This window comes from Zootoca vivipara, chromosome 1 (assembly GCF_965207765.1).
Source record: "Zootoca vivipara chromosome 1, rZooViv2.hap1.1, whole genome shotgun sequence".
In the NCBI taxonomy this organism is placed as follows: domain Eukaryota; kingdom Metazoa; phylum Chordata; class Lepidosauria; order Squamata; family Lacertidae; genus Zootoca; species Zootoca vivipara.
The window spans coordinates 115,600,696-115,669,192 of NC_142582.1; the positions used below are offsets into that span (position 1 = coordinate 115,600,696).

The 68,497-nt window shown below is 41.4% G+C and overlaps 1 protein-coding gene across 2 annotated transcripts; it reads right to left on the reverse strand.

Moving 5' to 3' along the window:
* Positions 1-5,278: 5,278 nt before the first annotated feature.
* DICER1 (dicer 1, ribonuclease III) lies at positions 5,279-50,226 on the reverse strand. 2 transcript variants are annotated; one of them, XM_035106668.3, is made up of 29 exons: positions 49,951-50,226; positions 41,053-41,119; positions 40,238-40,333; positions 37,868-38,060; positions 36,319-36,481; positions 35,242-35,372; positions 33,881-34,015; positions 32,460-32,620; positions 32,003-32,171; positions 30,125-30,597; positions 27,922-28,054; positions 26,713-26,955; positions 25,524-25,678; positions 24,263-24,395; positions 23,467-23,542; positions 22,137-22,276; positions 20,531-20,710; positions 19,147-19,360; positions 18,136-18,289; positions 17,457-17,639; positions 16,855-16,960; positions 16,207-16,382; positions 14,288-15,068; positions 12,789-12,944; positions 7,842-8,724; positions 7,445-7,713; positions 6,532-6,694; positions 6,364-6,439; positions 5,279-5,585 (listed from the first exon to the last, which is right to left on the reverse strand). In XM_035106668.3, exons 4-29 carry the CDS (start codon positions 38,009-38,011, stop codon positions 5,420-5,422), a joined length of 5,763 nt encoding a protein of 1,920 aa, XP_034962559.1. In that variant the 5' UTR covers positions 38,012-38,060; positions 40,238-40,333; positions 41,053-41,119; positions 49,951-50,226; the 3' UTR covers positions 5,279-5,419. The 2 variants fall into 2 exon arrangements, with proteins under 2 accessions (XP_034962559.1, XP_088529171.1); XM_088673045.1 differs by lacking the exon at positions 41,053-41,119 and having other exon boundaries at positions 49,951-50,078.
* Positions 50,227-68,497: the final 18,271 nt, after the last annotated feature.

Below are 68,497 nucleotides of genomic sequence, written 5' to 3' on the forward strand. Positions count from 1 at the left end.
CTGGAGAATACCCCTCCCTTCCCACTTGCAGAAGCACCTTCCAGTCATGCAAGGGGCTCTCTGGATCCTAGACAAAAGTCTTTCTTCCTTAAAATATAGAAAAAGTTACAGACAAAAGAACCCAACAAATAGCCTATTTCAGTTGTGCAATTTAAGTGACACGTTGCAGGTATTCTAATCATCTTTTTCAAATTCAGTAAATCAAAGCAGCAGCAAGGCCCAAACCACATTAATTCCTCTAATTAAGTATATTTCTCCTTGAAATGAGGTAAAGCACGGTACCAAGTGCAATGCTTATTTGTGCTACATGAACAGAACAGCACAAAACAAAGCCATAACAAAAATAAAAATGCAGCATAGTTAGGAGGACTGTTTTAAGTATACAGTGTAACAGAACACACACACAAACACACACACAAATCCAAAATTAGGTTCATGCCAATTAACCCCTTTGCTGTCTACCTGAGGGGTCTGTGTGATACATTGTGAAGACAGGCTTGCAACAGTCCATTTCCTCTCATGCTTGTAGCATGTCAAGGGATTTCGATCCCAACCTTCAAAGGGTGAGATTTAGGTCTAAATAGCATACATTTTCCAATACTCCAACTGTACTAAAAAGGGGAGGTGGGTAAAGCAGTTGCACAGCATGGAAACTAGTGTGATTTTGCATTCTAACAGCATTATGTAATATTTGAATTAAATCATACAGCAAAAAGGTTGTTGCATTAAACACGCACACACACAAACAGCAGCAGGACCTACATTTATCATTGGCCCCTACTCAGTATTTTCAGTTTCAATTCATTAGCTTTCTTAAACAGGGAGGGATTGAATACTTCTGATTAGAGAGTGTAATTATTCCTATTGCCATCAGGCTACACTCTTAACCTTTGAAATTATCCAAGTATGAAACATTTATGCGAAGCATTTACTATCTTTCAGTCTCATGAGATTGGTTTTGATTTTACATATGGCATTTCACAAAAAGAAAAGAAAAACCAAAGCTTATATATTTGCTTGGGATAATACATGCCCCTTTTTTTGAATTACAGAAACTTGCGAGTTTTTAAATGCTGATCTGGGCATCAGCAAAGAAAACTATCAACATTAGTAACTATTATTTAATAGAGCTGCAAAATCCTCGCTTTGGGCTGCAATTGTAGATTTAACAGTGTTTATTCATAAACTACCTATGCATGAATAGAATTTAGATGGTAATCCTCAATCCACTTAGCACTGAAAAGTCTTGTTAAACTGTTTGTAAGAATACTTTTACAGCACATCAGATTAGTGGTTTGAGGACTACAGCTTTACCTAAACGTTGTAACAAATGTCACAATACAAAGCTATATTTTGGGAATACTATGCATGTAGTAGGCATTTTCACAGACATTTTCACAGCAGCTGCTCATACTGAAGCTGAAAAGGGCCCACTGGAATCAGCTGGAATCACCTGAAGGGTGTTTCTCTGTGTCCTGGACCCAGGTAGGTTAGTGCTGCCTAGAAGTCAAAGGCAGAAATATCAATAGGTTCCCAGGAAGTTTTAACCTCTGCGTTCCCGTGAGCAGTCTCCAGGTAGTTTTGCCAAGCTAAGAAGCAGAGACAGACAGAAGACCACACATACCAATGGAGATAGGCTGAACTCAGTTAAACATCTCTGCGTGTGCATATAATCACTCCCCACAAGTTTGATCTGTAGGCAGCCATTCATGAAAAAGCAGGATGCAGCCCCGGGTCTTGGATGCCAGCAAGGAGAAACAGCCTTCAGGTGATTCAACAGACTGTTCTCCTGTACTGGCATACTGGACCCAGATGGGATGTTTGAAAGCTGACCAATATCAATAGGGTTATTGGTGGCTGCCTAGGGTGGAGGAAGCACACTTTGTAAGACTCATCTTCCAAAGGCCACTTCAGCTGAAGCAAACAGGTCTACCTTATAATGACAAATGACCCCGTAGCTCCCTGGCATACCTCCTAAAGAGGTGTGTTGGTTGAAAAATGCTGCTAGAGCGAGCGGTAAATTTGTTGTGGTGGCAACTTTAGGGAGTCACAAGACAGGGAAATGCCAGCCTTAATCCGCTTTGCCTGGGTTGAGGGCAGAAAAGATAACAACAAGAAGTCTTTTTATGTTTGAGTCATAGAGATGTAGCACTTTAAAGGCATCTTAGGGAGTGCCGCACCTTCTCAGTGGGGTGGAGTGGGGAGCTGCAGAAAGTAGGCAGGATGACCTCTTGGTATCAGTGGAAGGTCAAATCGGCTTTTGGGATGAAGAAGGGACCCACGTGTCTGGGAAGGTGCACAAATGTTTGGCCAATGAAGCCACTAGTCTTGTCAATACAGAGACTTGGGTATCTTGCAAGGCTCCAGAAAATACTTGGATGCCCAACATTTGGACACAGTGGACCTGCTTCCCACAACTTTGCCCATTTTGATTCATTCATACGGAGACTTCAGTGCGTTGCTTTAATGACATGCATATCTGAGGCATTCCTAGAGTGGGAGTGTCACTAGGTGGGTGGAGTAACTTTCCTTTTGGCCACTGAAGGCAAATCAGGGTAGTCATGACATACAAGGGCAGGCCGCAGTAGCATAAGCAGAGCAGGCCCAGGCCCTGGCTGTTGTGCAACAGGTGCTGCAGTAGGCTGCTGCTGGATAGGTTAAGTTGGGGGAAAAGAAGTTTGCAATTTCTGCTAACAAAAAATGCATGTCATTAGTTAATTGTAGCTGCATGAATAGGGAAAATTATTTGACTCAATAGCTAGGGAGTTTAATCAGAGAGGGAAAACATGGAGAAATCAACAGTGGGAGGGGCAGTGGTAGAATCTATTGTGGAAGATATTTTTTTCAGAATAAATTTGATTTTTAACAACAACCAAACCTCTCTCACACACAGACAACACAAGTTGTAAGAGAAAAACAAAGCTATCTGAGGTAGCCATGGTGAGCTAAAAAGCAGCAGGACGCTGAACTCTGACTAGGACTTGGGTTGATGGGAGTATCCTCCATGGAACACAAAAAACAATCAGTGAAAAATACAAACAGATCAAAGCATGCAAGAACAAAGGAAATTAGAAGGATCCTGGGCCAATTACACAGTATAAAAAGAGCAAGTAAAGAAATAAGCAGGTGAAAGTAGAAAATGCAAGCCTGAAGCAGAGGAGAAATCAGAGACCTTCCTAAGTTGCTGCTCTCGAGGAACGTATTTGAAGACCAATTCCAAGAACAGTTAAAACATCCTGTGACTCTAATGACATTCCCGTCTTCGAGCTCTAGGCAGCACTAACCTACCTGGATCCAGGGTGCCAGCATGGAAGAACGGTCATTTTCCAAACTGAAAATGAGGCTTGCTTCCTCATCCAGGGGGGTGGGGATGGGGTGTCTGCAGCAAAAAACAAAGAAACTTTTGAGCCATGTGTGTAGTTCATCCTTGCATATGAGCTTGTTTTTTTAATCCTTCCATGACATTTTGCTTGCTCACTGTGACTGAAGTCACACAAAAATCTTTCATTTCACTGTCCTCGTTAGAAAGATTTGTTAAACTAAATTCTGTATTTCAGAAAAAGTTTAATGTCTTCTGCCACTAAGGTATGATTCTTCTCTTTTAGAAAGGTAAGCCAGATGTTTTTCCCTCTTTAAATTTTGAATGCACATGTGTGAGGAAGGGGGGTGTCTTTAACACAGAATACAGTATTATCTGTAATTTAACACATAAAACAGCATCAAGAGCAGACCACTGTGCTGGAAAACATAAAAAAAACTTGCTTAGCTCTCTCAAACTTCAAGCATAATTAATGGGGTAAAATTGCAGCAAACCTCTATTGATATTGGTGGGAGTGCAAGACGACCCACAGCTTTCTAAACAAGGTAAAATTAAGAGGTATTATAGTTACAGTGCAAAAATTAAAATTTCAAGCATAATACATACACATAGCACCAAAAACAAACAAAAATGCATGCAAAAGGGGAAAAAGACACAAAAAGAACAAAGAAGAACTGAGGTATTTAAGTGAAGGGTGCCTACAAATATCTAAAGAAACTTAGGCATAGCCTAAAAAGTATGCTTTCATATCAACTGAAACAACAATAATGAGCTAGTTATTCTAAGGTAAAGGACCTAAATCACAGATGTATCAAAAGTATGGCAATTTCTCTCACACAACAACTTCCATGGCATTTAACAGCACAGCTTTGGTAGGTGAAATATGCATGCAATTCTGAAAAGTACAGTAAGAAATTTACGTGGAAATCGCTCTTAAATGTGTAAAGGTGCTCCATTTGTTAAATATGTATCCAATATAAAATCTGCAGCATATTTTAGGTGAGATATGTCAAAAGTTCTTTTTAAAGCAACAGTTTGCACTGTGCAATTAGCTATTATTACAAAGTTCCAATACTGGAAGCAATGCCAGCAATCCACCAAGAAAATCTCTTGCACAAGTCCCTTGAAGGGAAAGGAGGTTCCACAAGAGTGATGGACTGTGCTCAGTCTCGGTTTCTGTAACAATGGAAATCAGCGAGAGACTTTTCTGTTTGCAATAACAAGTAAGATCTGTACTAACCATTTCCTCTGAATTGTTAAAAAATAACCTCACTACATATATATGAATACGATTTCTATTACAGTCCTGTAATAAGTTAGGTCACAGCTAAACTAACATGTTGTACTGTAAATATGGAGCTTCATCATTGTAAAATGCGTTCTAAAAATGAAGGGAATGTAATACAGTTTGCTCCAAGGAGTTCAGAAATGAAAGGTTGCATTAGTGAGGGCTTATGTAGTTTTAAGGCAAGAACCTTTTGATGCAAGACTATGCAGCATCAGTTTTAAAATCCATCTGATGCCAGACATTTCAATTTAAACCTGTCCCTAACAAACAAGTGCTATAATGATTGGGAATGCCATCTTAATGCAAAGATGGCATGGAAAGAACAAGGACAATACTGGCACACTTAATCCTTACACCAAATCATCCGGTGCAGTTTATAAACTGCTTCGTGACTGGCACTAGTGCACAGATTTGAGGAATATATATATATATATATATATATATATATATATATATATATATATATATAGTAACTGCAATCGGCATAAGCTCCCTGGCCTTTAAACACTAAGCAAAGCTGTACTGACAAAGTAAACCAAAGATACCTGACAACAATTATTTTGAACACTTGCTAAATGTCATCATTAAAGCACTCTTGTGATTAAACAAAGCAGAAGCGAGGAAAGAAGACAAGATTGTGTTTGCGCAAAAAAAAACCTATAACTACATTTCGTTCCAAAATTATGTGTACATGTTAAATGTTGTTAGCTATTTGTTATCAAACTTTAAATGCTGTCTTCAGTTTGTTCCTCTCAACATATATCTTTTAAATTTCTCTATTGAGTGTGTGGTTGTTGTTTTTAAGAGGTGTCTCAGCTATTTGGAACCTGAGGTTGATTTGCTTTGAGGCTTCGTAGAGCTCTTCTTGCTGCAGCAGATTTGGCGATCCGATAGCTTCTTCCAACACCTTTGAACTTTCCTTTTCCTACAACTTCCACAGTTACTCTGACCTTTCCATCATAGGTTCTTTCCGCAGGACTGCGTGAGTGGAATGGGAAGCAGGAAAAACAGAAATAAACACATATGCCAATTAAAACGAAGATACTCAAAGTGGAATCAATTCCAGAAGAATAACCAAGTTAATCTGAAAAAGTGTACGGTCCCGTGAAACACAATTTATTGCAACATGAGCTTTTGTAGAAGCAACAGCCTACTGCAGGGATGCATGAAGTAGAAAGACATTGTGTACATATACACACATGCATCCGGTGGGAGGAAATAAAAGCCCTTCACATACTTCAAATGGAAGCAAAAGTGTAGTTGGAAGTTCGTTACTGTTTTTCTCAGTTTTGAGATTTCTTTTCCAGAAGAGTATGTTATTAAAATTATTACAAGGACACTGGGTGGCATCCAGCTAAGCAGCTCTACTAGCAGACACACTTCTAACTGTGCAGCAGAACATCCCCCTCCTTCTCCTCTCTGCTCCCTAAATCTGCTCCAAAGGATTGGCGGAAACCCCAGAACACATTAAAGGGGTGTACAGCAAGAGGAGGAGGTCCACTGTTAAGCCAAAAAAGAAAGAAAGAAAGCTTGTGCCAGCAGAACTGTTTAGCTGGACACCACATATTACTATTAACTCAATTTCTTACCTGCCCTTCAACATAAGGTTGCAAACAATTTTAAAATGCAGCAATTTTAAAATACAGTAATATAATACAAATATAATTCCTATTACACAAAAACACAATTATAATTCAATGCAAGGTACATGACTTCAGGAATATTTTACAGAAATATTAAGCAGATTAAATCTTACCTAAATTTAGCTGTCTCTGGCTCCATTTCCAGCAGCTCTCGTACTGGGGAACGGGGCACATTTGCAGAGAATTTCTCTGTGATTAAAAACAACACCACCATGTTTGTAAACTGTCTTAATGACAAACAATGTATTACTGAATATTTCTTCTGAGAGCTCTAATGTTACCTATTAATGGCCTCATCATTGGATAGTACACTTGCCAAACCATTTCAAGAGACATTCCACTATCCATGTAAATGGCACCAGCGAGTGACTCAAATATATCCCCCATGGCCTTTGGTACTTCTATGTCCTCCTCTTTTTCTTCATCTTCTTCAGATCTTCGGAGCTAAAGCAAATACCAAAACAAAACTGTGTTACAAAATTGTTGCAAATTTTCAATTAAAAGGGATTTATTCACTCAGAACTGCAAATTTTCAACTTCTAGATGAGCAAGAATGGATTAAACAAAAGTCTGACATTAAATTGGCAATAAGTATTAAGATAGCTTCGATGTCTAGTCCTCCTCCTGTATGCTATTCAAGTTCCTTGACATCAGTCTTCTTTTTCTTAAAAGTTTTCTGTCCTTACAGCTATGAAGAAATGTTTGTTAGTCAGAGAAGCAAGAGGGTGACTAAGATATCATTGACTGGGAATAGGTTTCAGTGTGTGCCCCCCCCCCCAAATATATGCAAAATTGCAGTATTATGCAAAAGAGAAATGGTGTCAATGTGCACCATTTAAGTAATTTATACTGGTCTCAGAACTCTGTTTTTATTGGCACAGAATTTGAACTACTTGGCCACAAAGTTTAATTTTTTTTAAAAAAAATATATGCATCACACAGCCCTAGGGTCAGTAGTTCACAATAATTCTGAAGTAGCGTGACAAAAGCCCTTGCTTGTATGTGGCACAGACAAGGACGAAATTTAGAATGCAGCCAGAATCCAATAACTACCGTAGTTGCTGTTCACAATGTCCTATTCAGTAGAAAGCCTCTACTTAATCTTGCCATGTTGTGCTAGATGTTTAAATTCTTTAATATAAACTCACACTAAAATGAGCTTCAACACACAAATTATTTTCCAGTGCCACTAACCTCGGAATCCATTCCTTGCATTTCATTTTTTTCCATCTGAAACTGCACAAAGTCATCAATAACATGAAACAGCTCGGGAGAGACAGCTTTGAAGTATTTGTGGTAGTCGTACTTTACAGCCAATGAGGCAAAGATGGTATTGTTAACAAGAGCAGATCGCAGGTCTGTTAGAACTCCAGGAGAGTGCTGCCGTGGGTCTTCGTAAAGGTGCTTGGTTATGAGGTAGTCCAAAATTGCATCTCCCAGGAATTCCAACCGCTGGTAACAATCTTAACAAACAAGGGTTGAGGGATTGGCAAGAAATAGATAGCAATATAATTAACAATCCTCCCAAATAATCTGCATCTCTTCAGGCCTGTAAGCTTAAGTCAAAAGGAGGATTTTTCACATGACTTACCAGTAATGGTGTTGTAATGATAGGAGGCATGAGTAAATGCCTGAAGTAGATAAGCCTTATTCTTAAAACTGTAGCTAATTTTCTTCTCGAAGTTTTCAAAGCCAGATATAAGGTGATGTAAGGTTCGCTCAGCATCTGGATGATCAAACATACATCTTGGAGGAATCTTTAAACAGCCATACATCAAGTCTTTATACAGAGAAGACTCTTGATTGGCTAGAGAGGCAGAAACACAGATTGCTGAAGAATGTTTCTGCTGGCTGTTAAAATGCTCTCTGTAGGAATACAGAGCACTCTCCCAATCAGTTTTCTTAATAACCGGAAGCACTTTTAGCCCCAGTGAACAGAGGAAAAGCTGGGCAGCTCTTTCACCACAGCTGGTCAGATAGCAGCCCAGAAGGGCTTCCACACAGTCTGCAATGCTTTTGTCAGCAATGCATTGTTCTGTATGTAAGTCATAGGAGATGGACTGTTTTCCAGCATCAATACCACAATTTTCCTCTGATGGATTCCAGAAACCTACTACAAAGTCATCCTCTTCAACAGCCTTGCTAGGGTCTAGATAGCACATTGCATCCCATGAGCTGTAATCAAAATCATCAAAATCTGATGCAAACTGGACATTAGTCATGGTTGATTTTTTGGGTGGTTTCCATTCATAACTGTTATCAGTGGGTGAAAATGGGGAAAGGGATATTTTCTTCACAAATGCTCCAGAACCCATTAACATATTGTCAATGAATTTGATATGCTCCTGATCGTATTCCATAAAGTCATCCTCAAAGTCAGCTTCCTCCTTGGGTACTCGCCACATTAAGTCGTCGTCGTCGTCATCATCATAATCATCATCAACCTTTCCATTAGACATCAATCCCTCTTTTGCCTGAAAGTAGGAAAAAAATAAAACAGGAAGGGCCACCTAGTCAGCATCACAATAAAATGGTTATGGACAGCATTAACTATGCTTTTCTTTCTTTCTTTCTTTCTTTCTTTCTTTCTTTCTTTCTTTCTTTCTTTCTTTCTTTCTTTCTTTCTTTCTTTCTTTCTTTCTTTCCTTCCTACATTAGATCCAAATACATTATTATTTATGCGGTCCAAGAACTATACAGTAGATGCCTGAACCACCTAGAAACAATGCTAGGCATAGGGAGACACTTTCCTTTTTGGAAAGTTTGTCTCAGAATGTGGCACAGCAAAACTACCAAGAAAACAGAAATCTCTATTATCTTGGACTACTGCAATTATATTGTGCTTAAGCAGAAAAATGTCAATTTCTCACTTTAGTAAATAGAGCTTTTTGCAAATCAGTGAGAAGCCGATTTGCTCAGCATGAATGAAACCAGTTTAGACTATTGTTAAATTATATCTATAAACAGATGCAAGAGCTGTAGACCAAATATTTTAAGCAGGGGTTGACATTGATGTAAACAATTACTTGGATAGTACTGAAACACCATGCTAGGAATTTGATAGCTTGGTAAATGCCATAGGTTTAAAGAAAGTTTTAGCTTTCAGATACATATTATATTTGGGGCAGTGGGGGGGGGGATCACAACAAATTATGATTTTTTAGTTTTTACACATAACATTTTGGATATTCTGCCAACACATTATTTTTTCAATTATGATTTAGGACAAGAATGATATTGTATTCAAATCTGCAAAGTAAACGAAGCTAAGACTGAAATAAATCCAAGCAGAAATAAGCCACATTGATACAATCAAGCCATTTCCTTTCCATTGCTCTCTCGTTTTTACAATAGAGCAAGAAGAGACAATGAGGGACATCCAATTGTGCCTTTGCACCAGTAATATGAATGGACAATTGTACATCGGGTTTTCTCACCCCTGCAGTCCCTTTGTGTGCCTCCCAAATCTGCTTTGGATGGTTAGGTGACCTGAGCAACAGGCCTGGGCAACATATCAATAAAAGATAAAAGATAAAGGTAAAGGACCCCTGGTCCAGTCAAAGGCGACTATGGGGTTGCAGCACTCATCTCGCTTTCAGGCCGAGGGAGCCGGTGTTTGTCCGCAGACAGCTTTCTGGGTCATGTGACTAGCATGACTAAACTGCTAGTGGCGTGAAGGAATGTTGGGACTTTTTCGTCAACACAGAGTGTGCGCAGCGACTGGAGCATAGAAATAAAAGGCTGTCTGCAATATCTTTGCTTATTTTTATTTTTGAAAACGTAACAGTCAAAAGCTGCAAGCCATCACCAGTCTTCACCAGCAGCTTACAAAACATTTGATCAACTTAAATACAGTTTCAAATAATCAATTATCCTATCACATCCCTTCCTGCATCCGGTGCAGAAAGTAACTCCCCTTTCTAATTAGGCAAAAAGTCAAGAGACCACAGGTGTGCAGCTAAGTAGGTCAAACTGCAAACATACACCTGTGAGCTTCAATTAAGCAACCCTGTTCCTGCGTAGCATCATTGAGCATTTTAAGATAAAGAAAAAAACCAACATGGAACACCGTGACGGAAACCAGAGCGCAGGGAAACACCGTTTACCTTCCTTGAGATAGTCAAGTTTGTGGATGACACCAAACTATTCAGTAACTGGTTAAAGAACATTTTCACAATGGAGGGGATCAGTGGATTATCACAATGATCTTTACTAGGGTTAGTGTTATTTTAACATGCTCATTAGCAATGAGGAATCGTGTGAGTACTGAGATGGTCAAGTTTGTGGATGACACCAAACTATTCAGGGGGTGAAACTGAAGAGTTCCAAAGAGCCCTTCCAAACAAACATCAACTGACAGGACCTTAAAAGGCTGTGACTATGAAAGAGATGCTAAGGTCTTGATGGATGAAGAAGATGCCAATGTAGAAAACAGTGACAGAGAAAATAATGTTAGGGATCAATTTTAGCACAGTCACATTTGAAATATACCAAGCATAGTCTGATACTGTTGGACTACAACTCCCACCACCCCTTACCATTGGCCAAGATGATATCTGCACGGAAATGCAGTTCTGATTTGGCAATCTCAATATTCCCAGATTTTTATTTTATTATTATTGCAGAGTGAGTGAACAAGACTCAAGATGGACAGGACAGCTTCTTCCCTTTTTTCCTGAGGAATTCCCATGATCAGTGCATTCAATCTATACTGCTAGAGTGTATTGGATTCCCTGTGTGCTACTGCTTGTCCTATCCATATACCTTCAAGTTGTTTCATATGTTGGCAGAAGCATCCCCCCACCTTCATGCCCCCCTCTCAATTTGTGTACCGTCCCTTTCTATAACAGCTCACATGCTGCTAAGAGATTATAACATACAAACTATATTACATGTTATCTGCACAAGTTATATCATTAAAACCATTCTATTTTAAGAGCATAATAAAATAATACTGTTTGAAGTGAGTATACTTGAAATGTTTTACTCTACAATAAATATTTCACAGTGCAAACATTAACAGACTTTTAGTGTGCCCTCTGGTGGTTCTGTAGTCAAAATATGAATTTCAGAAAACTGATGAGCTCAAATAAAGTATTATTTGCTTTTCCTAATCAAAATATTAACTTTTTATGGAGGAAAGCTAATCATAAAGCAAAGGACCACTGTAGTCCTCCTCCCCCCCCCCAATATTGAGCTGTTTTATACGAATATTGAAGAAGAAATAATAAAATACAGACAAGGCTATTATTCAGTATGTTATATCACCAATGAATCAACAGATGTCTAGCAATCTTTTTCTAGTGATTTGACATCCGCTTATTTTTACCAGTCGATATTCTTTACTCAACAATGAAACAATTCATAGTACTAGACACATCTGGACTTTGTCCAAACACTATCTGTGTCAGTGCTTCCAGTAAATTGAGTGAGGGCTTCAGAACCCCAGTAAATCCCACTATGCAGTGACAGTTTGGGCAAAGCAATCCAAATATTAGTTCAGATCTGTTTTTGATCCTTAATGAAGATTTAATGAATGTTAATGAGTAACAATCCCATTGCAAAATGCCAGCAAGATGACACCCCACCCTGAAAGCAGCACAAGTAAAACCTTTACTTTTGTACTCCCTGGGATAAACACACCAACCACTACATAATGCATGTCACATATGAAACAAGCATATGAAAAGATAAATGTACACTCACAGCTTTCCTCACATCCCCTCTTGGAAAGAGAACAGGATTGCTTAGGTTCAGTAAACAACATGCAAACCTGTATATGCAGTCTTACAAACATTTCCATGCATATTTATGTATCTGTAGAAGCAGATAATTACTGCTCCTGAGAGGAGGGGAGAAGCATGTGAACCTGAGGATACTGATTAGTAGTTCACGTAACACCAAACCATGGTGGGGGCTACATCTGAACCACCTTGTGTTAGACATTGCAGCAAGTGCACGGGGCAGAGAGGGTTTCTTAAAAGACAACCCTCTGCCGTGAGATGTATTAAAAGCTGCATAACTGTGTTATACACACATATTTAACCCAGACAATCTTGCTCTTTTGGTCACATGAGGCTAGACTTGCTGAAAACACATTCTTTATCAATTTCCATAATAGGTGCTAGCACCAAGGTAAAAAGGCCATCTAGATTTTTAAAAAACCTTATTTTTCATGAGTATTCATGCTCATTCATAGCAAAGAGATAAATGTTCTTGAGGGACATTAAGAGTTTCCTAACAGCAGGCCAAGGAAAATATTAACAGTATATTTTCACTGCAAGTATTTATGTTCTTTTCCACTTTATTAGTGAACCAATTTCCACAAATTGCCCTTTGTTAGTACTCCAACATCACTTTGCTCTCTATTTTTATTAATTAAAGCAGTGGTTTAAGAGGAGTTAAACACAAAGATGTAGTAGGTGATATTCTGCTGAAGTATGATAAGAAGCAGAAGCCCCATTTGCCTGTTTCACTTGTAATGATATACTTATACACCAAGACATTCAATTCTACATGTATTTCAACAAAGGCTTACCATTTCATCTTTTTCCCATTTGTCTGCATTACTCTTGTCTTGGTTTACTATGTAACCAGGAGGAAGCCAGTTGACAGGTGGGTCAAAAATAGAAACCACCATGCGACTAGGAAGCCCTTTCTTTTTTCCAAGACGATACAAGTTACAATTGCTGACCTTTAAAGAAAAAGAATTTATCATAATCTATAGGCAATCAACAATTCTGAGAACACAGTAAACACAAACTTTGATTTAAAACTTCCATTTATAAGCTTAATTTTGTGGTAAATTCCCCCATATATATCAAAACCACAGAATTTAAACACACACACACACACACACACACACACACACACACACACACACGTTATCCAACTATGCTCAGATATGGCGTATGAAGGACAAGGAATTGGGACAAAACAAAGCTGCTCTTAAGTTTGGGGTGACAAGATATACGACAAAATCCCATGCTCCTAATTTTTGCATTCTATATTTTATTGAAATCAGGAACAGTAAGCTACATGTTTCACACTCGATTCAAAAAGAAAAACTCTTGGTGGACAAGGATATTGTAGAAATGGGAAAGGTTGAGGAAAGGGCAACCACAACGATCAAGGGGCTGGAGCAATTCACCCATGAGGGTTTACAGCATCTGGGGTTTTTAGGTTAGGGAAAAGAAGGAGAGTAAGGGGCATGACTAAGGTGTGTGAAATTATGTATGGTGTGGAGAAAGTGGATAGATAAAAGTCTCTTTCCCTCTCTAGTTCTAATCTAAGAATTTGGGTAATCCCTAATTATGCAAATCACTGTGTGAAGTGCTTCTGCAGATTTGGGTGAGCAGCAGGGGGTGGGGTAAGTTTAAAGGGAGGGGGAGTTGTTCAGGTGTGGGGAAAGGTTAGCTGCCCCTAGTCAGATATATTTAGCCATTCCTTCTCAGTGATGATAAAGCTGCTTGCCTTTAGAAATCCCTATTAATTTATACTAGCATTGGTTATGTAACATCAATAGCTGTCTATCTAGTTAAATACTGTCTACACCAGGCATCCCCTAACTGCGGCCCTCCAGATGTTTTGGCCTACAACTCCCATGATCCCTAGCTAAGAGGACCAGTGGTCAGGGAAGATGGGAATTGTAGTCCAAAACATCTGGAGGGCTGAAGTTTGGGGGTGCCTGGTCTACACTGACTGGCAGCTGATCTCCAGGTTTTTGTCTCTCCTAAGGTAGAAATGCTAGGGATTGAAATGTAGGGATTTTTGCAGGCAAAGCAGGTGTTCTTCCATTGAGCTATGGTCCTTCCACACAGCGTATTTCTATCCTGCCCTCCATCCCAGGATCACAGGGTGGTTTGTAACATAAAACCACAAAAATACATAAATCATGCTAACAAACAAATAAATCCAGTGGCTGAAGTTCTTAAGAAAACTGTGCATTGCAGTGCTACTGGCATACCCATCCTTTTCAATCCTGTATGTGGACTTGTTATTTTTGGAACAGTTAAGGATCATGGAAGTATGACTCACTTTTTTGCTTCTCATATATGACAGGCGTCCCTCATGAGCATCAGGGTAAGTGCAAAACAAATATGTAGTGATGGCATGCTTTAGAAATGAATCACCAAGCATTTCAAGACGCTCCAGATTAAATCCATCGCTAGCATTTGAGAGAGTCAAAGCCTGAAGAATGAGACCAGGGTTTGGGCCAAGGGTTTTTGAGGAGTATCCCTTGGAAGGGCTTGTTACAGAATCCATTCTTTCCTTTGTAAGATCACAAGCATCTGAAGCACTGGTGTTCAGGGCCATTCTGGGACATCCATCTGAGGTAGATTTGTTAACATTTCCATCAAGATATTTATTACTCAGGAGAGTACATTCATTGCTGGGCTTGAGCTGGTTCTCACTGTTGTATAAATTCTGAATAGGATACGAGGTAGTTGGTTGTACAGGTATTTCCTGCCTGGAGTAATTTAGCTGATTTCCTTGGCAAAAGTCTCGGCTAGCTAAGTCAAAATTGCCGTTGGCAAGATTTTTATTGTAAGAAACACCATTAACTGTTGCCAGTTCTACCGAGACGTCATTTTGGAGTTTACTAGGTGACTCGATCAATGTTCTGTAGCTCACAGACATTTGGTCATGCTTATCTGCAGAAGAGGTTTCATTAGCACCTTGATATGCAGCATTTTCAGGGACTACAATTGCGCTGTGCTTAAAATAATTTTCATTCTCTGCTACAGAAGAGCTAGGAGCAGAGATGAAGGATTTGCTGTCAATAGACTTTTTCCACCCAAAGTCCAGGTTAGGATATCTGTAAAATAAATTAATTGATTAATCATGTGTACACATACATGTAGACAGATGCTGATGTGATTATTATTTTTTACTGTAAATGTTAATTATCTGAAAGTGTTTTAATTGATTTTTTTTACTGATAATGTTAATTGTTCTTGTAAACAGTTTAGAGGTTTTATGACAACCAAGCAGTATATACCAGTAAATTTTGTTAACTAAATAAATAAGGCACAGGGCCACAACATTGGTGCTTTCCATCTACCTACAACAATCACACACCCAAATAGCCCAAACAGAAAACTGCTTTGGGAACTCACATTCCAAGTCAGCTCCTGAACAGGAATTGAGCCACTCCTGGTAGCAAAAAAGGAAGATCCCGCTTATATGAGCCAACTTCTAGGGGATAATGACCCTTCCCTCCCTATAAAATATTTGAGGGGACATACAAATGGTGTGTGTATGCTGCATCTTGTGATTGATTATGTGGGGCTGGGCTTACCTCCCCCCCCCACCCCAATTTTTTTATTCAAGTTGGCACCCCTGATCCCACTGTAACACTTCATTATGTTGGACAGTGGCCATAGTATAACAGTTTGATACCTATTTATTTTGATAGATGCTGATTATAAAATCCAAAGAACCACAAGTGGAACAATATAGTTGTTTGCACTGTTCTACAAATACGTGAGCCAAGTGCTACTATAAGAACTCTGAAACTAAGTGCCTAAGTTAGTTCCCTGCCACCCAATTCCTTTTCCTTCTATCATGCCTTTTAGATGATAAAGCCTGGGATTAGGAATAGTTTTTTATTGATCCTGGTAAGATGCTCTGGAAGACTTTTTTGGTGGATGCATGGGATAAAAATCATTCAAAGACACAACCACAGAGGAAGAGTTTGCAGAGTGGTCTAAGAGGCATGCTATATAATACATCTCATGCTTGTGCGTAGAGAGCATTATGCTTGATTTAGCTTCAATTATTGCACACATTAAGTGCGAGGTGTATAAATAGCCCTTCCATGAGCAGAAGATGGTTTCTACATATGAAAGGCACACCTTTGGCAAATGAGAAGCTGCCAGAGGACATAGCAATGGCAAAATGTCAGATTACTATGCAACATAACTTTATAGAGATAAACTACAGTATTCTAATACCTGAAATCTGAAGGAAGTGACTTAACTCCTACACCAGCATCAATGGCGGTTTGGGATCTGAGTTCCTCGGCTGTCAAAAGGCAGTGAAGACGATAAAGAATGCTGGGGAGGCAAACTGCTTTTCTCCACAGTGATGCTGGAATAGGATGGATAGCACAGAGTTCTGGAACCAGAATCTTTAATAAAGAAGAAAATTTGCCTTTAGTCTCTCGATATTTCAGAGTAGAGGTGGCAACCCACAGTTCAAGGGCCTGATTTCCTGCCAAGATTTTTTTCTACCTCCTTCCCTTCCCCAACACCAAACTAATTTTGGCAACAGCAGCCAAAAGGAAAAGGAAAAAAGGGAGAATATACAGCACTGGGAAGGATAAAAGCCCAACACCTTGATAGAATTGCAGGCTCCCATCCCACCCTCCACTCATCAGATAAAACATTTGATGAGTTTGGAGTGGGAAACTGCCTCTCTTCAGATAATGTAAGTGGGGGAGTGCATGCCTTGCGGGGGGGGGGGGCGTGCAAAAGCATGCGTGAGATGCAGCTTCCAGAGGGTTGGGGCAAAACCTGTCCTCAGACCAAAAGTGGTTAGTCAGCCCATTTTAGGGTACTAAAGAGGTGCTGAACACCATAAAATAGGAAAATCATCATTACCTGCTTGTTCTGTAGACTTTCCCACTTAGCTTTCCTCTTCTCAGCACTACTCAAGGGAAGAGCTTTCCCCTTCTGATTCAGATGACGAGGAGTCAAAAGATTAAGTCTAAAGAGAAAATGGGAAGGGCTGTTCTTTAAAATATGCAGTATAACTTTGCATTTCACCCTGGAAGGTGGTGCAAGGAAAAATGAGGGAAAGCTTGATTAAAAGATGTTAAAACCAGGGATGTGGGAAAATAATATTAGATATGTTACCAGACTTACAGAAATTATTTTAGTTTCCCTTGAAATTCCCCAGATATTTCTCCTGAGCAGGAACCACCAAATGCATTCCAGGCAAAAACTATTTTCAACTCTATTTAACAAGTGGGGCCTGCAGCAAAATATTGCAGCATGGAAAGCAGCTGTTCTGGATTCCAAGCACTACATTCTATTATCCCCCTTCCCATTTTCCAGCCCATCTCTTTTTATCCATCCTCTCTCAAACATACAGCATTCTGCAGCCACTTTTTTGCACTTCTGCAAACCTTGGGAGATCCCATGTTGACTATATTGAAACAATACAAATTAGAACTATTTTAAACTACCAAAACCCTCTTTACCTTGAAGATGTGTGGTCCACATCCAGCAATGGCTGGTTGAGATTGGTCAGGTCAAGGTTATACTTGGTTTTATAATATTCAGCAAAAGTTTCATATTCTGGGGAAGGAAATTTGCTCAATGGAGTAAGATCTGTGTAGACATCAGCAACATAAAATCGATGAGGCTGATCAAAATTTCGATACCTAGACAGAAGCAGATATTTGGGTTGCAATGTCAAATGTTCTGCTGAACAAGTTCCCTAACATGACCTGAAGTTATACATCAGAAAAGAAGTCCTACTATGCAACCACAAGCAAATCCAAAATAAAATATACAGTGAGTTATTTCCATTAATGCTGAGTGGAATGACTGGATTTATCAAAACAGTTAAGCATTGGCCAGGACACAAAGGGCTACTCTGGGCACATCCAGTAATCTGTGCCAATGAGAATTTTATTTTATTGGTAACATATTTTATTTATATTATTAATCACATTATTATTTTTACTTGTAGACTCTCCTGCATATCAGGAGGTGAGCTGCTGTAAGCCAGGATTAAGCCTCTTTAACCAAGTTTGCTTCTATGAAATATTAGCAGCTGACAAATACTTCTCTCTCTCTCTCTCTCTCTCTCTCTCTCTCTCTCTCTCTCTCTCTCTCACACACACACACACACACACACACAAAGAGTATAATCACCTTGGAATGATAACTGCATCCTGGTAGTCTTCTAATTTGAAAATAAAAGGTGTCTCTTTTGTATACTGTGTACTGGGAATGCCTGTACGTGCTTCAGATTTTTCAATATCTTCCATAAATTTAAAATCAATGTCCAAAGTGCTGGAGCCATCAACTTGAAAGAGAAAATTTTATTTGTTTTCGCTGTCAAAACACGTTTTTTAAACATCCTTTGTGTACATTCCCAAACATCAGCCATTTAACTATTGTAGCAAAACCTACTAAGTCTTAATGCCGCAATAGAGCTGTTAGTATCATAGGACTCTTGCTGAACTACAGTTGTAATCCACAACATCTGGAGGGCATTCTGTAGCCCACAACTTCTAAGAGAGCACCAAGCTGGTTATCCCTGCTGTATTATATACCTCTGATGTAATTCCAACTATAATCATTACCCTTTTCTCAAACTATGAATCTAAAATAAACAGAACAATTCATTCGATACAAAGAAGACTGAATAGAAATTAGCCAATGCAAACATATGCACAAGATTCTGCAAAGGAGTGCCTGAAGTGATATAAGAGGTAGCTTCTACAACAGTTCTCAACATCCTGTTTTTAAGTGGAAGAACAAAGCTGGATTTACTTTATTTTTCTTGAACAATGCCCCTCACTTGAGCAGAAAACCCTTTCCGCATGCAGATGGATCCAACCTATTGTGTGTGTGTGTGTGTGTGTGTGTGTGTGTGTGTGTGTGTGTGTAAAACCCTAGTTGTGGAATTCCCTACCCACAGAGGTGCGCCTGGCACCATCACTATACCGCTTTCAATGAACTCTCAAAACATACTTCTTTACCCTGTCCTTTGATACCTGAGGTGTGTGTTTTCAAGACCCACCCAATTTCTCTGAGTACAGTTTGTTTTAACTGTTTTTAATAATAATTTTTAAATTTCCACGGGATCTTCCGGGATGCATAATAATAATGACAATAACGATAATAGCAAATTAATATTTACAACAGTCTTCTCCTCACCAACATTAAGAGGTAGAACACAATAGGCTGAATCAGCATCGGTAGGTCTGAATTCTAGTGCAGGTTTCTCAAGCCGAAGAATGTGAGAGAAAATGTACTGGTGAAGTCTTGTGATCAACTCAAGCATTTGTAAAGACAAAGTGAATCCTGATTTCTTTAGCTCAATAGATATGGTCACTTCTCCCGAGCGGGTATACACAGGAAAGTGAGGAATCTGAGTGAAGAATGGGGGGGAAAGACAAGTCAATATGAGATTGTTCCAACAAAGAACTGGTGAAAGTGCCAACATGCAACTATTTACTGGTATGCATAGTTTTTCTACCTGAAGACAAATGTGTGGGATCTCATAACCACAGTAATACTTCTGGACTGAGACTGGCTGAGTGGAGCAGAGGACTGATGGGCAGAAATGTCTCTCCAAGCATCTCTAAATTCAAATGGATTATGGGAAGGTAAGTGTGGCTTTGAGATTTTGGGGAAAACTTTTTTTAATGGCTTGGCATATCACTTGGTAGGGCTACCAAATGGACCAGCCTCCACTGACTTTAATCATGAAGCAGAAGAAATGAAGAGTGGAAATAATGCAACAAGCTAAAATACTAGAATTCATTGAGCACCATTAATTGCTTTTAGTCATGTTTCAAAGGTTTCCTCTCAGCTAACAATATAAACTAAGTAAGTTTTTTTTGGGGGGGGGGGAGGCTCAGTCGAGCATACCTATAAATCCACCGCCTGGGATGTGGGTGGCTCTGTGGTCTAAACCACTGAACCTCTTGGGTTTGCCAATCGGAAGCTCAGCAGTTTGAATCTGTGTGATGGGGTGAGCTCCCGTTGCTCTGTCCCAGCTTCTGCCAACCTAGCCGTTTGAAAGCACACCAGTGCAAGTAGATAAATAGGTACCACTGCAGCGGGGAGGTAAACGGCATTTCCGTGCGCTCTCGAACTAGTCATGGTGTCCTGTTGTCAGAAGCGGTTTAGTCATGCTGGCCACATGACCTGGAAAGCTTCTGTGGACAAATACTGGCTTCCTTGGCCTGAAAAGCGAGGTGAGCGCTGCACCCCAGTCACCTTTGACTGGACTTCACCATCCAGGTGTTCTTTACCTTTAATAAATACACCACTGTCTGTTTCCAGATCATTTTTTATAAGATACAAAAGACACTGGATTGTGACATGTAAAGCCACAGATACCAAAAAGCCCTGAGCTACTGCTTTGAAAGGATAAATTATGGTGGAATGATTGATGCAACTTTTTGTAGTGAACTAAAATGAAATGATCAAGTTTGTTTCATGAATATGAATGAGTGATGTGACACAATGAGCTGCTTCCAAATCTGCAACATCTCAAAGCAGACTAGAGGGACTACAAGCACAAGTTTACTACCTGAGGTATAGGTTTGGCTGTCAGTATTCCAAAACATCTTGCAGTATCTTCAGGAGGATATAGCTTTCGCCGCCTGAAGTTGAGCTCATCAGGTAGAGGGGTAGTTAATACCATTCCAATTACATAAAGGTAACAGGGTTGGTCAGGTTTGGGATAACTATCCGTCAAACATTCTGGAATCTATAGGAATAGAATAAATTGAACTTATTTTTAAATCAAAAGTTCCCTTATGAATTACTTTTGTGCTTATTTTTTTTACTTATAAGTCTATCTTTGTACACAAGTAGTTTAAAATGGAAAAGACATCAGGATAAAGGAATACATTTCAGTCTGCATCCTGAGTGTAAACAAATCAAGATCAGAATCCCCGCTCCACAACATGCATAATCTCTAACCTTACAAGTGTTCTGCCACAACAACAGTAAAATAATAAACCTGCAAATAAACCGCAGCAGAATGGAACAAATGTACATGATCCAAAATGCACATGATCCAATAAGCTGGTGAGTCTTTGCAAGGACTCTAGCTGCACACTTGGGCATGAAAAGCAGTTTATGAATACATTTGTTCTTGTAATAAAGAAGTTCATTAGCAACCGTTTAAAAGATGGAATTGTTAAGAGTTAAAGGCTAAAGTTACTTTAAAGGTAAAGGTAAAGGGACCCCTGACCATTAGGTCCAGTCGTGACCGACTCTGGGGTTGCGCGCTCATCTCGCATTATTGGCCGAGGGAGCCGGCATATAGCTTCTAGGTCATGTGGCCAGCATGACAAAGCCGCTTCTGGCAAACCAGAGCAGCACATGGAAACGCCGTTTACCTTCCCGCTGTAGCGGTTCCTATTTATCCACTTGCATTTTGACGTGCTTTCGAACTGCTAGGTTGGCAGGAGCTGGGACCAAGCAACGGGAGCTCACCCCGTCACAGGGATTCGAACCGCCAACCTTCTGATCAGCAAGCCCTAGGCTCAGTGGTTTAACCCACAGCGCCACCTGGGTCCCTAAACTTACTTTACTACATCATAAAGTAGAGCACCTATTTTGCACACCAGAAGTCAGAGCTTCATTCTCTGGCTTTCTGCAGACTTTCACACAGGCACTAATTAGTCCTACATCTACTTGGCTTAAGTAAGGATGCTGCAACATGTGCCATCAACCATTTCTTGTATCACACTAGCAAAAACCTGAAGTAGCATCCTGCTTTTTGTTACTCTGTTGTCATTTAAACAAAAAAAGTACTATACATTCTTAAATGAAGTATTAATTTTCCACAATGTCATATTAGTGCCCACAACATAAAACTTTATACAAAATTATTTCCTCCCCCAATCTCCTTTTCCACACCTGCACACACACACACCCTCAGATTTGAATGGAAAAAGTCTGATGTCTTAGCCTATGTGATCATAGTATCCATTACTCCATAGTAGAGTATCAAGACTCCTTTCCCCAAACATATGAGAATTATTGTTTGCAAAACATTCCTGTAGGACCTCGGGGTTAGTCTATTCATATCCTGCCTCTGCTATGCAACTTAGAAGAATCTTAAGCAAACATGGTTCAACACCACAGCACAGTCACACATAGTGAGGGCACAGAACTATACTAACAGCTTTAGGGTAGCATTGCCTTCGTTTTGTAGAGCCTGGCCTTCCTGGAACACTGGTTTCTTCTTCATCATGCAAATCAAGTTCCTCCTCATATTTCACTGTCTCTTTTCCAACAGGCATCAAGTGATCATCCAGTTCACCTAAAATGCATTGATAAAGAAGAAGTTATAAATCCAATTATATTTCATAAAATGTGGAAATATCTATCGCTCCAGGGAAAAAAAACTTTTATAAGACCTATGATAAAAATTTTGAGGGACTGTGACATTTCAGTGAACTCAGTAACAAAGCATCAGGAGTCAGTCCACATGCACCTTATTTTATTTGCCAATGAAAGGTCTTAAATTCCTCATTTGTTTAAAGGCATTGTAGTTTTTTGGGTTGATTTTTTTTATTAAAAAACCCTTTCCAAGTACATGCAAAAGAATTAAAAATAATTCTTTGTTGGAAGTGACAGAGAACTTAATTTCCTGCACCAATGGCTTGGTGAAAGCTGCCTAAATTTAAATAACCGAGGAAAAGCTTTTAAAGGTTCTCAGACGCTACACTAATTTTGTTAAATGCTATTTTTTAGAGACCAATCTATAACACTAAGCATCTAAAAGTAATATATTCAACTTGATCCTATTCATGTTTACTCAGAAGGAAGTCCCACCAAATTCATTGGGCTTTATTTCCAATACACATGTTTCAATTATTCCCAAACATATTGACTGGGGTCCAGACTTGTGAAGGTGGAAGTCCACTCAAGCAAATGGCATGGCCTCTCGTCTTGACGATAACCCCAATGTTCTAAAAAAAGCTGCAAAAGTTAGCAAAAATGTTGTGGGGTAGGAGAGTTATAATTATGTTTAGTTGTATATATTAAAAATGTAACTAGACAGCTATGAGAATCAATAAATATTTACTACAACACAAAAAAGCTGCAGAGGATCTGAAGAGCCTCCATAACAGCAGGGACGAGATGAGAGGAGTTTCAACTGGTGGAGAGAATTGGGGGAAATCAAGCTGAGATACCTTACAAGTGACCCTCAGGAGTTAGGGGTGGGCACATAGGGGCTGCATTAAGGAGGAGGGGGGAAACCTTAATGGCCTTCCACTCACATGTTTTTTGCTCCAAATCCTATTTCCCTGCAGCTAATGATTTTATCAGATATATATATCTGGAGGAAGCACTCCAAAATTTCTGTTGTGCTTTCCACAATTGCATGAAATGTTTTTGGCAGCAAATATGTAGGCGTTGACAAGCATATCAATAAAAAAGTACAAAATTGTATCCTTTAGGTTTTTCATGACTAAATAAATGTTCCTCGCTTCCAAATATGCTTACCAATCTTATGCAATTTTTCACAGCAAATAAGAGCAACAACTCTCTCTGCCAATCTTGTACAATTCATTGGAGGACCCTAGAAATAAAATTTGAACCAATTATATTAAAGGAAGCATATGTTCTCATTCGCACATGCACAAGCGCATAAAAGAACAGCTCCAATGCAAAGGACACCTTTAACAATAATGAAATCACATTAAAAACACATAGCCCTAAATAGAATAGATAAAACTTTGATTACCAGCACAAGTTGTTAATTTTTTCTCATGCAGCAGCAAATAAGATACATGGGATCTTACCGTATAATAAATACCAAACCACAGATATTATTTCAAGTGAACACCGAACATGAAGGAATAATATATTTTCCTTTAGATTCCAAAAGCTCTGTGCTGAGACAGCTGCTAACAGAAACTGGGCCTGGACCCAGCTCAATGTAGCACTACCTATGGAATTTCCAATGAGTTCATTCAAGTCTTAATATGCTAGTCTAGTCAGGATGATGAGAAAGATTAAGATTATCTTCTCTCACTTCCTAGTTTGAGCTCTATGCTCTACAGTGTTTAGAACAGTCAATTGTGCCCCATTTGACAGTTTTAGCTGATGCAGCATAACTTGCTGCTTGCACCAATTATTGAGCTTATGGCAAATCCATGAGATCAAGCTGCCAAGCAGAGCAGGGCTGCAAAATAAGCACTACAGCAAAATGTTATCTTAAACAAGTGCCAATGGAAAAAAGAAGAACTTTGAATATATTCCAAGCATAAAGTAACCTAAATAAAACTGAAATACTTACAACTATTGATGCTCGTAGAGGAGAATTGATAGGTAGATAAAGAGTTGAATAAAATGTGTTATCAGGGAGTTCTCTAGTTTTACACTTGGGAGCCAGATGAGTAAACGGGTCACTTGGCAGTCTAGCACAGTACCTAAATAACACAAGATTAAATATAATTAAGTTATTCTAGGAAAGAGCCATGCCACTGAAGAATTTAAAATAATGCATTGGGCTTACTCTGGGAAGGGGAAAGTGAGCATCACATGCTAGCCCTGCTTCCAACATCCCTGCAGCTGCTCCATCTCTGATCTTCTTGAAAAGTCTACAGGAAACCTGAATGTTCAGCTGAACACAGTTGCAAACTGCCTCATAATCAGAAAGGTTGCTGGTCATGTGGAGGCTGAATGTACTTATAAGCCCCCTTCAGACCTTCTTGCTAAACAAGGAAAGGTCAGGGACTGAGTGGGCATTTTAAAATCAGATACTAGAAATGATCGGGGATGGAGGAGCCAATATGTTAAAAGTCAAGGCTCAGAGTCCTCAACTGGAATCACTGTTAAGGATGAACAGTAATAACCATCTGACAGCCATTGAGTGGGAACAAATTGAGCTTAAGGGCAGAGAAGTTCTAATATATAGTGTCAATGATTTCCTAAGCTTTAACAACTAAATTAAACTGGATTCTCTACATACAATTTCAGTTAAAAATGAGATTTAGTAGAACATTTGTACACCAGCAAGTGTTACAGAAATAAACAGTGAGGGAAGGGCAGTGATCAATCAAATTTGGGGTCTGCCCACTGTCTGCAGCCAGAAAGGATCCTGCCAGTAGAACTTCCACCCACCAGTGCTTGGCTCTAACTCCAACCCAGCACAAAGGGGCTTTGGATTGCTGTGTAAGACATACACTGGATTGCTGTGTAAGACATACACAGCATTTATTTATGCCAGTGAGCCACACTGAGTGGAGGATTGCATGGCAAGAGAGCAGGGTAACTGATATGATTAGTTGCTTCCCTAAGGGGAACAATTTCAAACATTTAAAACATAAGCAGATTCTTCTGTACCATTAAAAACATTCTTCTGCATGAGTATCCTAATAATGATATAAATCAGTATTTTTAAATATTTGGTTGCCTTATTTTTTAAAATAAAGGGAATCCATAGCACTACCAGAAAAATTTCCTCAGATCTAAAGACAGTTCCCCTCAGGCTAAAGCAGGCTGTCTTAGAAATTCAGCAAATTATGTCAAAATTGAAACACCAATAGATTTCATACCTATTAATGTGCCCAATAGCAGTGTTTATTGTGACTCTTGGACCAGCATCTTCTGGTCTTAGCACATATGGTGGGAAGATATCATCGTCATCTATAATGGGTTCATTTTCGGTTTCACTGGTATCCACAGACTTTGAGCATTTGTTCCTCAGGATCTTTAAAATATACATATGAGAGAATGGTGATAATTCTATGCAACTCAGAACTGATCTATGTATTTTGAAAAGTTTAATGTCTCTTTTTTCCTGTTCTCCATGCATTTCAACACCTCTTAAAATATAGCCAAATTTTGCAATATCAATTGGTTCCCAATATCAATAAGCTGGTTTCTGTCTATACAATTGGACATGATTTTGAATCAAGATGGCAGACTAAACCTTTCCAAACTGCAATGAATTTTTTCCCAGACACTTGGCTATTATTAAATAATTAAGTATAAGAATGTGGGGGAATGAAGAGAGAAACTACCTAGACCTCTGTATTAAGCAACTGTGGCTAGGCCCTAGCCTATGTTACAACCTCCTCATACTGTATACAAAAGTTACTGACTAGCTCCAATAACTGATTTGCTACTTTTAGCTACCCCCACCATCTTTAAAGAGGGCACTTGCCCTAGGCATCACAAATGGAAGGGGCTGAATCAGTATTGGCCAACAGTACATTTTGAGGAAAAATTTGCAAGTTGTTACAGAGTGTAGTGAAAACAGAAATGGACGTGGGAGTCTCAAATGAATGTTCATACCTGGAATATTTGTCTAAAATAAGGAGAGAGAGAAAGGTCTTCCATCCTTTTACTCATCTGCTATGTAGTAGGCCTGGGGGGAAAGGCTGGCCAGATCCTTTTTCAGACCCTGAGGCACTCAGGGACTGAATTTTTATTTAACCCACCCCTCACACCTTTCTCACTAGACCCTGCATAGTCCTTCCTGCAGCTTTTCCAACCCTTCCAAACAATTGATATTCAAACCTTCTGCCATAGTCACTTCCTCCTGTCATTTTTCAGTGCATAATTTTCAATTAAGCTTGGATTCCCAAGTTTCCAGTCCTTAAGTCTTCTTCAAACCAGGTTTACCATATTTCTTCAAAGAACAGAGTGTTTTGATTGAGGCCAAGGACCTATTCCCCTATTTTTATTGCTGCTTGAGTGTCTAGCAATTTTTTTTGTTACCCATTCTCTTTTGCCACATACCTTCTCAATTGCCTTGTAGGTTTTAAGATCTTCTTCAAAACATTTGATTTTGTCTGAATCTGCTAACATGATGTAATTCGAGATAGGTGCCCTGGCCCTTCCTTTGGACTGCACATAGGAACGATATTCTGTGGGCAAATCAAAACGAACCACCAAATTGCATTTTGGTATGTCAACACCCTCTTCTACAATACTAGTTGCAATTAGTAAGTTGGTCTCGTGTGCTCGAAATTTTCTAAGTACCTACAAAAGCAACCAAGAAGATACATATCTAAGACCAATCAGTTATTAAATCATCAGCTTGACAAAAGTTTAATACATACTTCAGAATTCAATAATCAAGTATACAAATTTGTTCACAAGCCATCAGTTAGCAAAGACAGGTTATAACCAGAAAATAATTTTATAATTAGAAAAACAGCTTACTAGAAAAAAGTGGGATTTGAATACTTTCAGCTCTTCATCATACTAACAAGGTAAATATTATAACAGCCCTATAAGCAAACCACTACTTTTATCACCATAGAGGCCTTTGATAGAAATCCACTGGTTTTGAAGTCTTTGAAGCAGACGATGGAAATCAGATCACACAGCAACTATGGTCTTACCTGGGGCGGGGGGGGGGGGGGAGACACACTACCAAAGAATTCCATGATGTTGTGTTCTATTCCTTCTTAAAAACAGTTATGATTCACCTGTGAAAGCAGACTGCCACACTTTTGCCAAAGTGTAAAACTAAAGCCAGTTATATTTTTCTGGAGAGGAGGGACCCAGTCTGTTAAATTTTATCTCTGCTTTTAGGGGGGAAAATTTATTTTAAGTTGCTTTTTTCTTTGCATTTCATTTTTTGTGTGTCACTCACACAAAAAGAACTAAAACTGTATCAGTATTTCAGAAATAGGGCATTTACAGTACTTCCACGGAGACTGCAAATCTGTTATCCAAGTAACATTTTGAAAAATAGCTAAAGTTTTAAACCAGGAATAACATTTTTCAGTCTGTAGTATTTTCAACATAAACCTTAGCTCATAAGCAGTACAAAGTCATTTTTGTTTTAAAATTCAGGCTTCAGAAACTTGTGCGCTTTTACATATTGATCAATAAGAACTATGCAAAATTTGTAAGATGCAGAATCTCTGGACTTTGCAAAGGTTCTAAAGGTTAAGAAACTATACAGCATTTTTGTACAATTATTTTCATTAAAGTTACCTCTTCCTGCTTTCGGAATTCTACTTCCATCTGTTTACTACGGGGCTGATTCTTTCCAATGCCATGTCCAGTTATAAAATTGCTGCTGATGTAAGCCAGCTCTGGGTCTTGTTTGCCAGCTTCTTTTATCAACCTAAACACATTATACACATTTTGGAAGTCACATATATAGTTGAGAAAATGTAAGCTAAAGGTCTTTTTGATATCAAGGAGGCATTTGTATTTAAAATTCTTAAAGTAAATTCCTCCAGTGGTTCTCTACCCGACAGAGAAAGACAGCCTTACTTTCGAAGCATAAAAAGGTATCAAGAACATTTAGTTCATGTATTCTTAATAGTCCCAAAGTCTAGAACAGAAAATATTATATCTAACAAATCCCAATAGTGAGTGCTAATTTAGTACGGACCGGTGGTCACATAACCCCACCATGCAGCAAATACAAGGTTCTTATTTCTGAGAAAAGCAATCCATAGGAAATTCCTATTCTCTTGGAAACCTGTTCCTGGATTTAGTCATTCTGATGACAAGCTTCCACTGGTTTAATTTACACATTACCCACTTGACAAGGGAAGATTATGTTTTAAAATCCCTCGTGCTTTAAGTGACCTGTGGTTCTAACAGCCTCTACAAGTGGCCATGGCCAGACCTTGCCCTGACCTACATTTCTGTGAAGGAGAGTGCTGCCGTATATTCACTCACAGCAGTGCTTCTCTTTTCCTTGGCAGAGAAATCAAGGAAATTACAAGTGTTTTCCTTTCTTGCTCTCTCTGCCAGCAACTAATTTTCTCCCTCATTGGGAAGTACCAGAACACATATGGTCACATGGTTTGCTATACAGCCAATTAGATGGCTTTGCATGTCTATAAATATGGCACGTATGCATGCATATAATACAGAATCCTCATACCTCGAGAAGCATTTTATAAGAAGCGATTGCTGAAACAGAGCTGCTAAATGAAGTTTGCCATTCCTTACCCCCCCCCCCAATATACATACAGTAGAATTTTCTACTGCTCTTCCCTGCCCCCCCCCCTGCAGTGGCCTTTGGTTCAAGAATGAAAGAAAAATCCAGTCTCATGAAATACAAAGATCTTAAGTAAAATTCTTTTAAATCATAATGAGCACTTCCAATTGACTCCTTTCCTCCCTCATTTCAATAAACCTAGTTTTTATGGAGTACTATACGCAAATAAAATTTTACTCAGTATCATTTTCCCTGCTACTTTTCCCCCAACAAGCTTAATAATTTAGTTTGACTTCATAAAACTTCATTGTAAGTAAAAGTAATCTGTTCATTATTTATTTACTGTTTTAGTTGTTGCTTTGTTACATATCTTGTATAACCTAAAGCAGCCAAAATTAAATTTGTTTCTGTTAATAAACAGAAAGACTAAAGCCTTGTTAAGAGAACATGAATTGTGGCAATACACAAAGCTAGTCAGGATACTTTTAGAATAGAAAAGTGGAAGTTGTTTTATCTCTATATCCCTATATAATTTAGTGCCTTTCTCTTATTACTCTGTATATTATCACCTTTGCTTGCGTGCCTGATATGTGTGGTAAACTTCTGAATTCTATAAAAAACTATCCTTTTAAACAGTTGATAACTGCATATTCAACATAGCCTTACTACATTTAAATCATTTAAATATATTTAGACGTTCTTTTTACTAATTCTTAAGGGACGCAGGTGGCACTGTGGGTTAAACCACAAAGCCTAGGGCTTGCTGATCAGAAGGTTGGCAGTTCGAATCCCCGCAATGGGGTGAGCTCCTGTTGCTTGGTCCCAGCTCCTGCCCACCTAGCAGTTTGAAAGCATGCCAAAGTGCAAGTAGATAAATAGGTACTGCTCCGGCAAGGAGGTAAACGGTGTTTCCGTGCGCTTAGTCATGCTGGCCACATGAACCGGAAGCTGAACGCTGGCTCCCACTGCCAATAAAGCGAGATGAGCACCACAACCCCAGAGTCGTCCGCGATTGGACCTAATGGTCAGGGGTCCCTTTACCTTTTAATGGTTTCTACATTATGTTGTGGCTATATTGACCATATTTTTCTCCTTTTTATGAAGTGTGGTTTGCAGAGATTTGAAAAACCAGCAGGCTTCATGACTATTTGGACATATTTCTTCCATAATAATTCCGGATTAGCGTTCAATTAGCTCTTTTGCAATTCACAATATATTTTATTTTTAAAGAAATCATACCTGTTCAAAACAACTGCTGTGTATCTTCTTTCCACAAAAATAATTCCACATAAAATATTAGTAAAGGGAGAAGGAAAATTAGTTTCCGTTTTCTCTTTCTCCTCTATTTCTTCATCTTCGTCCTCATCCTCAGAATCACTCCAGGACACATAATTATCCTGATTCCGATTATTATACCACTCAACACTTTCAAACTGTTGTCGTTCATAGGGCTTGTATTTACGCAAAATTTCAAGCAGTTTTATTACTTTTGGGGTTACAAATTTCAGGTCAAGTGAGGCAGGCGAGAAGTGCTCTTCACAGAGTGCATGTATTTTCCTTAGGAAAGTATCTGTAAACAATAAAAATTTCCTGTGCAGCTCCTCTTGCTCGTGCTTTATGTACTTCTGTAGCTCTCTCACCATCATCCCAGCTACTTTATCAGCACACCAGGGTCCCAGAACAAGCAACACTGCTCGGCAGTCTGACAGTATCTGCAAACAAATTAAATACATCAGTTTGGTATGGCACTGTAGCAGTCAACACAGCTTACACTGAGTCCCCAAACCATTATTTAGAGCAGGGGTCAGCAACCTAAAGTCCATGGGCCGGAAGCAGCCCATGGAGGCCGTTTAACTGGCCCCCGAGCCACCCCCGAACCAAGCCACCCGCTTGGCGACTCCGTGTGCTGCGCTAAACCAGCGCAGCGCGACGCAGGGACTCTCTTCCTCGGCTCCACAAATCGCTTCTGCGCATGCTCAGACGCCAGAAATCACATCTGCGCATGTCCGCAGTGCCGCAAATCGCTTCTGTGCATGCCCAGATGCCAAAAATTGTGCCTGCGCAGAAGCGATTTTCGGCGTCTGGGCATGTGCAGATGCGATTTCCGGCATCACGCTGCACCGGTTGTCCCACAGAGGATCTCCACAGGAGTGATCCGGCCCATGCCTGGTAAGCCTTGCCGACCCCTGATTTAGAGGGTGGGGCGAGAATTGTGATGCACAATTGCTTCTTTGTAGTTCCACTTTGCTAGTTAAAAATAGCTTTCACAATTTTGTTAGTTTCGTAAGCGATATTGTGGAAACACCATGGGGGTGAATTGGGATCAAAAAGTATGATCTAAGGCAGGCATCCCCAAACTTTGGCCCTCCAGATGTTTTGGACGACAATTCCCATCTTCCCCGACCACTGGTCCTGTCAGCTAGGGATCATGGGAGTTGTAAGCCAAAACATCTGGAAGGCCGCAGTTTGGGGATGCCTGATCTAAGGTATCATGCGCTAACCATAATTTGTCTTGATGTCCAAACTGCACAAATTATCATTACTACAAACTATAGTATGCCTCCATAACATAACCAGAAACTCATGGTCACACTGGTTCAATATGCAAAGGAAAACTATAATTATCACGAACAAGGATGTGAGGGAGGTAACTGGAACAGCTGGGAATGTGTTCATAAAGCAAGTTCATGACTGAAACAGATCACTGTCTGAACTATTTTTTCTCACTCAAGTACAAGCTGCTTGTAGGGAAAAACTTGGAAATTTCTACTGTATATTTGTTCAGATGTCATAAAATAATATCAGACTAGGTCAACAAGGGACAGATTCTGAGGCATGTAAAGTTTTGTGGTACTGAGCAAATTAGCATCAAGCGTGATCTCAGTCCCCTGCCTATCACTTGGTCATTATTTGAAGTGCACTTTCTTTCCCATACTTGGCTGAAGTATTAAAGTCTGATCTTCTGGAGAAGTAACTGAGAATGTTTGCTACCTAATGAGTATTAATAATTTAAAGGTGGCAGTATTTCTGGAAGAAAGCAGTAAAGATTTCTCTTAAGAAGCTAGACCAAACTGCAGTTAAACAATGCAGGAAAAATGATAAATCATGTGCCCATACCTGTTTAGAAATTAAGGTAGAATCTCTCTCTCTACACAGTACAGAAATGTTGCAATCATTCAGAAAGTGAAGTGCATCATCTAGCTCCGTTAACAACCTTTCATAGAGCCCACTTTTGTCAGCATATGGTCCACAGTCTACCACAATCTCACAAGGCTGAGAAGTATACCTTTAACACAAACAAACAAGCTTGTCAGCCACATTTTAAACTGTTTAAATGGCACAATTACAGATTTGGTCAATCTAAAAAGCTATATGGGCTGCACAGCAAAATACAAATTCAACCTGGCCTTACTTTATCGAAATAGGTTTAAAGAATTCCGTTGCCGTTTAGATTAATTTTTATTTAAAACAACAACAACAGCACACCAAGCATGTAGATATCAAGTCACCTCTTCCAACAAAAAAAATTTTATGAATAGAATTCAACACAAAATTCAATAACAACAAAATGTACCTGTCCAAAACCACTAAATCAGTTGCAGTTTCCGCACTACTCTTTAGAATGTTCTCCAATTTCTGAATCTTCTCTTCTAACTCTGCTGGATCACATTTCCCATTTAAAATGGAAGCTGTTAATCCTAAAATTCGGGGGCATGATGGACAACTCTCACAAAGCTGAAAAATAAACCAGAATAACCCACAAGGTTGTTAAGTTTGCTCTTAAGTAGGGTGGGGGGATCCAAATCAAGAAAAGGATCCCAGCGGAGGACAGTGGAGTTCTGCACCTTCTTTTCCAGCATGACACAAATCCTAGAGGAGCAGAATGAAAGAGAGAAGAGGCTTACTGAACTCTTCCAGAGGGTTGGAAAAAAAGAGTTCATGCCTCACACACATAAACCTGGTGACCCCAGAACTGGAACTGATCTTTCTAATATTTTGATATTTAAAAGTAACAGGAATTTTGTTTTAAACAACAACTTTTCAAGTTAGTGTAGTAGGGTAACAGTTTTGAAGTACTATAGGTCATGAGATCCTAAATAAGAGAAAATGAATGTAGCTTCAATCCCTCAACTGCATGCTTCCAAAGGAGGAAGCCCAATAACTCTGCAGAATCAGGTGCAAGCCCAGGTTCATTGATTTCTGCAATGTAATGGCTACTTAGTAAACTCTCCTGATGTTTCTGATTTAACATTTGGCAATGAGAGGTCACCACAAATTTTCTGCCAACTCGTTTTTGGATAGTTCAACTGGATAGTTTCAAGGAAGCCTGCCAACATTTAAAACAGCATCTAGTGCTCCACTTTTAGACCTGCTTGATGGAACATGTTTAATCATGCCATTTCCACCTTCATTAGCCTCCCAAAACTTGAAGCAGGCTTCTCACTCTTAACCATTACAGTCGGTGGTGACTGAAGAGAACTTTGAAATGTAACAGGCACAACTACCCTTGCACACTGAGGACAAAAATAGTTTATTATTGACCATTCTGTCTGCACTGGCTCCGTTCCTTTCCTTCCCCAGTACTTTGCAGCATCTGATGAGCAAAGAAATGCAATCCCTCCACCCCAATCCTTGGCAAGTGGGAGAACTATTTCCTCAAGGGAAAGCAGCTGACACGAGAATGAGAGAAATACAGAGAAGGAAGCTTGGTGCACACTGAGTGCCCACATGGGGGTAGGAATGCAAGTGAAGGCGACAGAAAAACACACACTTCAACCAGTGCTGTCTATTATGGTGTTTCATTTATTCTAGAAGCAAGGGGGAGGTGGATATCCCCAATTAAGAGAGTAATCTGAAGGCCAGTCCAAAAACGGATCAAAATTAATAAATGCCAAGGTTAAGTTAAATATTAATGTGTAATATGCAAACTCTTCAGTTTGCCTACTTATTTGTTTTGTTAGTGGTTAAAAGCTATATAGACGGGTCACAACCTACCTGCATAATTTCTCGATAGGGGTGATCCTGAATTGCAAGATGGCACTCATCAAAAATAAGAAGATTAATGTTTGACAGAGATAAATGGTCATTTTTTAAAATATTCAAAGCGACACGACAGGTCATTACCAGAACCTGAAATATAAAGAGATGCAAGAAAAAAAATCAATGTTATTTTTTTAGATTTTTAGTCAGCATTAATAAAAATTAAGTATTCATTCTTCCCTCTATACAAAATGTAGGTTAAAACAAACAACTGACCATTTACTTGTACCTGAGACAACATTAAGTGAAGTGCATTTTAACTCTGCCCAAAGGCCACTCAACTGAAATAAAATATTCCATTTCCATCTAAGACCAAACTAGACTTGTGAGTCTCTCCAGGAGCTTTTCTGGCTAAAGAGTGGGGTATAAATCTTTTGAACATGCTTCTCAGTAATAACTCCCCATCTGTGGAATGCTCTCCCCAGGAAAACACATCTGGTACTATCATTGTCAGTTTTTAGGAGCCATCCTAAACATTTTAATCTATCCAGTTTTTAGTGGTTAAGTAGTCTCTACTGTTGTGCTCATCTTTTAGTGGGCTGGGGTAGTACTGGAATATAGGTATGAAATGCCTACAGATGACCTCCATAACATGACTGGATCTTCCCATGTTTCCCTGAACTGACACTATTGTCTACTTTGCAAATCATCCTAAAAACAACAAAACCTTAAACTATGACATTGGTTTATAATTTGCAGAGGCTTATGGTATATTAAAGCTGTGGTTTTACCAGTAATGATGTATGGAATTGAGAGCTGGGCCATAAAGAAGGCTGATCCCCAAAGAATTGATGCTTTTGAATTATGGTGCTGGAGGAGACTCTTGAGAGTCCCTTGGACTGCAAGAAGATCAAACCCAGGCATCCCCAAACTTAGGCCCTCCAGATGTTTTGGACTACAATTCCCATCTTCCCCAACCACTGGTCCTGTTAGCTAGGGATCATGGGAGTTGTAGGCCAAAACATCTGGAGGGCCACAGTTTGGGGATGCCTGATCAAACCTATCCATTCTGAAGGAAATCAGCCCTGAGTGCTCACTGGAAGGACAGATCCTGAAGCTGAGGCTCCAATACTTTGGCCACCTCATGAGAAGAGAAGACTCCCTGGAAAAGACCCTGATGTTGGGAAAGATTGAGGGCACAAGAAGGAGACGACAGAGGACGAGATGGTTGGACAGCTACTAACATGAGTTTGACCAAACTGCGGGAGGCAGTGGAAGACAGGAGTGCCTGGCGTGCTCTGGTCCATGGGGTCACGAAGAGGTGGACACAACTAAAGGACTAAACAACAATAACATGGTATACTAATTTGCCTTACCTGATACTTAGCAAATTCTTGGTTCCATTTCTCTTTTGTCCATGCTTCAGTTATTTCCAAACTTGAATACTCTCCCACCTTGAGATCTGAATGCGTCCTAACAGTTGACACTTGCTGAGCAACTTGGTTTGCTGTATAGGGAAGAAAAAATAGAATTTAGGCAGCAAAGCAAGTACAGTGGTACCTCAGGTTATAAACGCTTCAGGTTACAAACACTTCAGGTTACAGACTCCGCTAACCCGGAAGTAGTACCTTGGGTTAAGAACTTCAAGATGAGAACAGAAATCACACGGTGGTGGCGCGGTGGCAGCGGGAGGCCCCCTTAGCTAAAATGGTACCTCAGGTTAAGAACAGTTTCAGGTTAAGAACGGACCTCCGGAATGAATTAAGTTCTTAACCAGCGGTACCACTGTATTTTGAAATGGGATCCCAACTGTGTACAGTGGTATCTCGGTTTACAAACACAATTGGTTCCGGAAGTCTATACTTAACCTGAAGTGTACTTAACCTGAAGCGAACTTTCCCACTGAAAGTAATGGAAAGTGGATTAATCTGCTCCAAACAGATCCGCGGAGTACTTAAACTGAAAATACTCAAACCGAGGTATGACTGTACATGCAACTATAGGGGTGATTCTATAGCAAGCATTTAGTGTGGGATTGTCATACTTCATTCACTCACATTTTACAGGGCATGCATAAAATGCAGTCAGCCAATCACTGTCATCTTTATTTTTTCTGTAATTCTTCTATTTTTACCCAACAAAACATTTGACTCTCAAAAGAAAGTTTTGGCATGGGGGGTGTTTAACAAGCTTTTAATTAGTGCTACATGGCCTTGCTTTCTTTTTAAAAAATTAAAGAAACTAGTTAGGACTAGAATTAACATTCCTTTAGTATAGTGTTAACTGTAGTATAGCACTATAACACCTTCATACAAAATTAACATTATAAAATTATGGTGCTACTTAATTTGAAAATGCTATAGAAAATGCCCACTAATTTTATGGTACAGTTTGAACACTTATTCAATCCTTATGAATTATGTCCCGTACAAAAATGTGTATTAAATCCTTACCAGAGTTGACCAAGAATACTGTTCTTTTTCCATTTTTGTTAAAATCTCCCCTGATCTGATAAGACAGTTCTTTAATGAGTAGTACTGCAATAAAAGTCTTCCCTGAGCCAGTGTTTAAACAGACTATTGTATTATGATCCAGAGCTGCTTCCAGCAGTTCAACCTGTATTGGCAAATACAAAATGCTTTATTAAAAAAAAGAATCCCTAAAATTACATGTAGACAGGTTTCAGCTGACTCAATGAAAGACAATCCAAACATAGATGTCTCTCTGATTTATCAGCCAAAGAAAGTCAATGAACTGCATACCTAAAACATCTAAAAGTCTATCTGACATTTCTCCTCCCACCTGCGATACACCTTTTGGAATTTTTCTGTGAACACTTTACACACGGAATAGTTGCAGTACAGCGAACTCTCATGTAAAGTTTTCAACAGGATCTTAAGATCCTTATCCCCTGAAATCCTATTCTAATATAACTTTGTTGCATGGATGAGCTTACCGGAGTAATTACCTAAAGACTTCAGTATGAGCAACAAATAGCTTACCTAAACCAGCTTTAAAAGATTTAGTATTCAAACCTTTAAAACAACTGACATTACGTGAATTTTCCATAAAAGCTGTAATTTGCCAGAATCACTTTAAAATGCAGAGCAGTGTTCTTGAAACATGCAGTTCTGAAAGTTTTCCTGAGCTTTTATTTATTTAGAATGCTTATATTCCGCTTTATATCCCTTAGAGCAGGCACCCCCAAACTCAGTCCTCCAGATGTTTTGGGACTACAATTCCCACCGTCCCTGACCACTGGTCCTGTAAGCTAGGGATGATGGGAGTTGTAGTCCCAAAACATCTGGAGGGGCGAGTTTGGGGGTGCCTGCCTTAGAGTTTCTCAAAGAAGTTTTAAGGCTTCCAAAATAAAAATTATACTTAAGCCTGACATCAGGAACAGAAACATTATACGATGGCAGGATTATACAGGTGGCATTTCCTGCCCTCATCTTTTTTTCCCTTGGTGTTGCCACATAGACCCTGTCTACTACACAGTAGAGACCAGAGAAGTCCTCTGAGGCAGGGGGGGGGGCTGAGCAGCTGGAATTATTCAGTCCCGGACAAAGGCAAGACATAGGTGACAAATAATAATGATAGGAAAGAAAGTTTCATTTATGCAAAGAGGAAGACTGTTGATTGTCACAGATGTTTCCTCACATATTTTTATTCAATCTTATTTATTTAATCGATATCAAAATAGCAACTTCATGATAAGACTATGAGCACTTAATCAAATACTCTTCTGTTTAGTCAAATATCCCTCAAGTGTGAAAAGCTAATTGCTGGCGCTATAATAAATTATCTCAGTAAGCCAAAGACGCTAGTGCTATTATCTTCACTGCTTCTAGCATTAGCAAAGAAGTGAAAAGGGTATATTTTCACTGTGGTTCATTCTAATGGAAATGCATGTAAGACATGGATACCAGCCTCATGGTCAGTCTCCAGAGGAAGCAGCTAGACTTCATTTTGCTTAACAAATATTAGCATTGTCATTAGTACCTGGTATTTTCTTGGCGTGTAAATATTATCATGAATTGCTTCTTGTTGCCATGGAAGTCCAAAAAAAGGACCCATTGGTGAGGAAGCAGGGGTCATGAGTTGTAGTCCTGCCATGCTGAGGAACTGCAAAGCAGGGCTTTTCATTCATTCATCCAGTGTTTCTTTCATTGCATTTTTGTTCCAACACAGCTTACTGTGAGGGGGGGAAAGAGTGTTGAAACCAGTTACTAATCATATCTTACAGAATTACTTTTCCGCTCATGTTTTACATTTTTAAATATGCCCATGGAATCTTCAAAGACAAACTACTGGCAATATTTCAGACTTAACATATGATAAAATTCAGCTGAATACAGGCAGCAATGCTATCAACAGTAATAATAATAGAATAAAAGAAGGAGTATTTGCATAGTGTTCTCAATGTTCAAAACGAGTCATATAAATCATATCCCACTGCAAGTGCTATGTAAATACTCACAACAGCTATGTAAGTAGTGCAAATGGGCACTAGGTAATGCCTAAAGTGGCTTGCCTAAAGTAACTTAGGGAGCTAGCAGCAAATATTAGATTAAACTGGCAACCTTCCAGATCATTGCTCTTTCACCACTACATTATATGAGCTCTCCATCCTGGATAGATTATGTTAATCATTTAAGGACTAACTAAGCTACATTTCATGGACTTTCAACTTGAATTTTGCATACCTACCTCCTTATGGTCTTGCAGTACACCAAAGAATATCATATAACATTTTCAAAAATCCGTAAATAATTGAAAGGTTATTTCCACATGCCACGGTTGGAAAATTGAGACCAAACAAGTAATGGAAAACACCACAGATATACCCAGCAAACAAGGCAGTACCCACTTTCCCTATAATATGCTCAATTCAGTGAAATGAAGAGGAACACAGATGATGAAAATACTTGTAATCCTGAGTTAAACCTGTCCTTGCTATTCTCCAAATTAAACTGGAATGTTCTCTCAACCTACAGCACTTGACAACAATTATTCCTCTACGTTCTCACTGTAGATTTCTAGTGGTGGTGTGGGGGAGAGCCTCTATTTAATTGCACTTTGAAAAATACTAGTGCTATAAGCCAGTGGTTCCCAATTGGTGGTCTGCGGACCCCAGGGGCTCTGCATAACCCACCCAGGAGGTGTGTGGCGAAATTAATGTAACAAAAACCACCATAGAGATATCAACATTTTCAAAAGTAGTGGTTCCATGATTTGGCTTTTGAAAAACAGGGGGTCCGCAGTACTTAGCTGACTGGGAACCACTGCTATAAGCAATTGCTATTACTAATGTCAAACAATAACTAAACAATTGTGAAGTGATCTTATGAATACTGTTCTCTCCTTTGAGAACTTATTTTAAATAGAAATGTCCACAAACAAAATCAAAATAGGTATCACCACTAACTGCATTGGTGAAATTGCAGGATAAGCCACACCACCACCTACAACCTCACCCAATCTCTGCCTAGAGTGCAAATTCTATGTGAAGGTATTGAGAAATAATGCTTGACAGGGGAATATACAGTAGCTTGCTATTGCTTTACCCAACCTGATCCCTTAATCATTGTTAAGATAAAGGCCACACACTGGAAAATAGTGCTATTAACTTCCAGCTACTACAAGAATAGAGTTCATGGACTAAGCTCAATATAAAGTCATACATATGTTTTGTGCTTTGCATTAGTTCAATTCTGCTTATACCGGTTTTTATTTTTTAAGGGAGCATTCACTCCAAACAAGTATGTTGCAAGTACTTAATTATATCAGTTTTCTCTGTACAGAAAAGAAAACCTAGATATTGGAAAAAGCTATGAACCAATAAACATAACTACAAAACTGTACTATCACCACTTTAATAATAACTGGTATATAAAGTTTCAAAACTAAACTCCTCAATTTAACACAATATAGATTGCTTTTCAGAAACCCCAAATGTTTTGTTTTAGAATTATTAGCAATATACAGCAATTCCAAAATAAAATAAAATATGGAATTTTGGTAGCTGCTGATTTAAGTTGCAACATTACCATGGTTACTCATATTTTTTTATTTGGGTGAAATTCACCTAACAATTCCCGTCAGTGGAAGCCCGTCAGCGCCAGGACTTCTCCTTGTGTAACAGGGCTTACCACCTCCCTCCACTACAGAAGAGAAGGGCGATAATTCTATCTAGCAAGCTGAAATGTTTGTGCTGATGGAACGATCAGAAGAGCCCAAAGTTGAATTCCTCCCAATAGTCATAAGAGAAATTGAGCAATGTGATTTGAAGTTTTCTTCCAATGAAATGCCAGCATTACGTAGACTATTTTAAAAGATAGTGATTTCTGATTGAATTAGATACAGACTTACCGTATTAGTTTCTGTGCCCTCTAAGTATATGTTCTCTGAACTGCATTTTGACACCATTATATCTGCTTCGAGGCTAATCACATTGCTGCTCAGCTCCTGCTCAATCAATATAAGAATTTTTTTAGTGAAGTGCTAAAATACTGTTACAAATATTAAGAATAAGATTCCATTCAATATTTCAGTCAAAAGTGGATTTCTATTTGTAGCTTCTCTTTAGAACAAACAATTTACGATACTCAGATAACTTATGTACAGTACATAAATCTAGTTACAGGTAGGTAGTCATGTTGGTCTGCTGTAGTCGAAACAAAATAAAAAAAATCCTTCAAGTGGCACCTTAGAGGCCAACTACCGGTAAGTTTGTCATTGGTATGAGCTTTTGTGTGCATGCACACTTCTTCTACACTGAAACAGAAGTTATCAGACCCTTATATATACCGTAGTGAGAGGGTGGGGAGGGGTATTACTCAGAAGGGTGGTGGGAATGGGTGATTGGGTGATAGGTGTGTAAACCTGTTGACTCCCCATCTCACCCCTTGCTTTTTCCTGTAAGACCAATTGCAGTCATTAACAGTTGTCAACAGGTTAGAGTCAAAGTTTTACATTTTATGTACTGAAAGAAAGACAATTTCCTACTCCTAATGAATTGTTCGGGGGGAGGGGGAGGAATAGTATGCTGATGGCAGATTATTTTTAAAAGTTAAAATGAAGTTAGAATAAAAGGAAACAATCTTAATGAGAACTTCTACCCCAAGTAGCATTTAAAAGTTAAGGAGCACCATAGCATTAAGGAGCACATGTTAGCATTTTTCTACCTTGAATCTTGATATTGAGCTTATCCAGAGGTTCCAAGCCTGTAACTTTGTTTCAAACCTAGATATCCTAGAAGGCAATAAAAAGGCAGCACATTTTCAAAAACTCTAATGAAACCATGTAGCATGGAACAACATCAAAATTTACGTGGTCCTTCTGCAATGAACATAGCCCCAATTTGTGACAGAAATTCAGCACACAGCACCATACACTATTTTGTGTCATAGGCTGTAAGACAATAGCTGCCAATACCCCGTTTGCCCGGGGAAACCCCCGTATTTTCTTACCGTTTCCCGCTGGTCTCCCAAATGGATTTATCTCCCATAAATCCCCCGGAAAGCAGCTCCTGCCGGCGGCCACGTTTGCCGCTCTGCCCATTTCCAAAATGGCCGCGGCGCCAGAAGTCGCTTCTACGCCTGTCCGGAAGTTCGTAGAAGCAAATTCTGGCGCCGCGGCCATTTTGGAAATGGGCAGAGCGACACCAGAAGTTGCTTCTATGCATGTCCGGAAGTCGCATAGAAGCGACTTCCGGTACCGCGCCGCTGCTGGTCCCGGATTTTTCAATCCGGAACTTGGCAGCTATGTGTAAGACTACACCATCTTCTTTCCTCATAAATTTATTATGCCCTTCCCGCTAAAGCAGGGTGGGGAACCTGTGGCCCTCCAGCTCCCATAATCTCCAGCCACCATGGAAATGACAATCCAATCATATCTGCAGGACCACAGATTCACCATCCTGATTATTCCAATGTGATTGTGTGGGACAACTGATTATTATTCCAAGTACAGTCATACCTCGGTTTAAGTACGCTTCGGTTTGAGTACTTTCAGTTTAAGTACTCTGCGGACCCGTCTGGAAGGGATTAATCCACTTTCCATTACTTTCAATGGGAAAGTTTGCTTCAGGTTAAGTACGCTTCAGGTTAAGTACAGACTTCCAGAACCAATTACAGTCATACCTCGGGTTAAGTACGCTTCAGGTTGAGTACTCCGCGGACCCGTCTGGAACGGATTAATCCACTTTCCATTACATTCCGTGGGAAAGTTTGCTTCAGGTTAAGTACACTTCAGGTTGAGTACTCCGCGGACCCATCTGGAACAGATTAATCCACTTTCCAATACTTTCAATGGGAAAGTTTGCTTCAGGTTAAGTACACTTCAGGTTAAGTACATACTTCTGGAACCAATTGTGTACTTAAACTGAGGTACCACTGTAAAGATACCAGAACTTGAAAAGTTTGCAGCAGATGGCTGCCCTTGCTAAAACCATGGCAAAACCACAGGAATCTGAGCTGTACTTTCTGCCCAATGTCTCTGTAATAAATAGGTATGGTTATGCCAATGAACACAAGCCTGCTTCCTTTTTCCACAGCACTCCTGTGGTTGCTTTCAATCCTGAATTGCTTTCACTGAATTAAAACAGAATTTAGTCTACCCTGGCAAGATAAAAGGTAATGCTGGCTTTCATTACAATCAGAACATTAGTCTGAACAGAAACATTTCATTGGTCTGTCTCACCTTGACACTGGTAACCCATCACTTAAATCGCCAAATATTTAAGATTAAGATGGGGGCCATTAGTTTTCCTCAAAGTGGTGTAAACAAAAGAGTAGAAGTGTAGCTGACAGAAAAATATAAACTGGATACTGCTGCCCTCGGTGCAGCAGGCGCTTTCAGTTCCTAAGCTAACATACTGCCAGACAGGCTTCATGCAAAAGACTGAGCCAAGTTCTAATAGGAAACTGCAAGCTTACATCATATTATCATGTCAATTGTGTTGGTGCTCTCCTCTGGACAAAAGGCCTGTTGCAGCAGCCAGCCAGCCTTCTGTTTGATGGTCAAAGTCATATACCTTTTGCCAGGAAGCATAGCCTCACAGAAGCAATACTCCTGGTCCTAAAAGCAGCACCAATCACCAGTAAATTTACTTTACAGATACCGGTAAAGATCCAATGAAAGAAAAAGGAGTATCTGCTAAGTATGGAGCATGCTGTTTTCCATTTTAGTTCTTTATGCCTTGCTCAAGGCAAGGAGAAAGATTGTGTGATGACAGTACAAAGCCATGTGTGTCATATAAATGTGTTTATATTTGTGCAACTGCTAGTTTAATCCTAGCATGCTTGCCCAATAATAAGTCCTATGCTCTAAGAATATTTTAAAAGTTAAAGGCTCCATATTGCTTCTTAGTGCTGGTCCTTTAAAATGCAGACACTGAAACTTGGCAACTCCTTAGTTTTAAGTATAATGAAACCTACTATCCAAGTTTAAAATTAAATGCTTTTTTAAAAAATGCATCTGATTTTTCAGGATGCAATTACTTTCAAATAATAATGTGAAATATAGTTATGGGAGTTTGAACACAAAAACTATTTAGAAATACCTTTAACACTTCCCCCCAACTGTTAAATCATTCACTTAAGGAAAAAAAAGTGATAAACCAAATTGAGACTAATCTTGCAGTCAGATCTGCAGAGTCAATTTTTTTCAGTATTGTATAAACTTAGGACCCACTGATATACCGGTAAGCTTCCTTTTCCATAACAACACTAGAGGTAGAGCTGGGGTCTTTTCAGAGCCTCAACCATTTTTTACTTCATGGGAGCATAGCAGCTGCCCATGTGTGGTTTCCAGACAGAAGATTTGCATAAATGTAAATCATATACGTACTTCTCCTTTCTACACTACTGAGTTGGAGCTGGCAAATTGCCAAACTATTCAAAGGAACTGTGTGTGTGTCCTACTCATTAAGGAATGACTGTGCCACATTTCTCACCAAAGAAGCCCTTTAAACAAGCACTTTCTATGCAGACATCATCAGCCCTAGCTAATTTTCTTAAACATGGGCTTAAATGTCCCAGACCTGTAGCATGGCATGGGTCTTGAAACTTAGGAAGCCCCCCCCCAACAGAACACAGTACCCCTCCCCTACACCAACTGGAAAGCTTCCAGCCCCAGAACAAACTCCGAGAGTTACAGCTCATGGATGTTTCCTGCTCAAACCTAGTGTCTTGTGCATACAGCTGGAGAGGCTTGTATCAACTGCAATCTGCATGTTTATGAATTCCCCTGAGTGAACTCACTTGGGCAGCTAATGTGAGAAAATCTAGCAACTTCTGGAGGCAAAGGGCAACTTATAAATTATCTTCTTGTACAGGGGGAACAATATCCACTGCTGAGGCCTGAAATAACATATAGCACATGGTCACTAGAGTAATTCTCATAAGGCTCCCAATTTTAAAAGGCACTTCAAAAGTTTACCCTAAAGGGGCTATAATCATATCTTGCCTGGAGACAAAAGATCTTGTCACCATTCCCCATTCTACTGGTTGTATCGGGACAGCAATGGAGTCTCGGGTCATTCATTCCCTAAGGTAAAAAGGTAAAGTGCTAGTAAAACAGTCTAGTCGCCCCTGGGGGGGGGGTCAGCAACACTTTATTTCTTGAACTTATACACAATTCACATAAGGGACACATTGCTAATATCACATTTTAATCAGAAATGGTTAATATATGTTTAATTTGGTGTTGACAATAAAAATACTGGTACCATACTTCAGTTTTCAAAACACTATCTACTTTATTGTTAAACTCAACATATACTTTGAGGCTTCGAAGTACATACATTTCAGTAATCCTTGAGTGTCAGCCAAAAATGGCACCCAGACTTGTTGAGGTGCTCAATCATCTATTCATTTTATTTTGCTACCCAAAAAAGTATGCCGCATTTGAGAACTGGGTTCAGCATGCAAGTGCAAAATTTCCTTACGAGCATAAGTCATGAAAACTTCTTGCATGAAAGGATGATCAATCTACATGTGGAAGCCTTGTTTCCATATACAGGAGATCTATCCAAATGGTTGCCACTGATTTCAGAACTCTGTTCATTTCCGTGCGCCAGTTTGAAGGAAATGTGCTTTAAAGTTTATTCTCCCACATTTTCTTCTCTACAGAAATTTTGCCAGTGCATTAATTATATAATTTATATATAATTATATACCGTACATTTATGTGTGAAGGCAATGTTTGGCATATTTGGTGCCATGCCATTCTGTTGTTATTTTTCAAGGTACAGGGGAAGACTTTTGTTTCAACTGTAGCATTTAAAGCAGCCTTTATCAACCTGGCTGGGGCTGATGGAATAGTTATAGTCTAAAGCAGGCATCCCCAAACTCGGCCCTCCCGCTGTTTTGGGACTACAACTCCCATCACCCCTGGCTAACAGGACTAGTGGTCAGGGATGATGGGAACTGTAGTCCCAAAACAGCGGGAGGGCAGAGTTTGGGGATTCCTGGTCCAGAGCCTAGTTTCAAGAAAATGTGGGTTAGGTTCTAGCTGCAATCACATTGTTCACTTTATATACCTCTCAAGCGCTCCTAGCTGTGCTATAATAGGATGTTAAACAATTTCTTTGAATACAGAAAGTCTGTTGAAGCACTTCCATTTACTGGATGAAGGTTTATTCCATAGATCAGGTTAGCCTTCCACATTTATGCCTAATTAAGCAAGATCAGAAAAGGAATGTATTAAAGGGCTCTTGCCCTGTAAATGTTACATATGACTGAAGAGAGAGAGAGCTCATTCTCACGGATTTACGTAGTTTAGCTGGGCCTACTTACAGCTAAACTATCAGAAACCAAATACAGGATGCAGAATACCAATTTTGCATTGCCACCACCCACTCAAGTAATTTCAGCTAAGGTTAGAAGCATGTGAATAATACTCCTAATTTGGAAACACTGACTAGCTCCCTGCTTCTCTCCAATATATCTCTTGGGTTCTAGATGACAACCACCAGAGTTCATGAACTTGTCGTGACATTCATTGTTTTGCTTCAGATAAAAGTATCTTCTAAAACCACCACCCTAATTTATTGTTCTGTCCACTTTGTGACAGGATCAATCTTGTGGAATTTCTAACTTCCCCTTGAAAGAGGAATGGGGAGCCTGTGACCCTCCAGGTGCTGTTGGATTTTCATCAGCCACAGCCAACATGGCCCAAGATGACAGGGGTGTAGACCACCAACATCTGGAGAGCCACATGTTCCCCATCCCTCCCTTTTTTTAAAAAATGCCTGCTTTGACAGTATGATTATTATACAAATGATTTCATTTATTATTATATTTATTACCTACCCTTCACCACCAAGACTCAGTGCAGGTTACAACTATTTAAAATTCAGTATTAAAAACAGTTAAAACTAAGTAATCACAGGAATATGGTAATGTTCACCAAATTACTACTGCTGCCAACACTTCTTGGCTAGAAGCATCAACAATCAGAAAGAATTGTATCAATACACGATTCTGATGCATTACTATTTTTTAAATGATATCCTTTGCAACATGTGCCCAATTCAGCAAGGGACTATACAGACAGAGAAGCAGGTATATTCATGCATATCCTAAGCTGGAGGGGAAACTGCATGCATGGACAGGGAAACTGCTGCACAGTATTCCCCAGAGCTGCAGCAGTAGGAGCCACTCTTATAGAGAAAGGGATGGCCAGCTGAAGTTGCCTCTGACAGTCAAGAATAGCAGGTGAGGGCAAAGTTTGCACAGTTCAGCCTCACCTCATCTCATCAACCTTTCAGATAAAGACATAGGCAGTGGAGAGAACTGAATAATACCTATACAGTTAATAAAAGGCGAAAAAATTATATGATCTGAAGAGAAACCAGAGTTCAAAGAAATAGTTAAAAGGACTAATCATTTCTGGTTGTGAGCTCAGCAATTAATTCTTTTAGCACTCTTCACACTGCGACGGTGTCATAACTGATCTCTGATGGTTTTAGAGTTTGATTTGTTGAAGAATCAGCTTCCATTTAATATATTTTCAGTAAATGCTAAAAGGCTTATTTCAATTTGGGGAGGATACAATCACACGGTCCTGATAGATAGTTCTGACTGTAGTCCTGGCAGCACCTGTCCACCTCCACCAATTCAATGCACTAGCAATTACATCCATTTCTCTGCAGTTTACATTCAAATACTATGGCTCCTATGGGGTTGCCAGTTCTAGTGAGAGGGCATTATATCACCACAGAAAGTAGGCTTCTGGATAGTTTCCTCAAAAATAAGCTTTATAACCTCTTCCAACCTTCACAACTTGCCCTTCAAGGTGTAGAATTGTACTCTGAGGGACAAATTACACATACAATCAAGAGTAGGGAACCTGTGGCCCTGAATATATTGTCAGACTCATTTCCATCAGTTTCAGCTGGCATGGTCAATAGTCAAGGATGGTGGAAGATGAAATCAAACAACTTCTGGAGGATCATCTGTTCCCCATGACTGCTTTACAGAGTTGCCAGCAACTTTTTCCTTTCCTTTGTTAAGAAACATGGCATTTGAAATTGCAGTTAGGAAAAGAGAAGGGGTTAATTAACCCCTTCTCTGCTCGTAATTTTGCTTTCCCAAAATTGCCTCACCCCTCAAGCTTCTTTTCCCCTGGGAAAAGAATACAGGGTGGCGGCAACAGAAATAATGGTGCAGAGATTCTTCAGGCAAAGGGTGAAAAGACAAAGGTATTTAAGCAGCACCAGGTGTCAGAAACTGTAGTTAACGGGAATCATATAACTGTAGAGTTGGAAGGGACTCTGAGGATCATCTAGTCCAGCTCCCTGAATAATTAATTCCTTTTCCCCAGCGGTAGCAATAGGCACTTTTGTTAAAGCTGTGAAATTTCACTTATCCCTTAAGTTCTTTAAAGGTAATAGCTGGTATATTGAAGAGAATGCATAACATACAATTTGCAGTGAATCAGGATAATACCTGTACTTGTAGAGTGTTACCAAGGGGCAAAATTGCTTTATTGTTGCTTGGAAGAACAAAGAACATCATGAAATGTTACTACCATGTTTCTCCAAAAATAAGACACTGTCTTATACTTATTTTTCCTTTAAAAAAAAACACGGTGGCTTATTTTCAGGGGATGTCTTTTTAAAAATTAAGTATGGTACAGTTTTAACCTACCAGGTTAAACTGCCTATCACTATGGCTTATTTTCAGGGTATGGCTTATTTTCAGGGTATGGCTTATTTTCGGGGTATGGCTTATTTTCGGAGAAACACGGTAGATAAACTGTAGGATCACTGTTCCATAGCAAACTATCGAACGCATAGCCCACATATAATGAGCATGGAGAGCTAGCTTCTTCCCATTACTGAGACTAATGGGCCAAGATTATCCAGAATATAAAACACTACCTCTGTATCATGTGATTAGTGTCTCCCTACACTCAGCAGCCACAGAAAATTTACCAAAATACATCAAGGGAATTCTGCTTTAAAAATCATGCCTTTCAAAAGATTACTCTACCACAGTAAAACATCCAGTTTATATTATTTAGTGTTACTTAAAGCTTGATTGATACAGTAAACACAGTAAACAAATCCCCACCACCACCTTGCCCTCACTATGAAGTTACAATTCCAATCTTCTCATGGAGCCACGAGGGAAACATTAGAAGCAGCTGTGAATAAAATTCACATATTTTGCTCTGTTGCAAACAGAGGGATGAGAAGGGAAAATGTATTTATTCCAAGAAAACTGAGTTAATTTAAAGTGTGTGTGTGTGTGTGTGTGTAAAAGAAAGAACCCTCCTGTTATCCCAACAATGCCAGAGACAGCCAGCCAGAAAAGACATGAGGCAGCAGCGTGCACAGGAAAAATTGAGGTTACCAGACATCTCTTATTTATTCTAGCCTCGTTGACATGGATCAATGGCAGTCACTTCAATTCAAACCCCTGTAAGCCCACAGTGTTATAGTGAGACCCCTTATTTCTTGGGACATTGTGTTCTGGTAATCCTAAAGGACAATGGATGAAGCAGGACAAGGAACTGGGAGGAGAAAGGAAGAACAAGCCTGCGAAAACCAATTTCTGCTGCTGTTGCTGCTGCCCTGCTATGGCCCACACAATTGGCTGGGGTGGGAGACAGGGAAGCACATCTAGCTGCTCTTAATGCAAAGTGTGGCCGCCTCATGAATTATACCCGTAGGAGCACATGGCTGCTGAACATCCCTCCCCTCCAGCCTGATCCATACCTCATTTTTTAAAAAGAAAATGGAGAGAGAGAAAAGAGCCTCACAGACTCCAACGAGGCTTCGTCTGCCTCCACAGGAAGCAAATGCTTTATCGAGCACCACCATTATTTTTAAAACAATAAAGACACAGGATGTTTTATTTAGCATTACTGCGGATGTTTAAGACATAAATGTGTCAGTGGCATGGGTGCCTTCTCGGAACTGCTAGGTGAAACTTAAAGCTGCATCCAACGTTCATCGCGCACATGGGCTCACATGGGCCCCGTTAATACCAGTCGATCTACTCTTGGGAAGGAACGCAGCCTTAAGGGGGAAGCATTTCGAATTCATGGGCGGGTGGCCGGAGAAGGAAGAGCATTTGATCAAAAAAAGAAAAGAGAAAACGTTGGAATTCTGAACCCCTCTTCCCCCCCCCCCCGGGAGTTCGCCAAACTAAAGAGTGCGGGATATCCCAGGGGAGACAAAGAGCAGCGGGAGGAAGGTTGCTGCGTGTGGGGAGGAGGAAATAAAGCGAAATAAAGGCGACACAGCCGCCCACCCGCTTGAGGGAAACGGAAAGGAGGCAGATTAAGCTGAGCGGAGGCCCCGACCGCGCCGCCTGGGCGAGACAGAAACAGACACCGGGAGGAAGAAAGCGAGGCTGAGAGGAAGACAAAGGCGCCCTTCCTCCCCCTCCTCTTCCTCCCACCCGGCGGCGGCCCACAGCTTCGCTGAGGGGAGAAAGAAAGAAAGGGAAGCCCCCCCCCCGGCAAGTGCTGGGTCCCAGGGCAGGCCCGCTAAGGAGCAGCCAAGCGAAGGAGGCGAGGGGGTTGTGAGGGGAGGAGGAGGAGGAGAAGGGCCGGGTGGAGTCTCCTACCTGCCAGGCGGGACCCAGCCTGGAGCTGCCCCGGTTACAGGCGTCGCCTCATTATGCCGCTGCCGCTCCTGCTCCTGCCCCCGCCGCCATTTCGCCGCCTCCGCCTCTTTTAACTGTCAGGCTCCTCCATTCACCTGGGCCCGGTTAGGACAAGCCTCCTCCCCGCCCCTGCCTACGCAAAAGGAGCTCCACCCTCCTCCGCTTATAGGGCCCGGCTCTGCGCTGCTGGCGCAGAAGCGTTCCGAGAATCCGGGCTTGCCGCCGCCGCTATACGTATACCAACGCACAGGAGAGAGAGAGAAGGAGAGAAACCACACTCGCCTTAGTTTGCGCCGATGAAACGGCGGGCGCGATTGGAGAGGAGGGCCCGGGTGAGAGGTGAAAGGTGGAGGGGCGGACCAATCGGGTGACAGGAGGCAGCGTAAACGGGTAGGGGGCGGGACTTCGCTTGGGCAGAGGCTCGCGTGCGCTGATGTCTGCGGTGCCGGGTGGTGAGAGCGCTCGCTTAGTGAAGGGAGCGCAAGGGAAGCCCTGTTGGGTCAGTCCAGCAGCCCGTGGTGGGAAACGCGCAAGCAGGACCCTGTGGCTTTTCAGAAGCAGTTATTGGGAAGCATTGCTGCAGTTTGACTATGTGCTCTGCCCTGAATTTTCCAGCATTCAGCTTGACTGCATGGATGCCCCATGAGTTCTAGTCAGCGTTCGAAACTGCAATTGTTCTAAGGTGCATTTTGCGCCTAAGATTTTGCATTTGAAACTGCAGAGTGGAAGAAAAGGGGGGACCTTTTTTGCCTCCCCACCTACAGCTACTCTCTGAAGACTGGAGAAGAGACGCTCTTAAAAATATTAGGGGGGTGGGCAGGGGAAGGACCAGACCATGTGAAAAATGAACATACGGGGTAACATTTATCTGCAGTCAGTTCAATCATTTTCAGCTTTGTATTCTAGTTATATAAAAAAGCACGTCTCGATGTTCCGTTGTGGTGCCCATAGCCTAGGTTCACAGCATAAAAATAAATAAAGCAGAAAAAACCATAATAAAACAAAAAAAACCATAACCCCACCCCACCCCAACATTTTTAAAATGACACCCTTGCCTTTTCTCTAAACGGAAAATTACTGTTGTTGAAGTCTCTGGGAACAAAAGAGCCAGTTCCATTTTGGCAACATCCTTTTGGGGCCCTAAATGAAAACACTTTTCCCCCATCCCCACAAGCTACTTTTAAATGTTTCTTCCAGCCTTTGAGATTGGATGGAGATGGAAACTCCTATCTGGAATGTCCTCTCCCACTTAGCTTGGGAAGCTTGAAAGCCAGACTTTAGTGCAACAGTGCTTTCCATATATGTGATGTCCACCAAGCGGCATTCAGAGGCATACTGCCTCCAACTGTGGAGGTAGAACATTGTTATTGTGGCTAATAACTATGAATTTTGGTTGGTCTTAATAAAGGGATCATAACATTTATACTGGCTTTCTGTTTTTTTTCCCTAATGAAGCAACATAGCTACCTACAATGTGTGTGTTCATTCCATTCTTACAAATGCCCATCATTATATGAAGGTATGTTTACATGTTTAATAATAATAATAAAATCTATTTGTACCCCGCCCTCCGTGGCCAGAGCTGGGCTCAGAGCAGCTAACATATATAAATAACACAGTGTACATAAAAACAGGCATCAATTAATTAAAATACATCTTAAAATTACAGTGGAACCTCAGTTTATGAACACCTCGGTTTATGAATTTTCGGTTTATGAACGCTGCAGACCCATCTGGAACGGATTAATCCACTTTCCATTACTTTCAATGGGAAAGTTTGCTTCAGTTTATGAATGCTTCAGTTTAAGTACTCCGCGGACTGTCTGGAACGGATTAATCCACTTTCCATTACTTTCAATGGGAAAGTTCGCTTCAGTTTATGAACGCTTCAGTTTATGAACAGACTTCCAGAACCAATTGTGTTCATAAACCGAGGTACCACTGTAATTCAGACAAATTAGAATCTGGACAAATACCAGTTATCAGGTTAAGATTGAGAACAGTTAATACTTGCCAAGACCAACTGTTTTCACTGATCATATAAGGACCTGTGAACAGGCTGGGAGGCCTCCTTAATGCTTGTTTTTATACAAAGGATTCGGAAAATACCCTGGCCTGGTGTAACAGCTCCGTCTTGCAGGCCCTGCAGAAAGATGTCAAATCCCGCAGGGCCCTAGTCTCTTGTGGGAGAGTGTTCCACCAGGCCGGGGCCATGGCTGAAAAGGCCCTGGCTCTGGTTGAGGCCAGTCTAATTTTCCTGGGGCCCAGGCTCTTCAGAATGTTATTGTTTGCAGATCTTAAGCATGCTTATTCAAATACATGTTATTCCTGCATACCAGGGGTTTGGACCATAGCTGCCAAGTCTCCCGTATTCCCCGGGAAACCCCTGTTTTTCCAGTCGTTTCCCGCTGGCAGCCTGGATTAAAAAAAACAACCCCGTAAATCCCCCGGATTCTTACCGGCCCGGGGAGGCCGCTGCGGCCATTTTGGAAATGGGCAGAGCATGCGTAGAAGCGACTTCCGGTGCTGCTCTGCCCAGTTCCAAAATGGCTGCAGCGTGACTTCCAGTCGCAGCACGACTTCCGATCCCGGATTTATCAATCTAGGAGTTGGCACCTATGGTTTGGACTAGCTGACACTTGGGAGTCACTTCCAATTCTACAATTCTAAGAATCTGGATCCCATTATAGTCAATGGGGCAGACTCCCAAGCAAATGCACACAGGACAGTACCCACAATTTCACCAACTCAGCCTCTAAGGGACCAATACCCTGATCCTAAATATATTTACTTGTAAAGCAGTCTCTCCTCTTCAAAGCCTTATGGTGCAAGCCCCTCTCCGTACAAATTTTAAACTGCAGCCAAACCCATTTAAAAGTGACAGGTCAAGGCAGCATGAAGAATTTCCTAGTATCCTGATTTCCACATATGCCTAATCAGCTGTTAAGTGGGACAAAGTGATTTTGTTTCAGATTGCGGGCTGCGTATGTGGCATGTGGCATCTATCCTTGTAGATTTATTTTGGTTTTGAAGCTTTAAGCAGAAAAGGAATTTACATAATGAAACAGACCAGAACAGACTCCAGCAAATACTCAGCACTGGATAACAAAACATAATGACGGAAGCAATAACTTAATAAAAAGATCGAGCACTTGGGAGTGTGTTTTATTTGTGTAGCCCCCCCCCCACAATCTAGAACCCCAGCAGACGTCTGCAGAAAAAGAATGTTTAGATTTGGGGCTCCTATCAGTGGCAACTTAGAAGATATGTGGACTACAGATCATTTGAGGGGGTTGGAAAGGATTTGACAGCTGCTTCCAACTACCATACTGTATACCGTGCAGTTAGCATTCCCTTCCTTCGGTTCATGAATGAGTGTCAAGTCTCATCTTCAGCTGTCCTGAGGCCTCTAAAATACCAGTGTCTCATCCAAGGGAACATAAATGCCTTAGAACTCCAGAATTGGGGGGGGGGGGGATTGGATTCCATATGCCCATAAAGTTAAAGGGACCCCTGACCATTAGGTCAGTCATGACCGACTCTGGGGTTGCGGTGCTCATCTCGCTTTATTGGCCGAGGGAGCCGGCGTACAGCTTCCGGGTCATGTGGCCAGCATGACAAAGCCGCTTCTGGAAAACCAGAGCAGCACACGGAAACGCCGTTTACCTTCCTGCTTGGAGCGGGGATGCGAACCGCCGACCTTCTGATCAGCAAGCCCCTAGGCTCTGTGGTTTAACCCACAGCGCCACCTGTGTCTCTTAGAATTCCAGAATGGAAAAAAAAATATTTTGGATTCCATACGCCCATACTTCTCTGTTAAAAGAGCCACATGTAAACATTAAAATCTCAATTACTCAGTGGCAAGAGTTGCTACCTAGTAAATGAAAGAATGATAGTGTTAAATTGTGCATTTATATGTTTCTCATTATTTGATATCAACCAATGGCTTACACAGGAAATGGTAAAGGGCTAGCAGTGTGCTTGTTGCAGTGGAAAGCTTCTAAGCTAAATTTATTTTTTGTTAAAGAGCCATGTGAAGTACATCGTCCAATCTCCTTTTAAAAAAACCCCATGCAATTTTAAAGGATTATAGTACTATTTAGCATTTATATGATGTTTACAATGTTCAGAGCACTTCGTATATGTTATTGAAGTAATCTTGTTTGGATACAGGAGAGGTTATAAAAGAGCCAACTTTCTATATAGACAGACAGAAGAGCAAGAATACAGTAATCACTTGGGGGGTAAGGGCCATCATAGCTTAATGGCAGATCACATACCATGCCCACAAAGGGTCTTTGTTTTACTCCCCAACATCTTCAGGTAGGGCTGAGGAAGACTCCTGCCTGACACCTGAGCCACTGCCAGCCAGTGTAGCAAGGCAGAGGTGGGGAACCTTTGGACCAGAGGATGCTGGGTCACTTCCATCAGCCCCAGCCGGCATGGCCAATGGTCAGGGATGGTGGGAGTTGTAGTCCAGTAGTATCTGGAGGGTCAAAGGTTCCCCATGCCTGAGATGAGGCCTGGGAGATCTGTGGCCTTCCACTTGTTTTACCTACCATACTACTTTCATCATCCCTGACCACTGGCCATGCTGGCTGGCACTCGGGGGCTTTGAAACTAAACCAGGGACAGCTGCAAATAACTGTGCAATATACAAATGTGACACTAGATGGCAAAAGTGAGCTATGTCAATTTCAATGTGTTTTTCAAAACTTTTTTTTATAAAAAAAAGCATTTTCACAGCATTTTTAATATGTGGGTAGATTCAGATGTGGAAACCCGCAGTTCCTCACCCTTGGTGTAGACAATGGTGAGCTAGATGAACAAGTGGTCTCACTCGGTATAGGGCAGTTTCCTGCAGTCCTAAGAATGAGGATTGGGTAAAGGCTATGAAAAACCACTGTTTCCATGTTGCTAAACAGAGTGTTGGCTTCTTTACATCTCCTTCCCTATCTGAGCAGAATGCTGGTTATTTAAGAATGTGTGTTCTGAAAATCAAAAAGAAGGGACATGTTTTAGGAAAGGATGTATGTAGTATTGGTATTCATTCATTCATTCATTCATTCATTCATTCATTTAGATTTATATACCACCCTTCATCATAGTTCACAGAATAAAATACAGGATGTTGTTGTTGTTTAGTCGTTTAGTCGTGTCCGACTCTTCGTGACCCCATGGACCATAGCACGCCAGGCACTCCTGTCTTGCACTGCCTCCCGCAGTTTGGTCAAACTCATGTTCGTAGCTTCGAGAACACTGTCCAACCATCTTGTCCTCTGTCGTCCCCTTCTCCTAGTGCCCTCAATCTTTCCCAACATCAGGGTCTTTTCCAAGGATTCTTCTCTTCTCATGAGGTGGCCAAAGTATTGGAGCCTCAGCTTCACGATCTGTCCTTCCAGTGAGCACTCAGGGCTGATTTCCTTAAGAATGGATAGGTTTGATCTTCTAGCAGTCCATGGGTCTCTCAAGAGTCTCCTCCAGCACCATAATTCAAAAGCATCAATTCTTCGGCGATCAGCCTTCTTTATGGTCCAGCTCTCACTTCCATACATCACTACTGGGAAAACCATAGCTTTAACTATACGGACCTTTGTCGGCAAGGTGATGTCTCTGCTTTTTAAGATGCTGTCTAGGTTTGTCATTGCTTTTCTCCCAAGAAGCAGGCGTCTTTTAATTTCGTGACTGCTGTCACCATCTGCAGTGATCAAGGAGCCCAAGAAAGTAAAATCTCTCACTGCCTCCATTTCTTCCCCTTCTATTTGCCAGGAGGTGATGGGACCGGTGGCCATGATCTTGGTTTTTTTGATGTTGAGCTTCAGACCATATTTTGCGCTCTCCTCTTTCACCCTCATTAAAAGGTTCTTTAATTCCTCCTCGCTTTCTGCCATCAAGGTTGTGTCATCTGCATATCTGAGGTTGTTGATATTTCTTCCGGCAATCTTAATTCCGGCTTGGGATTCATCTAGTCCAGCCTTTCGCATGATGAATTCTGCATATAAGTTAAATAAGCAGGGAGACAATATACAACCTTGTCGTACTCCTTTCCCAATTTTGAACCAATCAGTTGTTCCATATCCAGTTCTAACTGTAGCTTCTTGTCCCACATAGAGATTTCTCAGGAGACAGATGAGGTGACCAGGCACTCCCATTTCTTTAAGAACTTGCCATAGTTTGCTGTGGTCGACACAGTCAAAGGCTTTTGCATAGTCAATGAAGCAGAAGTAGACGTTTTTCTGGAACTCTCTAGCTTTCTCCATAATCCAGCGCATGTTTGCTATTTGGTCTCTGGTTCCTCTGCCCTTTCGAAATCCAGCTTGCACTTCTGGGAGTTCTCGGTCCACATACTGCCTAAGCCTGCCTTGTAGAATTTTGAGCATAACCTTGCTAGCGTGTGAAATGAGCGCAATTGTGCGGTAGTTGGAGCATTCTTTGGCACTGCCCTTCTTTGGAATTGGGATGTAGACTGATCTTCTCCAATCCTCTGGCCATTGCTGAGTTTTCCAAACTTGCTGGCATATTGGGTGTAGCACCTTAACAGCATCATCTTTTAAAATTTTAAATAGTTCAGCTGGAATATCATCACTTCCACTGGCCTTGTTATTAGCAGTGCTTTCTAAGGCCCATTTGACTTCACTCTCCAAGATGTCTGGCTCAAGGTCAGCAACCACACTACCTGGGGTGTACGAGACCTCCATATCTTTCTGGTATAATTCCTCTGTGTATTCTTGCCACCTCTTCTTGATGTCTTCTGCTTCTGTTAGGTCCTTACCACTTTTGTCCTTGATTATGGTAATCTTTGTACGAAATGTTCCTTTCAGATCTCCAATTTTCTTGAACAGATCTCTGGTTTTCCCCATTCTATTGTTTTCCTCTATTTCTTTGCATTGCTCATTTAAGAAGACCCTCTTGTCTCTCCTTGCTGCTTTTTGGAAATCTGCATTCAGTTTCCTGTATCTTTCCCTATCTCCCTTGCATTTTGCTTGCCTCCTCTCCTCCGCTATTTGTAAGGCCTCGTTGGACAGCCATTTTGCTTTCTTGCATTTCCTTTTCCTTGGGATGGTTTTCGTTGCTGCCTCCTGTATAATGTTACGAGCCTCCATCCATAGTTCGTCAGGCACTCTGTCCACCAAATCTAAATCCTTAAACCTGTTCCTCACTTCCACTGTGTATTCATAAGGGATTTGATTCAGATTGTATCTTACTGGCCCAGTGGTTTTTCCTACTTTCTTCAGTTTAAGCTGGAATTTTGCTATAAGAAGCTGATGATCTGAGTTACAGTCAGCTCCAGGTCTTGTTTTTGCTGACTGTATAGAGCTTCTCCATCTTTGGCTGCAAAGAATATAATCAATCTGATTACAGGATAAAAACAAGTAAATACCGGTACAGTAATTAAAAACAAAACAGCAAAACAATAAGCTCCCTTTCCCACAGACACATTTAAAAGGGCTGTAGAATATTAATCAGCCAAAGGCTGTTTTCGCCTGGCACCTAAATGTGTGTGTGTGTGTGTGTGTGTGTGTGTGTGTGTGTGTGTGTGTGTGTGTAAAATGAAGGCTCCAGAAGAGAGCATTCCACAAATGGAGTTCCACTATTGAGATGGCCCATTCTTGTGTTGCCACCCTCTGAACTTCACATGGAACTGGCACACAAATAAGGGCCTCAGATGATGAACGGGACGGTTTATACAGGGAAAGGCTTGCAGAATGTTCAACCTACTAAGCAGAATTCAGCCCGCCATGAGGTCAACCTCCTGTTGCTACTGGTTGGGGCTGTAAAAATGGAGGTGTGCCGAAGGGCCAGGTTGTTGTTGTTGTTTAGTCGTGTCCGACTCTTCATGACCCCATGGACCATAGCACGCCAGGCACTCCTGTCTTGCACTGCCTCCCGCAGTTTGGTCAAACTCATGTTCGTAGCTTCGAGAACACTGTCCAACCATCTTGTCCTCTGTCGTCCCCTTCTCCTAGTGCCCTAAATCTTTCCCAACATCAGGGTCTTTTCCAAGGATTCTTCTCTTCTCATGAGGTGGCCAAAGTATTGGAGCCTCAGCTTCACAATCTGTCCTTCCAGGGAGCGCTCAGGGCTGATTTCCTTAAGAATGGATAGGTTTGATCTTCTTGCAGTCCATGGGACTCTCAAGAGTCTCCTCCAGCACCATAATTCAAAAGCATCAATTCTTCGGCGATCAGCCTTCTTTATGGTCCAGCTCCCACTTCCATACATCACTACTGGGAAAACCATTTTGTTGTTTAGTCGTTTAGTCATGTCCGACTCTTCGTGACCCCATGGACCATAGCACGCCAGGCGCTCCTGTCTTGCACTGCCTCCCGTAGTTTGGTCAAACTCATGTTCGTAGCTTCGAGAACACTGTCCAACCATCTTGTCCTCTGTCGTCCCCTTCTCCTAGTGCCCTAAATCTTTCCCAACATCAGGGTCTTTTCCAAGGATTCTTCTCTTCTCATGAGGTGGCCAAAGTATTGGAGCCTCAGCTTCACGATCTGTCCTTCTAGGGAGCACTCAGGGCTGATTTCCTTAAGAATGGATAGGTTTGATCTTCTAGCAGTCCATGGGACTCTCAAGAGTCTCCTCCAGCACCATAATTCAAAAGCATCAATTCTTCGGCGATCAGCCTTCTTTATGGTCCAGCTCTCACTTCCATACATCACTACTGGGAAAACCATAGCTTTAACTATACGGACCTTTGTCGGCAAGGTGATGTCTCTGCTTTTTAAGATGCTGTCTAGGTTTGTCATTGCTTTTCTCCCAAGAAGCAGGCGTCTTTTAATTTCGTGACTGCTGTCACCATCTGCAGTGATCAAGGAGCCCAAGAAAGTAAAATCTCTCACTGCCTCCATTTCTTCCCCTTCTATTTGCCAGGAGGTGATGGGACCGGTGGCCATGATCTTGGTTTTTTTGATGTTGAGCTTCAGACCATATTTTGCGCTCTCCTCTTTCACCCTCATTAAAAGGTTCTTTAATTCCTCCTCGCTTTCTGCCATCAAGGTTGTGTCATCTGCATATCTGAGGTTGTTGATATTTCTTCCGGCAATCTTAATTCCGGCTTGGGATTCATCTAGTCCAGCCTTTCGCATGATGAATTCTGCATATAAGTTAAATAAGCAGGGAGACAATATACAACCTTGTCGTACTCCTTTCCCAATTTTGAACCAATCAGTTGTTCCATATCCAGTTCTAACTGTAGCTTCTTGTCCCACATAGAGATTTCTCAGGAGACAGATGAGGTGACCAGGCACTCCCATTTCTTTAAGAACTTGCCATAGTTTGCTGTGGTCGACACAGTCAAAGGCTTTTGCATAGTCAATGAAGCAGAAGTAGACGTTTTTCTGGAACTCTCTAGCTTTCTCCATAATCCAGCGCATGTTTGCTAATCTTAATTCCGGCTTGGGATTCATCTAGTCCAGCCTTTCACATGAATTCTGCATATAAGTTAAATAAGCAGGGAGACAATATACAAGGGCCAGGTAGGTCTCAAATTATGGCTGGAGGATTGTGCTTGCCTTGGTGGGTCACTTAATGAGGGAAGATGGCAAAAAGTAACCAGGCTCACAGACCTCAGAGGAAGCTCCTGCTGTCCCACAAGAAACCTGCAGCCTGCCCGCAAGCTGGTGCCCCCCACATGCTGTGGGAGTACAACTCCCATCATCCATTGACCATTTGGATGGGGCTGATGGATGATCTTCCAATACGGGAGCATCAGAAGACTCAAAAGTCCCGATGCAAATGTGCTCTGATCAGCGCTGCATCAGAAAGGAGCCTCTGTGTCCCCATTTTCCTACATCTGAGCCACAGATGTACCAACTGTTCTGTTTGCAGATAATACGCTGGAAGACTGTTTCTGTGCGCATTCATTTAGCACTTTGAGCTGTACCGGGTGGGACAGCCAAAGCCATTCTTCATCCGTTTCCGAAATTACACCCGCTTCTTCAGCGGTGCTCGGGTACTAATCGCTAAAGCTGTAAAGTATCTCTGGTTCATTCCAGGGGCATCGTTCTGCTCTCAGTGGCTGGAAGAAGAATTATGTCCTGTGAGGAGACCGAAGGAAGGGGCGCAGCTGTTCTGCTGTACGCCGTGGGAGTTGGTCAGAACATGTGAGGCCGTGCGTCTGCTTAGGTCAGGCGGATTTTGCATTCTTCAGTGTATTTTTAAAGTAAAATATAGCAGCAAGGTGGGAAGAGTGGGGGAACGCACACAAACCCCAAGACTAACCCATACAAGTGCTTTGCAGGCTACCATCAAAGGAGGTGGTTTATCATGATGTGCAGGAAGTTCAGATAAAGGCCAACCTGGAGGATTTATAGACCCATGATAAAAGACATGATAGGGAGATGAGGATTCTTTAAGGGTGCTCCTCTATTCCTCCTGCTGTTTTCTGCCTCATTGCAGAAGGAAGCGGGTTTGAAGAGGCCCTGGACAGAGAATACCTCCTCCATCCTGGTGCTTTAACCAAGTGAGAGTGGGTAACATAAGCAGCACATGGTTGTTGACTCTTAATTGCCATTTTATTTTCCCGCTATACAATGGTGCCTTGGTTCTTGAATTTAATCCATTCTGGGAGTCCGTTTGACTCCGGAAACCATTCAAAAACCAAGGTGCGGCTTCCGATTGGCTGCAGGAGCTTCTTGCAGTCAAGCAGAAGCCGCATCAGACGTTTGGCTTCCAAAAAACATTCGAAAACCAGAACATTCGAAAACCAGAACACTTACTTCCGTGTTTTCGGCGTTTGGGAGCCGATTTGTTCAGCAACTAAGCTGTTTGAGAACCAAGGTACCACTGTACCTGGCTTTTGCCTTCAAGGTGTTGGGAAGGTTTGGTTTTGGTAGGCTTTGCCAGAACACAGGTCGAGTTGCTCAGCCTGAAAAACAATTTAGTTCAAAACAGGTAAATCCAGCAGGGATGTAGGGGTGAAAAACTTCTGTGCTTTTTACAGAATCTAATAATACTTTAGGCGCCAGGCGAAAATGTTCCTCTTCAACCAGTCCTTTGGCTGATTAACATCCTATACACTTTTAAATGTGTTGTGGGAGGGAGTTATTGATTTGGCTTTTTTCTTGTTGTTTTTGATATGTATTTTGTTTTTATCTTGTGAGCTACCCTGAGATCTACGGATGAAGTGTGGTATGCAAATTTAATAATACTACTACTAATACTGTAATAAGTGTGGCCTCATTATTTCCCCAATGGAGGCTTATCACTAGGCTGTGCTTTTTCTGGGGGTACTCAAGGGTATGCAGACCCTGGACCTCCCCCCCCCCATGTTAAAAGTGTGGCACTTATTGTACGGTAGCAACTTCATGTCAATCAATCAAACTTCAATCAATCAATCAATCAGTCAAGCAAGCAAGCACTCTCTCTCTCTCTCTCTCTCTCTCTCTCTCTCTCTCTCTCCCACATACACTTATGGGGAGTGGAGTGTTCATTTTTATGGGCATGACTCTTCACCCCATCATCACAATGCATACATAAATTTATTTGTATGCCACCTTTCCATAGTTAAATCCATGCTCAAGGCAGCTTACAACATGAAGGGGGGGGGGGAAATCACATAATTACAAACATAGTAAAAGTAGTCATTAACAATAAATAAAACATCAAAAGTACACAACCAAATCGAACCATTACCAGATAAATCATAAGATCAAAAATAAAAATACAAAAAATGTCAATAACAACCCCCTCCCTTAAATATTGCCCCCAGCCCAGGAGTCTGTTCAGCAGCCTCAGCTTTTGTAGCTGGAGTCAGTCCAGAGGCTGCCCTCTCAGGTCATGTGGGAAAGGCTAGCAAGGCAGGGAGCAGGTCTTCCAGGACACAGCCAAGATCTCAACCACACTCCCTCCCAACTCACCCAACAGCTGGAGGGAAATTGGAGGTAGGACACCCCCATTGGCCACACTAAAGGCCACTGAAGACCGCATTACCATCTGTAAACTGGGAAATTTTAATTATATAAAATGATTGGAGGTGTGTGCACTTGTATGTCAAATGTGGAAGAGAGCAGGCTCTCTCTAAGGTACAGGCTCTTTGGTTCATTAATTTTAATTGGGCTTGTTCTGGCTTGCAGGCTTAATTTGGCAGTGACGCTGAGTTCTGAGTGTAACGCAGCAACTAGGTGCAGGTTGCTTTTTGTATATCTTGTTCTTGTTGTCCTTCTCTCATTCTCCTGTCGCTTTTGCAAAAGGTCAGTGCCTCCCACTTTGTAGCATTGGTTTTTACAATGCCAGCCTGAATTTACGGGCCCTAGATGTCCGCTTCTGGAACTCCTTCCCGAAAAAGAAGAGTAAAATCAATTCTAGCATTGAGCTGCATCGAGAAGTCTGTAAAAGATTAAAAGGTCGCAGAACATTAACCAAATACAGCAGGCGCCTTATCCCCTGAAAGCACCTGCCGTGCGGCCTGTGCCTCTTGTTAGCATGGGCTGATTGGAGAGGGAAATAAAATAAAAAGAAAGGGTATCTAATGTCTACGAGGAATCAATAATAGGACAACTTTGTGTGCAGAAGGTAAGGAACGTAGCAAGCTGCCTTAAAAGCAGGTGAGACAATCTAGCCCAGTATACCCTGCTCTAACTCACACAGCAATGGTGCTGACTCCAAACCCTTCATATTGTGTGGTCAGTCCATCCTTCCTTTTCCCAATGTCTGCACATTGAGCATGGACAGGTGCGTATCACAGATGGGACTCCACGTGATGGAGGTGCCTGCAGAATTAGGTGCGCAGGATGCTGCCTTATGCCGAGTCAAACCATTGTTCCATCTAGATCAGGCATAGGCAAACCTTGGCTCCCCAGATGTTTTGGAACTACAACTCCCATGATCCCTGGCCACTGGCCCTGTTAGCTAGGGATCATGGGAGTTGTAGTTCCAAAACATCTGGAGAGCCAAGGTTGCCTATGCCTGATCTAGATGACTATCGTCTACATTGGGGCGGCCAATGGGGTGCCCTGCCCTCCAGGTGTCACTAGACTGCTGGTCAAGAGTGATGGAGGTGTCCAACAAGATCTTGATGCCCTTATGTTGGCTACCCCTGGTCTAGACTGACTGCCAAAGGCTATGCAGGTTTTCCCCTAGCCCAACTTGAAGATGTTAGGAATTGAACCCAGGATCTTTTGCATGCAAGGCAGACACTTTACAATGCACCCCTAGGTTCCTCTTCCGATGTCTACCTGTTAGGAGCAGGACTGAGCCAGCCATCTGAGAATAGGGCAGGGACAGGCTTTGGTCATCTTCCGTAATACGGTGCCCATTGTGAGCCCAAAATTTGGTGCCCCCAAAGGAATATTCTTAATAATAATAGTTTATTATTTATACTCCGCCCATCTGGCTGGGTTTCCCCAGCCACTCTGGGCGGCTTCCAACAGAAAAATGAAATAAAACAATCTATTAAACATTAAAAGCTTCCCTAAAGAGGGCTGCCTTCTAAAAATCTGGTAGCTGTTTTTCTCTTTGACATCTGGTGGGAGGGCGTTCCACAGGGCGGGCGCCACCACCGAGAAGGCCCTCTGCCTGGTTCCCTCCAACTTGGCTTCTCACAACGAGGGAACCGCCAGAAGGCCCTCGGTACTGGACCTCAGTGTCCGGGCAGAACGATGGGGGTGGAGACGCTCCTTCAGGTATACTGGACCGAGGCCGTTTAGGGCTTTAAAGGTCAGCACCAACACTTTGAACTGTGCTTGGAAACGTACTGGGAGCCAATGTAGATCTTTCAAGACCGGTGTTATGTGGTCTCGGTGGCCGCTCCCAGTCACCAGTCTAGCTGCTGCATTCTGGATTACAGTGGTACCTCTACTTACGAATAACTCTACTTACGAATGTTTCTACTTACGAACGGAGCTCCGTCTGCCATCTTGGATGTGGTTTAGATAGGATTTTTTCTACTTACAAATTTTTAGATAGGGTTGCTTTGACTTACGATTTTTTCTCCCAATGCATTCCTATGGGATTCGACTTACTTTTTTTTTCGACTTACGAATGTGCGTTCAGAATGCATTAAATTCATAAGTAGAGGTACCACTGTAATTGTAGTTTCCGTGTCACCTTCAAAGGTAGCCCCACGTAGAGCGCATTGCAGTACTCTAAGTGGGAAATAACTAGAGCATGCACCACTCTGGCGAGACAGTCCGCGGGCAGGTAGGGTCTCAGCCTGCGTACCAGATGGAGCTGATAAACAGCTGCCCTGGATACAGAATTAACCTACGCCTCCATGGACAGCTGTGAGCCCAAAATGACTCCCAGGCTGCGCACCTGGTCCTTCAGGGGCAGTTACCCCATTCAGGACCAGGGAGTCCTCCACACTGGCCCGCCTTCTGTCCCCCACAAACAGTACTTCTGTCTTGTCAGGATTCAACCTCAATCTGTTAGCCGCCATCCATCCTCCAACCGCCTCGACACTCACACAAGTATTGATCTTCTCAATTTTGTGCCCCCTTGGCTCACTACCCCGTGCGGGGGCACAGCTTGTACCTCCCTAAATCCAGGGCTGCTTATGGGGTAGAGCAATGATTCCTAAACTTGGATCTCCAGCTGCTTTTGGGCTACAATTCCCATCATTCCTGACCACTCGTCTTGCTAGCTAAGGATGATGGGAGTTTTAGTCCAAAAACAGCTGGAGACTCAAATTTGGGAAACACCGGTAGAGCCAGTTGCACAATTTTCCTCCTCGCTCTAAGCATGAATCCCACTGTACAGTGTGTATTGTTATAAATTTGCAGGGAGGATCCCCCTCCCCCCAAAAAACCCAATAAATGAATGAATGTCAGGATCTAGCTAATATTTGGAATATTGAAGGGACGGTTCCGAGCCATTGCAGAATACAGGGCTAAGCTTTCTATTCAAGCCAGGGTCTCACCTGATAGAGACATTAGCATGACAAAAGGTGTTGATGACCAACATCAGAGAGAAATCCTTGGACCCTGGCAGACTGTGCTGCAGGAAAAAGGTGGCTCTAAAAACAAGGCTTAGGATAGCAGGGGAGGAGTTGCTTGCCAGAAAGGTTTGCTGAGAACAAGAAAGAACAACAAAGGTCAGAACCATTTTGGCAGGTAGAGAGAAAGGGCCGGGTATATATGTGAATAAACCACATATCTTAAAAGTCACTTAACTTTTCTGCCACACCTTAATTTCCCCAAAGGAACACAGACCGTGGAAGAGGGCCAAAACCCCTGAAATCTTGGGCATTGCTTGGCAAAAATTGGCGTGGCTTGTAATACTGTAAAGCAGGGGTTCCCAACAAAATTTTCTCGAGGACCCCTCATCGAGCCGCTATTGTGACAAGGACCCCCATTAATTCCTAATCCTAAAATTAAAAAGTGAGAGCCAAATTAAGAGTCTTTTTATATTTTATATTTATACGTTTTTTACAGTTCTTCCTCTTCATCTGTAGGCCTTTGTCGTTTTAACGAACCACTTTTTACTACGCGAACTGTAGCTTCCGCGAGAAACAACGCTTTGTTTACAAACACTACTGTTTTGCAAAGAGGCAGCGCGCGCCAGGGAGGAGGGAGGGGAATGGAGAAGACAGGGTACCTGCGCAGTAGCGCACAAATGAAGCCGACGCACGCAAAGCATCTTGGGGAGGTGAACGTTAGTAGAATGCGCGCGCTGCCTCTTTGCAAAACAGTAGTGTTTGTAAAGCGCCACCTAACGGCATACAGCAGAACTACTGCCTCTATCTAATTCTAGTTTTGCGCTAGACTCTGCTCATGCAGGAAGCGGCCAAAACGAAAAATCTGTTACCATACGAAATATATTTAATATATTTTTTATTCTAATAGCATCTTGCGGACCCCTCTGGCATAGCTCGCGGACCCCTGGGGGTCCCCGGACCACCTGTTGGGAACCACTGCTGTAAAGGAAGGGAGTTTCTCTTGCACAGCTCTCAAGATGTTTGTCCATTTGGGCATTTCAGTTTGGTAACTCTACAAGCCACAGATGTCACGAGACAGTATAATGAAACAGTAAGCTTACTACTCGATTGTGGGGATAGAATAGAATTTTGCTGCACACGGACAGGATAAATTTTCTAGATTAGAATGTGAGGGAAAAGGCAGGTCCTAGCTTGACACTTTTTCTACGTAAGGGATTTATTTTTGCTGAAGTAGTGCAGTACACACAGCCTGTTTTCACCTGCTGCTTATGGGAACAAGACCTAGCAGGAGATAAGCACTTGGGGGGGGGGGCAAATTTATCACACCGTTAATTAGAAGGACGCGAGGAGGATATGATGATAGGCTAGCTTGTAAAGGAACCTAATGGTTGGTGTAATAGTTGGATTTATAAAAATAAACTGTTCTGCATTGGTGATCTGAATCTTAACAATAGGATGAAGCTTTTTCACCAAGTCTTTCCAGCAGCAGCATTACAAAAATGCCACATAAAAATTGCCCTTTCTAGAGTGCACCAGTTGAGAAAGCAGATGGTGGACCAATTATTGAGATGCTCCCTCCCATTAAAAGTCCCCTGCCAACATCAAAAGTTAGACTGCCAGGGAGACTGTCACAGGTATGCTAGTTTTTAAAATGTAGATTTATTTTACACACGGAAGCATTAAAAACATACCACCTCCATAAACATGCCATTTAGCCTTTACCATGAAAACAAATTCTGAGCACCTTTGGCTATTTGCTGAGCTGCTGTGATGTCATGGAAGGTTAATGAACACTAGCTGATTCTATGGAAAAGACCCTGATGTTGGGAAAGATTGAGGGCACTAGGAGAAGGGGACGACAGAGGACAAGATGGTTGGACAGTGTTCTCGAAGCTACGAACATGAGTTTGACCAAACTACGGGAGGCAGTGGAAGACAGGAGTGCCTGGCGTGCTATGGTCCATGGGGTCACGAAGAGTCGGACACGACTAAACGACTAAACAACAACAAGCTGATTCTATGGAACAGAATGCTGAAAACGGTGAGGCTGTTGAGTGGGAAATGGGAGGCAAGTTTGGGGTGGGAAGGAGGGGAAGAAACCTAGAAACCAAGTCTATTGTTGTTGAGAGAGGATGCACGGACATGGGGAGGGTGTCTGAAACAGACATATTAAATTTGGTGTCGCTGGACTGATTTTTGGCGGCAGACTTTGGCGGCAAGTCTGTAATGTATCAAATGTCGGGATGGAAATTAATCGACCAGCTGCTATGAGCCAGATTTGGCCTGTGGGGTCTTCCAGTCCTGTCAATCAGACCGGAACTGAAGCATGCCGATGGAAAGCTTGTGGGGATTCCTCTAAGAAGCAACTTTCCCCCTATGAGAAGGAGAAATTGCAGGAACCCTTTCCTTAATGATTGACCCACTAAGTGTGACTTCCATACAAGGAAAAGTCGAATCGAAAGACCAAGTTGTCATTGTTTATAAATGCCTTACAATATTTTTTTAGAATGATGAATTGATGGCTAAATTGGAGCAAGGTACCAGCCCTCTTCAGGAACATTCATGGAAACATAGGAAGTGGGGACACATATACAGTGGAGCTGTGCCTTTGGCCCAGTTTCACGTCACACCTCTTTCACTGTCCCCTTGGTGTATTTGCAGCAAACTTCTTCCCGGCACAAAGTGAGAATGCTGAGTTTCCAGGTTCTCATTCATTCAGGTGGCCTCCATGCAGGGGAAGCTGGGCCAATAGGGCAAACAGGGCACTGCCCTGCCATGTTCAGTCTGTCCTCAGGCAGCCCCAACCTGCCTACCTCCTAACTGAAAACCTGGCTGTCAGCTTCTGACACCTTAGGGTTGCCTTTGCAGAATTTAGCAGGGAGGGATGGGGACCAAAGCAGAATTCGGTGGCTCCACCTATCACTGGCTCTGGCTCCACCTACTTTTGGCCTTCCTGCCTTCCTCCCCACAGACTTCCGCAGACACATGAGGCGCCTGTGCCACAGATGTTCACCGTAAACATGCATAAGTGCCGGAGGAATCGCGCATCCTTGCTCCACCCATGTCGCACTGATCATCTCTGGAGAGGCTGGCGAGAGCTTCTTAAGGACGCCATGGCTTGAGTAATTATAATTATAATATGCAATTCTTCCCGATAACTGTTATTTGTATAGTGCCAGTACCAGCATGCATGGCACTTTACAGGTGTAGCCTGTGTTTATTTTTGTTAAAGTATTATTCTTTGTTACAGAAGGGCAGTGGTTCCCAAACAGCTGCCTGCCCCAAGACCATTTGAAAATTGCGGAGCGTCTTGGTGGACCACTCAATGATTTCTCTGCCTGTTTAGGAATCGTGATATGCTGTGTATGCTTTTTGACTTTCCCTCTGCTCCTTTTCAAGTGTCTTGTCAGCCTCTTTCCCCAACTTGGGACTTATCTCTATCCTGCGCAAGCCAAAGTTTATTCATCTGGGGAAGAAAAAGCCTCCTCTCTCTTTCACTTCCACAGACCACCTGAATGAAACTCCCGGACCACACACTTTGGGAAGCCCTGTGGTTGTATGCAGGGACTAAGAGAGGGTTAGGGGTCCTTATATTTGTAGGACCCCAGCTCCCAGCAGCCCCAACCA

What these genes read in the sequence shown, in the direction of transcription:
- DICER1 (XM_035106668.3), bottom strand. Translation starts at nt 38,011, where the DNA reads ATGAAAAGCCCTGCTTTGCAGTTCCTCAGCATGGCAGGACTACAACTC. An exon ending in AATTCCGAAAGCAGGAAGAG is followed by an intron (nt 26,956 to 27,921) that starts GTAACTTTAATG and finishes TTGCTTTTGTAG; the next exon opens with GTACTTAGAAAATTTCGAGC. An exon ending in TGAAAAATTGCATAAGATTG is followed by an intron (nt 22,277 to 23,466) that starts GTAAGCATATTT and finishes AATGCATTTTAG; the next exon opens with GTGAACTGGATGATCACTTG.